The sequence below is a fragment of the Anolis carolinensis genome, unplaced genomic scaffold (genome assembly GCF_035594765.1).
Source record: "Anolis carolinensis isolate JA03-04 unplaced genomic scaffold, rAnoCar3.1.pri scaffold_8, whole genome shotgun sequence".
Taxonomy (NCBI): domain Eukaryota; kingdom Metazoa; phylum Chordata; class Lepidosauria; order Squamata; family Dactyloidae; genus Anolis; species Anolis carolinensis.
This window is the reverse complement of record NW_026943819.1, coordinates 1,047,027-1,108,416: the sequence shown is the minus strand read 5'-3', so window position 1 is coordinate 1,108,416 and position 61,390 is coordinate 1,047,027. Positions and strand designations below refer to the sequence as shown.

Sequence of the window (61,390 nt, the reverse complement as noted above, 5' to 3'; positions counted from 1 at the left end):
TGGAAGGACTCCACACAAACACTCAAAGGCCCATCATCCCTGCAATATAGTTGCAACAGTGAGCTGCATGATAGCTCCAGCCTGGGGATGGTGGGAGTTGTAGTGCTCAGCTTAGAAGGGAAGCACTCCCCACTCAAAGGCCCATCGTCCTTGTACTACTGGGCTGCATGATAGTAGCGCACAGTCACTGGATGATGGGAGATGCAGTCCTCTATTTAAAAGGGAAGGACTCCACACACTCAAAGGCCCATCATCCTTGTACTACTGGGCTTCATGATAGTACTGGATGATGGGAGCTGCAGTCCTCTATCCACACACACACTCAAAGGCCCATCATCCTTGTACTACTGGGCTGCATGATAGTAGCACACAGTCACTGGATGATGGGAGATGCAGTCCTCTATTTAAAAGGGAAGGACTCCACACACTCAAAGGCCCATCATCCTTGTACTACTGGGCTTCATGATAGTACTGGATGATGGGAGCTGCAGTCCTCTACCTAAAAGGGAAGGACTCCACACACACAAAGGCCCATCATCCCTGCAATTGTAGCTGCAACGTGAGCTGCATGAGAGCTCCAGCCAGGGGATGGTGGGAGTTGTAGTCCTCACCCCCCCCCCCCATACACACACACACACTGAAAGGCCCATCACTCTTGCACTGTAGGATAGATAAGAGAGCAAGGCATAGCCAAGCAAGCAGTGCATGATGGGAGCTGTAGTCCCGAGCGGGGCAGAACTCCGACGGCAGGGCCTGGGGAGGCTGGGAGGTGCAGTAGTGGGCAAGGGGGCTGCAAAAGGGGGGGGGGGGGCTGCGAGGGAGGGGGCTCGGCCCAGACTTGCCTTCTCTCTCTCCTTCTCTCTCTTCCTCTGCTTCCTTCCTCCTTTCCTTCCTTCCTCTCTCTCTCTCTCTCTCTCTTGTGGGCGGGGCCTGGGGAGGGAGCGGCGGACGCGGAGGGGAACCACAGCGCCCCCCAACCGCGGTCCTCCAGGAGAAGAAGGAAGAAGGAAGGAGAGAAGAAGGAAGCCCCGGGAAGGAAAGAGAGAGAGAGATCTCACCCAGAAGGTGCGCGGGGAGGGGCCTGCACGCTCTCCCCCCCCCCCCTTATGGGTGTCGAGGGGGCGGCAGAGCATGTGCAGAGTGCGGAGCGGGAGGGGGGCTGGGGAGGGGTCGGGGGGAGGGGAATGCAAAGAGGGGGTGCAAAAGGGAGGGGGAAAGGGGAGGGGTCTCTTTGGGATGGGGGGGGCAAGGGGACCCCTAGATTTGGGAAAGGGGGGCAGGCTCCGGATGTGACGCGGGAGAGGAGCCAAGGAAGGAAGGAAGGAAGGAAAAGAGAAAGAAAAAAGGAAGGAAGAAATGGAGGGAGGAAGGAAGGAAAGAAGGAAGGAGGGGAACCACAGGAGGAAGGAAGGGAGAAAAAGAGAAAGAAGGAAGGAAGGAAAAGAGAAAGGAAGGAAGGAAGGAAGGAAGAAAAGAAGGAAGGAAGGGAGAAAAAGAGAAAGAAGGAAGGAAGAAAGGAAGGAAGGAAAAGAGAAAGGAAGGAAGGAAGGAAGGAAGGAAGAAAAGAAGGAAGGAAGGGAGAAAAAGAGAAAGAAGGAAGGAAGGAAAAGAGAAAGGAAGGAAGGAAGGAAGGAAGAAAAGAAGGAAGGAAGGGAGAAAAAGAGAAAGAAGGAAGGAAGAAAGGAAGGAAGGAAAAGAGAAAGGAAGGAAGGAAGGAAGGAAGAAAAGAAGGAAGGAAGGGAGAAAAAGAGAAAGAAGGAAGGAAGGAAAAGAGAAAGGAAGGAAGGAAGGAAGGAAGAAAAGAAGGAAGAAAGAGAGATGGGAAAAAGAAGGAAAGGAAGGAGGAAAGAAAGAAAGGAGAAAAGAGAAAAAAGAGAAGGAAGGAAGGAAAGAGAGATACAAGGGAGGAAATGAGGTGGAAAAGTGAGGAGGAACGAAAGAAGGAAGAAAGAAAGGAAAGACAGAAGAGAAGGGAAAAGGGAAAGCAAAGGAAGGGAGGAAAGGAAGAAGGAAAGAGGGAAGAAAGGGAGGGAAGGAGGACACTTTGCAAACAAAGGTGCGCATTAGATCCAATGCTGTTGCAAATTCAATCAGTGAGGATATTTGCATAGAGGTAGCCTGGCAGTTGTTGCCTGGAGGCGCCCTCTGTGGAATAATGACCCGTGTCTGTTGGAGACAAGTGTGTGCGCCGCAATTAGCCAGCTTGAAAAGCCTTGAGTAGCCTTGTGCCTGCAAAGTCAAGCAGCAAGGGTGTTTGCATAGAGGTGGCCTGGCTGTTGTTGCCTGGAGGCGCCCTCTATAACCCTTGTCTGTTGGAGGCAAGTGTGAGTGTTGCAATTAGCCGGCTTGAGAAGCACTGAGTAGCCTTGTGGCTGCAAAGTCAATCAGCGAGGGTATTTGCATAGAGGTAGCCTGGCAGTTGTTGCCTGGAGGCGCCCTCTGTGGAATAATGACCCGTGTCTGTTGGAGACAAGTGTGTGCGCCGCAATTAGCCAGCTTGAAAAGCCTTGAGTAGCCTTGTGCCTGCAAAGTCAATCAGCAAGGGTGTTTGCATAGAGGTGGCCTGGCTGTTGTTACCTGGAGGCGCCCTCTGTGGAATAATGACCCTTGTCTGTTGGAGGCAGATGTGAGTGTCGCAATTAGCCGGCTTGAAAAGCATTGAGTAGCCTTGTGGTACCTGCATAGAGGTGGCCTGGCTGTTGTTGCCTGGAGGCATCCTTGGACATAACCCCGTCTCTCCCTCCCTGCGCAGCGCTCCTGCCGGATGCCTCCCGGGCGGGGCGCGAAGGCTCCACCATGGGAAGCGGTGCCCCCGCCCGCCCTGCGTGTCCACCTGTGCCTCTGCCTGTGCCTGGCCTGGCTGCTGACCGGCGGAGTGGCCTGCGGGGCGGAGCGGCGGCCAGCGACAGGGAGCGCCTGCCCCTCGGACGCGACCTGGGCGGTGTGCCTGGAGGACGCTGAGGAGGGGCCGGAGGAAGCGCTGGACCGGTGGGCCGAGCGCCTGGCCGCGGAGGCGGGCCTGGCCAGCCTGGGCCGCGTGGGGCAGCTCCGTGGCCACTACCTGCTGGGCTGCCGGCCGGGCGGAGCGGGACCGGGGCGCGACCCAGAGGCCGCCCGGCGTGCGGTGGAGGCGGCCCTGGCGCGGCACGGAGGGGTGCGCTGGCACGCGGAGCAGCGGCCCCTGAAGCGCTCCAAGCGCGGCCTGGCCTTCAACGACCCCAAGTTCCCCCAGCAGTGGCACCTGGTGAGCCTCGGGGGGGGGGGGTCCTGGGGGTCCCAGACCCTTGCCCTGAATGCCCACTGGCCTCTGTTAATTGCCCTCTTGACCGTTGCCCCTGCCTTCCCTCCCTCCTTCCTTCCTTCCTTCTCCCCGCTGGCCCAGAACAACCGCAAGAGCCCCGGGATGGACATCAACGTGACGGGCGTTTGGGAGAGGAACGTGACGGGCCACGGGGTGACCGTGGTGGTGGTGGACGACGGGGTGGAGCACACCATCAAGGACATCCAGCCCAACTACGTGAGTAGCCCTGCGGACAGCCGGCCCTGCGGACACCCACCATCTCTCCATCTATCCATCCATCCATGCATCTATCAGTCTATCTATCTATCTATCTATCTATCTATTCCTCCACCCATGTATGTATGTGTGTATGTATGTATTCATCAATGTATCCGTCTGTCTGTCTGTCTATTTATCTACAGTAGCTATCCCTCCATCTATCTATCTATCTATCTATCTATCTATCTATCTATCTATCTATCTATCTATCTATCTATCTACAGTATCTATTCATCCCTCCCTACATCCACCCACCCAACCATCCATCCATGTATCTATCTATCTATCTATCTATCTATCTATCCATCCACATATCTATCCATCCATGCATCTGTCTGTCTGTCTGTCTGTCTATCATCTATCATCTATCTATCTAGCTATCTATCCCTCCATCCATGTATGTATGTATTTATCCATCCATCAATGTATCTATCTATCATCTATCTATCTATCTATCTATCTATCTATTTATCTATCTATCTATCTACAGTATCTATCCCTCCATCCACCCACCTATCCATCCATCCATGTATCTATCCATCCGTGCATCTGTCCGTCTATCTGTCTATCCATCCATCCATCCGGGGGTGGTGTGGGGACAGGAGGGTGGCCCTGACGGCAGCCCCGTCCCGCTGTCCCCCCAGAGCCCGGAAGGCAGCTACGACCTGAACTCGGATGACCCGGACCCCATGCCGCACCCGGACGAGGAGAACGGCAACCACCACGGCACCCGCTGCGCCGGGGAGATCGCCGCCGTCTCCAACAACAGCTTCTGCGCCGTCGGAGTCGCCTACGGGAGCCGCATCGCAGGTACGCCCCCTCCCCCCCCCCACTGGGCCCCTTTGGAGAGCCCCCAAGAAGGCAAGAGGAGGCTGCAGCCCCTGCTCTGCACACCAGGGGGCAGCATCCCCTTCCCCTTTCAATAGAGAATTCCCTCCGTGAGATAACGCCCATAACCACGAGCCATATCCGACCCTCTTCTGCCCATACTTTTAGCTTGGTTTGGTCACTGTGGCATATCGTGGTCCCTCCTGGATGTCACTGGGTGGGGGTCTCGCTTTGCCCGTGTCCCATTTGAGGGTGGGACCCATTCGCCCCGCTCCTTCCTTCCTCCGCAGGGATCCGGGTGCTGGACGGGCCGCTCACGGACAGCATGGAGGCCGTTGCTTTCAACAAGCATTACCAGATCAACGACATCTACAGCTGCAGGTCAGTCGGGGCAGCAAACAAGCCTCAATCCATGTGGCATTATCACGCTTCCTCCGTGTTGGACTCCAAGTTTTATGCCTGTTGTTTTGGGGTCCTCTCTTTGCAGTTGGGGTCCAGACGACGACGGCAAAACCGTGGACGGGCCTCACCAGCTTGGAAAGGTATTGGAGACCTTAAGAAGACTCACTCTTGCCCGTGACACCACCCGTTCCCACACCTGGGTTCCCTTTGTTTATCCTTCAGTCTCTGGGAATAACGAGTTTGTTTCTGGGTTGTTGTATGTCTTTCGGGCTGTGTGGCCATGTTCCAGAAGCATTCTCTCCTGACGTTTCGCCCACATCTATGGCAGCCATCCTCAGAGGTTGTGAGGTATGGTTGTGAGGTATTCCATACCTCACAACCTCTGAGGATGCCTGCCATAGATGTGGGCGAAACGTCAGGAGAGAATGCTTCTGGAACATGGCCACACAGCCCGAAAGACATACAACAACCCTGTGATTCTGGCCATGAAAGCCTTCGACAACACATTGAGTTTGTTTCTGTTTCACACAATCCCTTCTGATCTGTAAATGTTGGGTTATCTATCGGTAGCTCTCCTGTCTCCTCCACAATCAATTGATTTCATGAATTTTAATGTTTCACATTGTAATTATGTATGTATGTGGTTGTAATTGTGTGGTTTTTATAGTTTCAGATTTATGTATTGTCTATCTGCGGCACTTTGCTGTATTTTGTTGGCCGCCACAAGTCCCCTCAGGGAGATGGTGGCAGGGTAGAAATAAAATGTATTATTATTATTATTATTATTATTATTATTATTATTATTATTATTATTAGAGGGTCAATCCCTGGCTAATTCTCATGAGAATCACTGCCTCTTTTCCCAACAACATTCCCATCGACTTGGAAAACTCTTCCGTTTTCCACCACAGAAACACCAGGCTCAACCAGAAGATCCCCGTCCTCATCCTCAGAGGCTTCTCGGGCCTCAACACTAGTTTAGCATTATTATTATTATTACTATTACTATTATACAACATTATATGACACAAACAAGATAGATATGCTGGATTTCGTATCACAAAATCACAAGTCGAACACTTCCCAAGTGTCTAGGACTCTGTGATGTATTTTCAGATGATGCGTGCAGATCCCAGTAGGGTGGCCTTTTGCAGTTGGCAGATCGTGATTTTGTCAATGTCGATTGTTTCCAAATGCCGGCTGAGATCTTTTGGCACGGCACCCAATGTGCCCATCACCACCGGGACCACCTGCACTGGTTTCTGCCAGAGTCTTTGAAATTCAGTCTTGAGGTCCTGATAGCGGCTGAGTTTTTCCTGTTGTTTTTCGTCAATGCGACTGTCACCTGGGATGGCAACATCAATGATCCAAACCTTTTTTTCCCCCACAACTGTGATGTCTGGTGTGTTGTGTTCCAGAACTTTGTCAGTCTGGATTCGGAAGTCTCACAGTATCTTTGCGTGCTCATTTTCCAATACTTTTGCAGGTTTGTGATCCCACCAGTTCTTTACTGCTGGGAGGTGGTACTTGAGGCATAAGTTCCAATGAATCATTTGGGCCACATAGTTGTGCCTCTGTTTGTAGTCTGTCTGTGCGATTTTCTTACAGCAGCTGAGGAGATGATCAATGGTTTCGTCGGTTTCCTTGCACAGTCTGCATTTTGGGTCATCAGCTGATTTTTTGATCTTGGCCTGAATTGCATTTGTTCTGATGGCTTGCCCCTGGGCTGCAAGGATCAGGTATTATTATTATTATTATTATTATTATTATTATTATTGTTATTTTCTCCTCAGGCCGCCTTGCAGCACGGGGTGATTGCCGGCCGGCGGGGCTTCGGCAGCATCTTTGTGGTGGCCAGCGGCAACGGAGGGCACCACAACGACAACTGCAACTACGACGGCTATGCCAACTCCATCTACACCGTCACCATCGGTAATTGTGGCATCTGGGGATGGATACCATTCTCCTCTTCTTGGAATCTGCTGCTTATTTTGGGTGCTCACAGCCATTGGTGTGTGGGGAATAATAGTCAACATCATCCTTCCTTCCTTCCTTCCTTCCTTCCTTCCTTCCTTCCTTCCTTCCTTCCTTCCTTCCTTAGGAGCCGTGGATGAGATGGGCTTCATGCCTTTCTATGCGGAGGAGTGCGCTTCCATGCTGGCCGTGACCTTCAGCGGCGGGGACAAGCTCATGAGGAGCATCGTGAGTCTCTTCCCCCTGTAAATGCACTGTTCCTGGTTCGGAAGTGTTAGTTTCCTCTTTGATTGTGTGTCACTTACTTTGAAAGTAGTTGCCACAAAAAACTGTTGGAGAGGTTGCCAGGAGGTGGGTACATATATACATATGTGGTGGCAATGTAAATATGTAAGTGAATTTTGGGGGAAGGTATTTAGTGAAATAGAAGCCACAATGGATATGAAGATGGGGAAAAGTGCAAGTATTGCATTGTTGTCATTATTTACTGTCAAGAAATTGAAAAAAAAAACAGAGAAGGATGCCATAAACAACATGCTAACTGCAGCAAGGTTGTTGATAGCAAGGAATTGGAAAGGTAAAATAAACATACAAATCGAAGAATGGTATAAAGAACTATGGAAATTAGCAATAAAAGACAAGTTGACATATAGGCTAAGAGTTAGGAAAGGGGTATGGAAGGAAAATGACTTTGACGAGGTTTGGGGAAAAATTATTGAGAAGGGTTTAAAAGAAGTAGATGGGAAATTACCTCCACAAGAAGAAATGGTATTTGGGAAAGAGAATGTAAATTGAAGTGGCTCGGGGGGGGGGGGGGGGGGGGCACAGAGGTGAATAAAACAACATACAAAATATATGTGTGTGTGTGTGTGTATGTGTGTGTGTGTGTATATATATATATATATATATATATATATACACACACACACACACACACACACACATATATATACACACACACATACATACACACACACACATACATACACACACACACACACACAATAATAAAAGTATTTTTATTTATCACTAGCTTTGCCCGGCTGTGGCTTATGGGAATCCTTTGTTGGCCAGGTGGAATGGCAGTGAATAGCCTTGCAGTCTCAAAGCCTGGCCGTTTTCTGGAGTAGCTGGAGCTTTTTGTTGTATGAACGTAGAGGCATGGACGAGGGGTTGTGCTGCCAAGTTTAATGTTTCTGGGATGTGTAGTTTTGTTGTTTTGCCGTAGGCCGAAATTTCATTACCTTTTTATATATAGATAGATAGATATAGACATACACACACACAGTTGATGCAATGAAATAAGTGTGAAATATAGGAGTGTTGATGGTACTGATGTATTGATGTATCTTAAGAAAATTTTTTTTAAATAAAAAGTAGTTGTTCTATTCCGGAAACTTTGTTTTTGTGCCACACACTCTGTCGAATCGGTTGAGACTGGGTGCTGGGCGGTGTCTTTCCTGCAGGCCACCACGGACTGGGACCTGCAGAGGGGCACCGGCTGCACGGAGGGCCACACTGGGACCTCGGCAGCCGCCCCACTGGCCGCGGGCATGATTGCGCTCATGCTGCAGGTGCGGCCCTGCCTGACCTGGAGGGACGTCCAGCACATCATCGTCTTCACCGCCACCAAGGTGAGCTCCTTCCGCGCCTCCATAGCCATCCCTTAAAAGTGCCGACAGGTCCAGCAATGCCTGAGCCCCAAAGCTGCTTCTGAAGCCTCTCCCCCTGTCATCAGTACTTTTAAAAGGTTCTGTTATTCCGCTTTCAGTGAGACAGGTTGTATTGGGCACTTTCAGAGAAAGAAGTAGACACAGACTCCTGTATTGGGTTTTATAATAATTAACATATATACTCAAGTATAAGCCGACCCAAATATAAGCCGAGGCACCTAATTTTACCACAAAAAAACTGGGAAAACATTGACTCCAGTATAAGCCGAGGGTGGAAAATTTCAGAAATAAAAATAGATACCAATAAAATGACATTAATTGAGGCATCAGTAGGTGAAATGTTTTTGAATATTTACATCAAGCTCTAATTTAAGATAAGATTGTCCAACTCTGCGCCCGGGCTGTGGCGCAGGCTGGTGAGCAAGACAGCTGCCAGCTGCAACAAATCACTCTGACCAAGAGGTCATGAATTCGAGGCCAGCTCGGAGCCTGCGTTTGTCTTGTTTTTGTTCTATGTTAAGGCATTGAATGTTTGCCTTATACAGTAGAGTCTCACTTATCCAAGCTAAACAGGCCGGCAGAAGCTTAGATAAGCGAATAACTTGGATAATAAGGAGGGATTAAGGAAAAGCCTATTAAACATCAAATTAGGTTATGATTTTACAAATTAAGCACCAAAACTTCATGTTATACAACAAATTTGACAGAAAAAGTAGTTCAATACGCAGTCATGTTATGTTGTAATTACTGTATTTACGAATTTAGAACCAAAATATCATGATATATTGAAAGCATTGACTACAAAAATTGCTTGGATTATCCAGAGGCTTGGATAAGCGAGGCTTGGATTAGTGAGACTCTACTGTATGTGTAATGTGACCCTGACTCCCCTTCGTGGTGAGAAAGAAGGGCGGAATATTAATACTCTAAATAAATAAATAAATAAAATTCTTATTCTCATCTTCTTCAATGTAAATGTGCTTATGTATACTTTTAATAATAATAGAGTAAAATGATACAAGTAATAATAATAGTAATAATAATAATAATAAATACAGTAAAATAATACAAGGAATAATAAATAGGCTAAAATAATAAATATAATAATAATGATGTCAGAGTGAAATAATAAATGTAATAATAATAATAAAAAATAGAGTAAAATAAATGTAATAGTAGCAACAATCAGAGAGAAAAATAATAAATGTAATAATACCAATAATAGTAGAGAAAAATAATAAATGTACCATATATTCTAGAGTATAAGCTGACCCAAATATAAGCCACCCGAGTATAAGCCGAGGGGGGCTTTTTCAGTCTTAAAAAGAGGGCTGAAAAACTAGGTTTATACTTGGGTATATACAGTAATTAGTTACTTACTTACTTTTGCCTTGGATGAAGTTAATTACGGCCTTTGCTTTTGCAGTACGAAGACCACCGTGCCAGCTGGGACACCAACAGCGCTGGGCTCAGCCACAGCCACCAGCACGGGTTCGGCCTCCTCAACGCCTGGAGACTGGTCAACGCAGCCAAGGTCAGTGCGGTCTGAGGGGCCCAGGTCTTCCAGGGGGTCAGCAAAGGCCAGCAAAGGGCTTGGGTGTCCCTTGTCCCTTTGCCTCCTTCTTCCTACCTGCTGACCTGCCTGTCCAGCGCTCTTCACCTGCTCTTTCCTCCCCGCAGGTCTGGGAGTCGGTCCCGTACCTGGCCTCCTACGTCAGCCCCGTCTTGAAAGAGGGCCAGGAGGTCCCCTTGGCCCCCAGACGCCTGGAAGTCACCTGGAACGGTTTGTGGCATTAGTTTATTATTGCTGTTGTTGTTTTGTTGTTGTTATGGTTATTATTAGATTATGAATGTAAAATAATAATAATAATAATAATAATTGGGTGCCGTCCCAAAAGATCTCAGCCGGCATTTGGAAACAATAGACATTGACAAGATCACGATCTGCCAACTGCAAAAGGCCACCCTGCTGGGATCTGGGCGCGTCATCCGAAAATACATCACACAGTCCTAGACACTTGGGAAGTGTTTGACTTGTGATTTTGTGATACGAAACCCAGCATATCTATCTTGTTTGCTGTGTCATACAATAAAATAATAATAATAATAATAATAATAATAATAATAATAACTGCAAAAGGCCACCCGACTGGGATCTGCACGCATCATCCGAAAATACATCACACAGTCCTAGACACTTGGGAAGTGTTTGACTTGTGATTTTGTGATACGAAACCCAGCATATCTATCTTGTTTGCTGTGTCATACAATAAAATAATAATAATAATAATAATAATAATAATAATAATAATAATAATAATAATAATAGACAATAATGGATACTTATCTCAGAGAGTTGAGAGGGACCCCCAAAGGCCATCCACTCCATCCCCTTTCTTTCTGCCATGCAGGAAAAGCACCATCAAAGCCCTCCCGACAGATGCCCATCCAGCCTTTGTAATAAGGCCCTTTTCTAAATACCCGGGTATCGCTGGGTACCCAAGCTAGTAATAATAATGATATTGATGGTGGTGGTGGATATCACCTTCCTCTTCCTCCTTGCGTGTGCCTGAGTGTGCACTGTGTGTGCCCTCCCGACAGATGCCCAATTACAATCGGAAGAGAGTTCCACTGTTGAACAGGTCTAGGAAGTCTTCCTAACGTTCAGTTGGGGTCTCTTTTTCTGCCATTGGGACCCATTACGGCCCCGTGTCCTCAGTCCAGAGTCATAACCTGCGTTGCGCTTCTAGTGAGTGAGAGCAGAGAGCCAGGGACGCTCCTTCGCAGCCGCTCCCGTTTTGGCCCATTTTAGGCAATGCGGCTCCCGCCTTGGCCGGCCTTTGGCTTGTGTAAACACAGCGCTGGCACACAGGCACACTCAGCGCGCGCACAGACACACACAAGGGGCTGTTTGGCCCTCAAGGAGGAAGAGGAAGGAGATAGCCACCACCACCACCAATATTAGTATTATTACTACTACTATTACCTTGGGTACCCATCAATATTATTATTATTATTATTATTATTATTATTATTACTACTACTTCTACTACTACTATTTGGGTACCCATCAATATTATTATTTTTATTACTATTATTACTATTATTATTATTACTACTACTACTACTACTACTAGCTTGGGTACCCATCAATATTATTATTATTATTACTACTACTACTACTACTACTACTACTAGCTTGGGTACCCATCATCATCATCATTATTATTACTACTACTACTACTAGCTTTGGTACCCATCAATATTATAATTATTATTACTACTACTACTACTAGCTTGGATACCCATCAATATTATTATTATTATTATTATTATTATTATTATTATTATTATTATTACTATTATTATTACTACTACTACTACTACTAGCTTGGGTACCTATCATCATCATCATTATTATTATTACTACTACTACTAGCTTTGGTACCCATCAATATTATTATTATTATTATTATTATTATTATTATTACTATTACTACTACTACTACTACTACTACTACTACTAGCTTGGGTACCCATCATCATCATCATTATTATTATTACTACTACTACTAGCTTTGGTACCCATCAATATTATTATTATTATTATTACTATTATTATTATTACTACTACTACTAGCTTGGGTACCCATCATCATCATTATTATTATTACTACTACTACTAGCTTGGGTACCCATTATTATTATTATTATTATTATTATTGTTGTTGTTGTTATTATTATTGCTATTATTATTATTACTACTACTACTACTAGCTTGGGCACATTTACATTGAAGAAGATGAGAATAATGATTTGATCAGAGTTGGACAGTCTTATCTTAAATTACAGCTTGATGTAAATATTCAAAAACATTTAACCTACTGATGCTTCAATTAATGTCATTTTATTTCTGAAATTTACCACTTTCGGCTTATACTGGAGTCAATGTTTTCCCAGTTTTTTTGTGGTAAAATTAGGTGCCTTGGCTTATATTCGGGTTGGCTTATACTCGAGTATATATGGTATATATATATATGTATCTTCATTTATATCCTGAGAGTTTCCGCCTGAAGGCCGGGCTCCTTTGCTGGATTCCCGGCAAGACTCCACAAGGCCTGGCTGCCTCCCAGGAGGGCTTTGCCTCTCTTTCTTCCCCTAAAAGGCTTGCATTCTTTCGCTCCTTTCTTCCTTTCCTCCTCTTTGCAGCTGGAAAAAAGCCATAAAACCAGTAGGCTGGGAAATACACGCCAGGGCCAGTTTGCCTTGGGTGCCGGTGCAACCCTTTCGCTCTCATCGCCAATAGTGTGATATTATAATGCAATACAATAATAATATAATGGTTTAATAATATAATACTATAGCAATATAAAAGGTATCATTATATTATAATGTAATAGTATAATATAATAATATAATAGTATAATAATATCGTAGCATGATAATATACAGTAATACTATAGCAATATGAAAGGTATAATAATTATATAGTAATATAATAGTATAATGTGTAATATATTATAAAAAATATAGTAGTATGATATTATAATGGGCCCGGGCTGTGGCGCAGGTGGGAGAGCAAGCCAGCTGCAACCAGCTGCAATGAATCACTCTGACCAGGAGGTCATGAGTTCGAGGCCCGCTCGGAGCCTATGTTTGTCTTGTCTTTGTTCTATGTTAAAAAGGCACTGAATGTTTGCCTATATGTGTAATGTGATCCGCCCTGAGTCCCCTTCGGGGTGAGAAAGAAGGGCGGAATATAAATGCTGTAAATAAATAAATATATATATATATTATAAAAATATAGTAGTATGATATTATAATGCAATACAATAACAATATAATGGTATAATAATATTATAATATAATAGTATAATATAATAATATAATAATATAGTAGCATGATAATATACAGTAATACTATAGCAATATGAAAGGTATAATAATTATATAGTAATACAATAGTATAATGTGTAATATATTATAAAAATATAGTAGTATGATATTATAATGCAATACAATAACAATATAATGGTATAACAATATTATAATATAATAGTATAATATAATAACATAATAATATAGTAGCGTGATAATATACAGTAATACTATAGCAATATGAAAGGTATAATAATTATATAGTAATACAATAGTATAATGTGTAATATATTATAAAAATATAGTAGTATGATATTATAATGCAATACAATAACAATATAATGGTATAATAATATTATAATATAATAGTATAATATAATAATATAGTAGCATTATAATATACAGTAATACTATAGCAATATGAAAGGTATAATTATATAGTAATACAATAGTATAATGTGTAATATATTATAAAAATATAGTAGTATGATATTATAATGCAATACAATAACAATATAATGGTATAATAATATTATAATATAATAGTATAATATAATAATATAGTAGCATGATAACATACAGTAATACTATAGCAATATGAAAGGTATAATTATATAGTAATACAATAGTATAATGTATAAAAATATAGTAGTGTGATATTATAATGCAATACAATAACAATATAATGGTATAATAATATAATACTATAGCAATAGTATAATAATATAGTAGCATGATAATATACTATAATGTTCTGCAGAGAAAGCTTTTGCAGTTTATGAAAACGCAAGTCCGAACCGGCTGCAGGGAGGGCCGAGGCTGGCCGGAGTGGAATAGCGGTCACTCAGGCCTCTTGCTCCCTTGTTTGCGCAGTGACGGAAGCGGACCTGTCCCTGTCCGGCATGCGGACGCTGGAGCACGTGGCCGTCACGCTGACCATCGCCCACCCGCGGAGGGGCAACCTGGACGTCCGGCTGGCCTGCCCCAGCGGCATGACCTCCCTGGTCGGCACGCCCCGCAGCATGGACTCGTGAGTGGGCAAGCGTCCGGCACAGGCACCCTCCACCCATTCCCACTTGAACCAGAAAGTCTCCCCTTGGGGCCGGCCCCGTGCTAAGGCTTCCCCGATGTCCCCCTCCCCAAACTCTTATGTCTTGGCTGCAGGGACCCCGTGGGCTTTGTGGACTGGACCTTCTCCACGGTGCGCTGCTGGGGGGAGGAGGCCCAAGGCACCTACCGGCTCTGGGTCCACGATGTGGGTGAGTGGCACTCGCTTCCTCTCCTCTTGGTGGTGATGGTGGTGGAAAGCCCACTGTCACAGCCCATTGTTGTTGTTATGGAGGAATGCCCATTGTCACAGCCCTATATGGTGGTGGTGGTGGTGGTAACCCAACTGTCACAGCCCTATGTTGTTGATGTTGTTGTTGTTGTTCTTCTTCTTATGGAGGAATGCCCACTGTCACAGCCCTATGTTGTTGTTATTATTATTATGGAGGAAAGCCCATTGTCACAGCCCTGTATGGTGGTGGTGGTGGTGGTAACCCAACTGTCTCAACCCTATGTTGTTGTTGTTGTTGTTGTTGTTGTTGTTGTTGTTCTTATGGAGGAATGCCCACTGTCACAGCCCTATGTTGTTGTTATTATTATGGAGGAAAGCCCACTGTCACAGTCCTGTATGGTGGTGGTGGTGATGGTAACCCAACTGTCACAGCCCTAAGTTGTTGTTGTTGTTGTTGTTCTTATGGAGGAATGCCCACTGTCACAGCCCTATGTTGTTGTTATGGAGGAATGCCCACTGTCACAGCCCATTGTTGTTGTTATGGAGGAATGCCCACTGTCACAGCCCTATATGATGGTGGTGGTGGTGGTAACCCAACTGTCACAGCCCTATGTTGTTGATGTTGTTGTTGTTCTTCTTCTTCTTATGGAGGAATGCCCTCTGTCACAGCCCTATGTTGTTGTTATTATTATTATGGAGGAAAGCCCATTGTCACAGCCCTGTATGGTGGTGGTGGTGATAATAACCCAACTGTCACAGCCCTAAGTTGTTGATGTTGTTGTTGTTGTTGTTGTTCTTCTTATGGAGGAATGCCCACTGTCACAGCCCTATATGGTGGTGGTGGAAGCCCAACTGTCTCAACCCTATGTTGTTGTTCATGTAGTTGTTATTATTATTATGGAGGAAAGCCCACTGTCACAGCCCTATGTAGGGTGACGGTGGTGTTCACTCAACTGTCACAGCCTTATATTGTTGTTTTTGTTGTTGTTGTTATGGAGGAAAGTCCACTGTCACAGCCCTATATAGTAGTGGTGGTGATGGTAACTCAACTGTCACAGCCCTATGTTGTTGTTGTTGTTGTTGTTGTTGTTGTTATGATGGAGGAAAGCCCACTGTCACAGCCCTATGTCGCTGTTGTTATGGAGGAAAGCCCACTGTCACAGCCCTAGATAGTGGTGGTGGTGATGGGGGGTTATTTCTCTCGCCCGCTTCCTCCTTTGCAGGGGACGAGGCCCCAAAGCCCGGCGTGTTGAAGCAATGGCAGCTGACGCTCTACGGTTCCGCCTGGGGCCCCGGAGAGATCCGGGAGAGGCAGAGGTGAGGAGGGAGGTAGGGAGGGAGGGTGGCCCCGGGCTCAGGGAGGGTGGCCCCGCCATTGGGCCCCCAGTGAGATGGATGGGACGGGAGGGGACAGGAGGAAAGGAAGGAAGGAAGGAAGGAAGGAAGGAAGGAAGGAAGGAAGGAAGGAAGGAAGGAAGGAAATGCCTGATCAATTCTGTCTCTGCAGGCGCCTGGAGGAGGCCATGAGCGGATGGGAGCTGGATCGCCCCTCGGCCTGGCCGTGCCCCCCGGGCCTGCGCATCCCAGACCAGGAGGGCTTCTCCACCTCCACCAACACCCTCAAGGTGAGATACGGGGAGGCGGGCGGGGAGGGGCTGGGAGAGTCACGGGTGGGACCTGGGACACCGTGCAATGCTTTTGCAGTTGAATCCACTTTCCCTGTGTCTTTGTGAGAGATCCAATTAGGAAATAACGCCTATAACCCAGGAGCAAAACGTGTTGCATAGTGTAATGATAATATAGTAATATAATAGTATAAGAATATAATATAAGGTATAATATAATAACATAATATGAAGTGTAATTTAGTATCATAATATAATAGTACTGTAATATAATATAATATAATATAATAGTATAATAATATAATGTGCAATATATTATAATAATAGTATAATAATATAAGATAATGTGTAATGTATTATAATAATATAATAGTATTAGTATAATAATATACGAATACTACTGTATAGGAAATGACGTCTATGACCCAGGATCACAAATTTGTGTTGCAGAGTGTAATGCATGATAATGAATGTGGGTTTCCCATGCCTTTCCCTGCAGACGCTGATGCTTCTGGGCTGCTTCTCCGTCTTCTGGACCGCCTACTACCTGCTGGAGGCCTTCCTGTCGCGCCCACGGCCGGGGGTCCGGGAGCGGGGTCCTTGCGGGGGGGCCGCTGTCTGCCGCTGGGCCCCGGAGGGACGGGACGAGACGGAGATGGAGGAGGGGGTGCCCTTGTGCCGGGGGACGGAGGCCGGGGACGCCGAGGAGGCGCGCTGCCTGCTGGGGGGCCACGAGGAGGGAGAGCGGGGCCAGGACCCCCCCGGACCCGTGGACGCCGCCGAGCGAGACCTCCAGGCCTGCTGACCGTGGCCTCTCCTCCGTCCGACCACGTGTGCCAACTGGGACAACAGCAAGGCCCAAAGGGCACTGGGCTTGGCCCTGGGGTCGGCCTCACCAAAGCGTGGCGCACTGTTGTGCTACGTTACGCTGTATTGCACAACGCACACACTTTCTGGCCCTTTGCCTTAACTGGCTGGGAAGCCCTTGCGTTTGCAGATCTTTGCTGAGGCCGGATGAGCAGAGTCCGAGCAGCCTGGCTACAACTGCTGAGCAGGAGCAGGACCGTTCAGGTACGGAAACACCTGAGTGGGAACCTGCGGAGGAGGAAGAACAGCGTGGGCCATGTGTCAGTCTAATCGATTGGCTGGAAGAAGGAAAGTGCAGCTGCGTAAAAGGCCGGTGTTTGGAACACTTCACCGCGCCAGCCGTGCATCCTGGATACCCTTGCACCTTTGCACGGCACTTTCGGATGCTGGACCTTGGACTACTTTTGGACACCAGACCTGTGCTTTGAACCCTGGGCTGCGCCTTGGATCTTGGACCCGGACTTGTGTATTTAGACCTCTTGGAATGGACACTGGAATTGCTGCAACAACGGTGTGTCCTGAATGCCCTTGCACATTTGCACAGCGTTTGCGGATACTGGATTTGTCTGTTGGGCCTTGGACTACGCTTGGACACTCGAACCCTGGATTGCACCTTGGATCTCGGACCTGGACTTGTGGTAAACGTTGGTGCATTTAGACCACTTGGAATTGGCTCGCTTGTGTTTACTGAACTGCCTCTGGTGTCAAAAGGCCGGTGTTTGGAACACCTCACTGCTGGACGCAACCATCGTTTGGTGCGACAGCCATGAATCCTGGATGTCCTTGAACTTTTGCACAATGCTTTCGGATACTGGACTTGTGCGCTGGGCCTTGGACTACGCTTGGACACCCGACCTGTGCTTTGAACCCTGGACTTGTTGACATTTGTGGCTCAAAGCCTTTGGGTGCGGAATCTCTGTTTATTCTCTGCCTTTGCTTTCGGTGGCCTTTCGGTTGCAGCTTCTCTCCCTCATTGCTTTGCTGCCCTTGAAATGGCTTTGCAATGGCCTTGCAGTGGCCTTGCAATGATCTAGCAATGATCTAGCAATGGCTTTGCAATAGCCTTGCAATGGCCTTGCAGTGGCTTTGCAGTGAACTTGCAGTAGCCTTGCAATGGCCTTGCAGTGACCTTGCAATGGCCTTGCAATAGTCTAGCAATGGCTTTGCAATGGTTTGCAATCGCTTGCAATGGCTTTGCAATGGTCTTGCAGTGTCTTTGCAGTGGCCTTGCAATAGCCTTGCAATGGTTTGCAATGGCCTTGCAGTGTCTTTGCAGTGGCCTTGCAATGGCCTTGCAATGGTCTAGCAATGGCTTTGCAATGGCTTTGCAATAGCCTTGCAATAGCCTTGCAATGGTTTGTAATGGCCTTGCAGTGTCTTTGCAATGGCCTTGCAATGGTCTAGCAATGGCTTTGCAATAGCCTTGCAATAGCCTTGCAATGGTTTGTAATGGCCTTGCAGTGTCTTTGCAATGGCCTTGCAATGGTCTAGCAATGGCTTTGCATTGGCTTTGCAATGGGATGATGGCGGTCAGTGCCAGCATTCACTGGGCTGCCTTTTTGCATGGACGTCTGGCCATTTGTCCAGCCGTTTGTCCATCCTGGCATCCCCAAGCCAACACTTGCTCTCTCCTCTATCCTCTGCCGATAGATGCTTTTGGTCATTGGAGAGAATGACCTCCTTACCACCAAAGCCAAGGTTGTTATTCTTGTGATTATTATTGTTTTGATTACCATTTTTGTTGGAAAAACAACAACGTCGACAGCCGGGACCTGTTTCTTTTGCATCTTTCCAAAACTAAACCCACGCTGACCAAAGGTGCCTTTGGATCCCGCTCCTTGTGTTGCGTGTCATCGGCCTTGTTGTGTCTATTTTCCCAGCTTTCCGGACTTGGGGAAATGGGGACGGAGGCTCCAAATAAAAGACCAAGAAAGCTTTTTTTTATTTTAAAATGTCGTATATTTTGTTTTTAATCGATGGACGACGACGATGAAATACAAAACAGAGGGGAAGAGAAGGGGATATAATTCCTCTCCATTGTTTACAGCAGGCATGGGCCAACTTGGGCCTTCCTTTTCGGATGAAGCACCCAAGTTGGCCCATGCAAAAGAATTTTAAAATTCCCAAAAAATCAATAGTTGTGTGTATTTTTCCGAAACTTGGCAGGAATGATCCCCTGTTATCTAGGGTCATAGCCTACGAAACCCGAGGCGATTGCTCTTGTGCTTTTTAAAAAAATATATGTTTTGTAAAAATATGGTGAAAATTCCCCAAAAATCCATGCATGGGTGAAACGCTCCGAAACTTGGCATGTTAACAGCGGGGAACATATTCTATAAACATAGCAAATTTCGCCCCAATATCTCCGAAAATGAGGGAGAAGAGCTCGGGAAGCTTCCCCACATGCATGCACGAAATGAATTTCGGAACAAAAAACATTGTAAAAATTCCCCAAAAATACATGCATGGGTGAAACGCTCCGAAACTTGGCCTGATAACAGTGGGGAACATATTCTATAAACATAGCAAATTTCGCCCTGATCGCTGCGAAAACGAGGGAGAAAAAACCCCGGAATCTTCCCCACAAGCATGCATGAAATGAATTTCGGAACGAAAAACATGGTAAAAATTCCCCATAAATCCATGCATGGGTGAAATGCTCCAAAACTTGGCATGCTAACAGCGGGGAACATATTCTATAAACATAGCAAATTTCTCCTCTATATCTGCAAAAACGAAAGGAGCTCGGGAAGCTTCCCCAAGAGCATGCACAAAACCAATTTCGGAACGAAATTTTCGCCAGGAACGTTTTGGGAACGAAATGTTGTAATGAGTTTTGAATCATATTTTTTTGCACATGGCTAATGGGAGCGAGGGTGCTTTTTGCAGCCAAGCAGGGATTGCAAAGGAAGGAAAGGATGGATGGAAGGAGGTTGTCGGGGTGTGTTGGGGGTCTTGCGGGGGTCCGGAGGCGGCCTTAGCTGATGATCTGCCTGGGCCGCCCGTAGCCCGTCATGCCCGCCTGCGAAGCCCCCTGGTTGGACCCCATTTGCAGCCCGATGATGCTCTTGCCTTCCTTCAGCTGCTTCTCGGAGAAGTCGCGCTTGTGCTCCTGGGCTTTCCTGCAGCGGAGACCGAGACAACGATGTCAACAACGCTTGGGATCCAGGTGTCTTGGACTGCAATTCCCACCATTCCGAACCACTAGTTGGCTGTTAGGAATGGTGGGAGTTGCAGTCCAAGACACCCGGAGGGCCGAAGTTGGCCCAGGCCTGAGAGTTTGCATGTAAAGAATATTTCAAGGCATTTGCAAGGGTAAGTATGGTGATCGTATGGTGTAAGCCAGGGGTCCCCAAACAAACCCGTGGTCCAGATACGGTCCTCCAAGGCCATTGACTGGACCCCGCCCTCAGTTTTAGACTGAGGCTCGCCCAAAGTCTGAAATGACTTGAAGGCACACAACAACAACAACAATCCTAATTAACTTGACTATTTCGTTGGCCAGAAGCAGGCTCACACTTCCCATTGAAATCCTCATAGGTTTGTTAGTTAAAATTGTTCTTATTTTTAAATATTGTATTGTGCTTTCTTTCTTTCTTTTTTTTTGCACTACAAATAAGACATGTGCAGTGTCTGTAGGAATTTCTTTGTAATTTTTTCCAAACTATAATTCCCCCCCCAACACTCTACGGGACCGTGGACCCTTTGGCTCACTGCAACTCCCAGGATTGCATCGCATTGAGCCGTCAAATAATCATATAGTAACATAATAATGTGATAATATAGTAATCTATATATATATAAGAGTGATGGCATCACGGCGACCCACAAAACAACAAAACTACAGGCCCCCCAACCTCGAAAATTGACAACACAACCCATCATCCACGCCTCTAGGTTGAGACAACAAAAAGAAAACAAAAATAAAGTCCTAATTAGAGAGAGAGGAATAATTGCTTTTATCCAATGGCTGCCAGTTAGAAGGCTAAGCTCCTCCAACTTGGTCTCCTAGCAACCCAATAAAAAATAATAAAAAACACTAAAAATTAGTACAATAAAATAATATAATAACAGAAAATAACTAAAAATAATACAAGAAAATAAATAAAAAAATATAACTTACAATAAAATTAATTAAAAAATGCAAATAACGTCAAATAAAAATTACACAACAATTTTTAACCAATACCACCACCACTTTGCCACAGCAACGCGTGGCCGGGCACAGCTAGTATGATATAATTGTATAAAAGTTTAAGGACCCTTGGTCATTGAGTGGCGATGGCAATCCTATTTATTATTGCTATTATTATTATTATTATTATCCTACTATTATCCTATTATTATTATCCTATTTATTATTGCTCCTATGGCGCAGCGGGTTAAACTGCTGGGCTGCTGAACTTGCTGACTGAACGGTTGCCAGGTTCGAATCTGGGGGGAGCGGGGGAGCTCCCACTATTAGCCCCAGCTTCTGCCAACCTAACGGTAAAGGTTTTCCTCTGACATTAAGCCCAGTCGTGTCCGACTCTGTGGGTCGGTGCTCATATCCATTGCTAAGCCCAAGAAAGCCTTGGACGATAATTCACTGCGGCCACTTACTTCATGAACCAGGAAGGGTCCCCGCGATAGTTCCCATCGTCCTTGGTGATGGCCAGGCTGCCCAAGGCCACCAGCGTCCTCTGCACCGCGGCCATGTCCTTGGCTGGAAAGAGAAGCAAGAATCGGAACCACAGGACCATAGGGTTGGGAGGGGCCTCCCAAGGCCATCTAGTCCAGCCCCTTCCCATGCAGGAAAAGCACAATCAAATCCCCCCGACAGATGGCCGTCCGGCCTCAATAGTAATAAAAATATTTTAAAAATAATAATAAAAATAGATTTGAAAGGGACCTCGAAAGGCCATCTAGTCCAGCCCCTTCCCATGCAGGAAAAGCACAATCAAATCCCCCCGACAGATGGCCGTCCGGCCTCAATAGTAATAAAAATATTTTAAAAATAATAATAAAAATAGATTTGAAAGGGACCTCGAAAGGCCATCTAGTCCAACCCCTTCCCATGCAGGAAAAGCACAATCAAATCCCCCCGACAGATGGCCGTCCGGCCTCAATAGTAATAAAAATATTTTAAAAATAATAATAAAAATAGATTTGAAAGGGACCTCGAAAGGCCATCTAGTCCAGCCCCTTCCCATGCAGGAAAAGCACAATCAAATCCCCCCGACAGATGGCCGTCCGGCCTCAATAGTAATAAAAATATTTTAAAAATAATAATAAAAATAGATTTGAAAGGGACCTCGAAAGGCCATCTAGTCCAACCCCTTCCCATGCAGGAAAAGCACAATCAAATCCCCCCGACAGATGGCCGTCCGGCCTCAATAGTAATAAAAATATTTTTAAAATAATAATAAAAATAGATTTGAAAGGGACCTCGAAAGGCCATCTAGTCCAGCCCCTTCCCATGCAGGAAAAGCACAATCAAATCCCCCCGACAGATGGCCGTCCGGCCTCAATAGTAATAAAAATATTTTAAAAATAATAATAAAAATAGATTTGAAAGGGACCTCGAAAGGCCATCTAGTCCAGCCCCTTCCCATGCAGGAAAAGCACAATCAAATCCCCCCGACAGATGGCCGTCCGGCCTCAATAGTAATAAAAATATTTTAAAAATAATAATAAAAATAGATTTGAAAGGGACCTCGAAAGGCCATCTAGTCCAGCCCCTTCCCATGCAGGAAAAGCACAATCAAATCCCCCCGACAGATGGCCGTCCGGCCTCAATAGTAATAAAAATATTTTAAAAATAATAATAAAAATAGATTTGAAAGGGACCTCGAAAGGCCATCTAGTCCAACCCCTTCCCATGCAGGAAAAGCACAATCAAATCCCCCCGACAGATGGCCGTCCGGCCTCAATAGTAATAAAAATATTTTTAAAATAATAATAAAAATAGATTTGAAAGGGACCTCGAAAGGCCATCTAGTCCAACCCCTTCCCATGCAGGAAAAGCACAATCGAATCTCCCCGACAGATGGCCATCCAGCCTCAGTAGTAATAAAAATATTTTAAAGATTAATAATAAAAATAGATTTGAAAGGGATCTCTAAAGGCCATCTAGTCCAACCCATTACCATGCAGGAAAAGCACAATCGAATCTCCCCGACAGATGGCCATCCAGTCTCAGTAGTAATAAAAATATTTTAAAGATTAATAATAAAAATAGATTTGAAAGGGATCTCGAAAGGCCATCTAGTCCAACCCATTACCATGCAGGAAAATCACAATCCAATCCCCCAACCAGATGGCCATCCAGCATAAGATGATACTACTACTACTACTACTACTACTAATAGTTAGAAGAGACCTCTAAAGGCCATCTAGTCCAACCCCTTCTGAAGCAGGAAAAGCACAATCAAAGCCCCCCTGACATGGCCATCCAGCATCTGTTTAAAAGCTTCCAGTAGAGGAGCTTCCATCAGACCCAGAGGCAGAGAGTTCCACTGTTGAACAGCTCTTCTTATGGCCAAGCAAAATTTTGTTCAAGCCACAAGAGGAAAGACAAAGATCCACCCAGAGGAAAAGTGTTCTTGCTGGACATCAAGGGACCCACTGAGCGCATTGGGAAGATGAGGAAGAAACAACCTACAAACGGACTCAAAGAACACGAAAGGCAGTGCAGACTGGTTCAGGTAGAGGAGTCAGCCATAGCAGAGCACCTGATGAACCACCCTGGACGCAGCATATTATCTGAGGACAGAGAAATGCTGGACCACGCTCACAACCACCACTGAAATCCACAATGTCATCAGAAAGGAGGAAACCATGAAACTGAACAAAACAAAAACAAAATAGCTTGTGAATCGCCTAGAGCATCTTGGATGGAGGGCGATTAATAAGTAATTAAATGATGATGATGATGATGAAAATCTGGCTACCAGTATTGAAAAACTCTAAAAATCAGGACAGTAAATAAAGAACAACACTCTGAAAACAGGGGAATTCCAGAAAGGAAACAATCAGGGCCAGCTAACACCTCCCAACAAAGGATTCCCACAGGGGGCAACAGCCAGGCCAGAAACCAGTGCAGGTGGCCCCAGTGGTGATGGGCACACTGGATGCCGTGCCAAAAGATCTCAGCCAGCATTTGGAAACAATAGACATTGACAAAATCACGATCTGCCAACTGCAAAAGGCCACCCTACTGGGATCTGCACGCATCATCGGAAAATACATCACACAGTCCTAGACACTTGGGAAGGGTTCAACTTGTGATTTTATGATACGAAATCCAGCATGTCTATCTTGTTTGCTGTGTCATACAACAACAACAACAACAATAATAATAATAATAAAAAGAGGGTTGGAAGAGACCCCTTGGGCCATTGAGTCCAACCCCCTTCTGCTTCTGTGCACCAAAAGCTCAAGCAAAGCACCCCTGACAGATGGCCACCCAGCCTCAATGTTAATAATAATAATAATAATAATAATAATAATAATAATAATAATAATAATAAATACATCACATAGTCCTAGGCACTTGGGAAGTGTTTGACTTGTGATTTTGTTATACGAAATCCAGCGTATCTATCTTGTTTGCTGTGTCATACAATGTTGTTGTGTCAATAATAATAATAATAATAATAATAATAAGGGTTGTAAGAGAAGAAGAGACCCCTTGGGTCATTTAGTCCAACCCCCTTCTGCCCTTGTGCTGTGGGGGCCGGATAAATAGCTTTGATGGGCTGGACCCCTGCCCTGGGTGATTGTCTAAACCAGGGGTCCCCAAACTAAGGCCCGGGGGCCGGATGCGGCCCTCCAAGGTCATTTACCTGGCCCCCGCCCTCATTTATAATATAATATTTTTATATCATTTTAAATAATATAATATATTGTATATACATATAATATTGATAATAATATTATAATGTTATACAATATAATACTAATAATAATACCATATAATAATATTAATTATATGTTATATATTACATATAATATTACAGTATAGTGGTATAGTTCAATATAGTAATATATAATGCTAATATTGTGATATGCTAATAATATAATATATTGTATGTACATACAGTTGCTCTGGAGTGAGAAGGTGAGAAGGGCAGGATATAAATGTAATAAATAATGTAGTAAATGAATAAATAAATAATTTTAGACTTAGGCTCGCCCAAAGTCTGAAATGACTTGAAGTCACACAACAACAACAATCCTAATTAACTTGACTATCTCATTGGCCAGAAGCAGGCCCACACTTCCCATTGAAATCCTGATAGGTTTATGTTGTTAACTATTGTTTTCATTTCTAAACATTGTATTGTTCTTTTGTTGTTGTTGTTTTGCACTACAAATAAGACATGTGCAGTGTGTACCGGAATTTATTTGGGTTTTTTTTCTTCAAATGATAATTCGGCCCCTCCACAGTCTGAAGGATAGTGGACCGGCCCCCTGCTTAAAAGGTTTGAGGACCCCTGGTCTAAACCATGCCCATCCTTATGTTCTGCATCACCTTCAAACAAGTCCACCGTCTGGAAGATGTCCGTCTTGACCACGCCGTAGTCCTCGGCGGCCTTGAGGAACTGGGAGATCTGCTCCATCTGCTTGAAGACCATGCTGGGCGGAGAGTCGGGGATCTTCACTGGTTTGGAGCCACTTGGGTAGAGGCTGTTGACCAGTTTGCCCAGCACCTGAGGAGGAAGGAAGGAAGGTGGAAACAGAGATGGAGAGATGCTGACAGCGTGCCCTTGGGTTGCACCAACCGGAGACGAATCCCAGACCCTTGGACCTAATGTGCATGTGTGCTGTGTTGTTGTGTCCATGGAATAGATAATGGTGGTGGTGGTGATGCCCCATGAGGGCCCACCAATGGGCGCCAGGGGTCAGGCCAGGGGTCAGGGGTCCCTTGGGCGATGCTTACGATGCCGTTCTTCAGCCAGACCTGGAAGCCCAGCCGTCCGCGCTCGGCGGGCCGTCCCACGTCGGCCCCGCACTGGGCCACCACCCACTCCACCAGCCGCTCCTCCAGCTCGTCGTCGTACTTCTTCTCGATCTTGGCCTGGACGTCTCTGCTCAGGCCGAAGGAGGGCCCTTTGTTCGCCATGGTCAGCGGAGGAGGAGGAGGAGGAGGACGGAGGAAGGAGACCTGCAAAGGAAGGCCAAGGGACTGGCATCACTCCATCCAGCTAAACAGGCCAAGCGTTTGGAAGACCTGGCACTTCCTCACTGGCATTGAATCCTATTGAGCCAAACTCTTAACAAACGGCAGGCAACCCACTGTGTTCATCCCATGACGTAGGTTTCAAGGGTCCGGTAGAGAGATCAAGAACGGGAAACGTCATGTTGGTGGGCAGGAAAAGAGATGGAAAGATGAGCTCAAAGCCAACCTTAAGAACTGTGGCATAGAAGCCGAGAACTGGGAAGCCCTTGAGCGCTCTAATGGGAGGTCAGCTGTGACCAGCAGTGCTGCGGAGTTCGAAGAGGCACGAATGGAGGGCGAGAGGGAGAAACATGCCTCAAGCCAACCCTGACCGGGACCGCCTTCCACCTGGAAACCGTTGTCCTCACTGCGGAAGGGAGAACGTGCGGATCAAGAATGGGTCTCTTCAGCCATCTACGGATCCATCCCCAAGACACCAAGGATGGAGGACCATCATCCTTGAACTACGAGGGATTGCCTAAGTAAGCAAGTAAGTAAGTAGAGAGATCGAGGGGTTGCAAAGAGCCCAGCAGTTTGTTGTATGTTTTCCGGGCTGTATGGTCATGTTCCAGAAGTATTCTCTCCTGACATTTCACCCACATCTATGGCAGGCATCCTCGGAGGTTGTGAGGTAATTGTGATTACAACCCTGAGATTGTGATTACAGGGTTCTGATTACAACCCTGTAATCCCGGCCACAAAAGCCTTCGACGACAGCCTAGCAGTTGTTGTCGGGCAGCCTCCCCAGACTATTATTATTGTTGTTGATTTATACCATCCACAAGGAGACTCCTGGTTTTGGACTCCAATTCCCACAATGCCTGACAGTCTACAATCTAATCCAGGCGTGGGCCAATTTCGGTCCTCTAGGTGTTTTGGACTCCGACTCTCACGATGCCTCACAGCCTGCAATCTAATCTAGGTGCGGCCATATCTACCTACCCTATCTATCTATCTATCTATCTATCTATCTATCTATCTATCTATCTATCTATCTATCTATCTACTGTTCTATTTACCTTTCCAGCCATCTTCTATCAACCTACCTACCTAATCCTCCTATCTACCTACCTACCTACCTATCCTTTTCCTCCTACAAATGGAAAGTTTCCAGGTTGCACAACCATGGCTCTCCGCGTAATAAACAAGAAACGGAAGATGACTCAACTGAGGTGGCTGCCGTTTGGCCAAGCCATGAGAAGGCACGGCTGGATGGGACATGCACTCGCGCTTGGCAAGAGGGAGAATGCTGTGGATGATGGGATCTCTTGGAGTCTCTCGCTCACTCAGTGCCCTTCATCTGAAGTGGGCTTGATGGTCGTCAACAACACCAACTGATGCTTTGCTAGCCCATAAACTGTTTGCAGACACTGGACAGACAAGAGCTGGGCAGTTGTTCTCGGGCAGCCACTTAGCCTCCTCAAACTATTATTATTATTAGTATTATTATTATTATATGCCTGCCATAGATGTGGGCGAAACGTCAGGAGAGAATACTTCTGGAACATGGCATTACAGCCCGGAAAACATACAACCCCATTATTATTATCATTATTATGACACAGCAAACAAGATAGATATGCTGGATTTCATATCACAAAATCACAAGTCGAACGAGAGAATATTTCTGGAACATAGCCATACAGCCCGGAAAACATACAGCAACCCCATTATTATTATTATTATTATTATTATTATTATTATTATTATTATTATTAATAATCCCAGGTGTTTTGGACTCCAACTCCCACCATGCCTTCCAGCTGTTAGGGATGGTGGGAGTTGAAGTCCAAAACACCCGCCAGGCCAAAGTTGGTCTGCGCATGCTGAAAGGCAACATCTGCATTATCATTGGGATGATAATACTAGACCCATATCCCAACAGACCTGTCAAGCAGGTATCATGCACTGCCCCGTGCCACCCGCCTTGGCCATCACCCCCTCCCCCCCCCAGACGTGCCAGGACTCACAATGTCTTGCCGGTCAGCCAACGGATGGAGGACGGAGGACGAGGCTGGGCGAGGCGACTGAGCCCGGGGAGCCTGTCCGGGGGTTAAAAGGCTGTTGGTGGGCGGCCCCCTCCCTCCCCTCCGCGAAGGGCTCCATATTTGGGGAAAGACTCCAAAAGGGCGCGATGGAGGACATTCCCCGCATGCCTCTGACTCAGAGCGGAGGCTTCTGGCCCCAGGAGACGGTCCTTTTTTAGGCAGGACCGAGCCCAGATGTGGAGCCGCAAAGAGGAGGCTTTGGGCCTGACTTCATCCCTTCGGACGCAGCGCAAGGCTGAGAGAGTGCGCACTGGGACCGCTCCCTGCAAGGCTCCCTTTGTGCTGCTCTGCAAAGGCTGGTGAGCATAGAACCATAGGATCTAGGATTCTATGCTCACCAGACTTTGCAGACGCCGTTCCCACCCAGACCCTTTTCTTCGCCTAACAGGCTTGGCCTGGGTTTTGGGTTTTGTCCTGGGTCCAAATGTCCTGCCACAAGACCTGGGAAAGGATTCCAACAAAAGGGTCATACTAAGAGTCTGGGGGTCTTGTAGGAGAAAGGAGAAAAGGAAGGAAGGGAGGAAGGAAGGAAGGAAGGGAGGGAGAGAGAAGGAATGAACAAACAAAAGGAGGACAGGATGGATGGATGGAAGGAAGGAAGGAGAGAAGGAAGGAAGGAAGGAAGGAAGGGGGGGAGAAGGAAATAGATGGAAGGAAGGAAGGAAAGAGTAGGGCAAGGGAAGAAGGGAAGGAGAGAAGGGAAAGGAAGGAGAATAGATCAGCTTTATTGTCGTTGGACATCTGGAATTCAATGCCACCCGCAATCACATCCTATTTGTACAAATGACAAAACCAAGCACCCGTTCCGTCCACATTGCACAGCCCCTAAAAGGAAAGGGAGAAATAAAGTGAGGGAGGGAGGAAAGAAGGTGGGAAGGAGAAAGGAAGGAAAGCAGAGTCCAGATGTTGAGGGGCAGAGAGAGCTCAAGAGAGAGAGGGGGGGGGTGCACATTAGGCTCCAGTTCTGCCGCTCACCAGCCCTTGCAGAGGCCATTCCCATCCAGAACCTTTTTGTCTCTACCTGGGGGTCAGGACCCCTGGGGGGGGGTGGTCACAAAGGAGTATCAGAGGGGTTGCCAAAAACCGCCAAAAATAATGTATTTCTGATGGTCTTAGAGGAGCCCCTTTGGCAGAGAAGGCTGAAGATCTCTCCGCCTGTCCTTCTCTTTTCTTCTGGAAACAGACAGAAAATCCTGTCAATGTGGGTGAACTATAACTCCCAACCCCTGAGTGAACCCATATGTGCGATTTCAGACACCACGAAGAAGAACCACTGGTCTCACAGGCTTGACGTGGGAATGGCCTTCAACTGGTGTCGGCCTTCGCACATCCAAACCCTGAGCCAGACAGAAAGATCCGTTGCCCATAATAAACAAATCAGCACCTTGGATATTAAACAGGCGAAGGGTGTGCAATATTTACACCTTTTGTTCATGTGTGGCCAATGATAGGAAACTCAAGAGCCATGCGCAATATCTTTTTTTTTTTTTTATAAAAAGGAATGTATTAACACAAACTCGTAATCGGCCCAGTCAACCATCTGCCATCCCGTTCATTCATATCAACATGGCAGTGAAGCATTTAAAAGACACACTACTGTTTTTTGTTAAAATGTCATTAGATACAAACAGCGCGTCCAAATTACAAAGGAGAGAAGAAATACTGGCTGCGGACAGCCTTCTTCAACCCTGTCCCCCGAGATGCCAGGAATGGAGCTTCCTATGAAAAAGTCTTGATTTGATGTCCAGCCGAAGCCCTTTCTCCAAGAACAAGAGGCTTCCTTGACTTCTCAGCCAACGTCTTGAGTTGATACCGGCAGTGAGTTTGTGGGCAAAGCATTAAAGCAATATCCAAGCCGGTGACTTTGCGCTCTCAAGGAGGCATCCCCAGCCGGGCAGCAAAGGGAGCTGAACCCGGTGCAGCATTTAACTCAGAGCGCAAAGCCTCCAATCCCCCCAGAAACCATGGCCTTCTACTCTCCGGCATGAAAGGAAGGTTCCCCAAAGAGGACCCTGACAGAACTGGCTGCAATCGAGGAGATCAAGGAAACCGTGGTCTTCAACTGAGCCTCCATGATGGACCCGAGGCTCCTCCATGATGGACTTGAGGCCCCACGATGATGAACTCAATGTTCTTCCATGATGGAATTGAGGCCCCACGATGATGGAATTGAGGCCTCTCCATGATGGAATTGAGGCCCCCCTATGATGGACTTGAGGCCCTTTAATCCTTCCCATCTGCCAGTCTGGAGTCACTTTCTGTGGCACAGAAGGTGGATCGTGTTGGCCAAGAGGCCCTTGCTCCTCACATGTCCTCCACGCTCCACTTGTAGGCCAACTCCTGCACGGCCTTCTTGCTGGCGAGCCTGGCAAAGCGCTTCTGCTCAAAACCGTTCGACCTGCGGAGGAAGGGAGAGCGACAAAGGGACTGAATGAAATGTTACAACTGGGGTCTGGCTAAGGGAATATTAAGGTCTGGCTGAAGACACCACCCTAAGAAAATTGGAGCCTGGAAAACTGCATCAGGGAGGGCAAAAGAGGGGAAGGATTGATTAACTTTGGCTCACCTGTCGACTCCGTCCCAGCGATGCCCAGGCCAGATGTTAAACCGGTTCAGCGGAGGCGCTGGGCCATTATATCTTGGCTTTTCTGCACAGGAAAGAGGGAAGGAGAGAGGAACAATCTATAGCAGAAGCCAGAAAATTGTGCTGGCAGAAACACCCCGCTGCCGCCCGCTCCCCGCTCACAGCCTGACCTTTCACGTCCTTCCTCTCCTTGGCCTTCTTCTTCCTCAGGAAGCCGGCCATGGGGTCGCCTTCCCGCTCCTGCTCCCGGAGCATCTTGTCCAGGTCCTGGTCGTCGATGTAGCGCGCCAGGGGCTTCTGCATCTCCTTCACGGCGTCCTCCACGTTCTGCTGCTGCTGCCTGCTCTGCGCCAGGCTGGGGGCAGAAAGGAAGGGCCGCGGTTTAGAAGAGGACCCGCCAGGCCTGGCAGAGACCCACTGACTGACCGGCCATTGCTTGCTAAGCATCCTGGAAAGACAGAAGAGAGGCAAGGAGCGGCTCACCCTTTCCCCCACTGGGCGTACTGCAACTCTCGCTCGGACTTCTCCTCCGCCTTCTTCTGCAGCTCCAGCTTCTCCTGTTGTAGGTCCCTCTTGCGGCCAGACTTGTCCCGGAAAACGGTCTCGGCATGTTGAGATTCAGCTGAAAGAAGGAGACAAGGAATCAAAAGAACAGTCGGGAAGGGACCACCCAGGGAAGGAACACTTTCTTGGTTTTCCCCTGACGTTAAGTCCAGTCGTGTCTGACTCTGGGGGTTGGTGCTCATCTCCATTGCCAAGCTGAAGAGCCAGCGTTGTCTGGAAAAGGAAAGGGCCCGAGGCTGTTAGGAATGGTGGGAGTTGGAGTCCAAAACATCTGGAGGGTCTTGGTTTGCCCATGCCTGCTCTAAGGGAATCTGTGCACAAAGGGCCAAAGGCGCATCCTAGGAACATCAAGGAGGCTCCGCTGTTGCTGCTGTTTGCTCCGGACTGGGCTCCATGAGGGCCCGGTTGAGCTTGAACAAGCCGGCCTCTCCCCCTGCGCAACCAAAGCCATGAGGTGCCCCAGGTGCTCACCTTCCAGGTGTTTGCTGCTGCCGCTTCCTTGCTGCCTTCGCTCCTTCTGTTCCCTCCGCAGCAACTCCGCCGACACCAGGCCCGCCTTGCCGCCCGACAGCATCTGAGGGTCCTGAAAGGCAAAGCCAGCATAAAGGTGGTGACAAAAACATCAACAGGAACCAATTTCGACCCCCAATTCTCCATCCATATATTTAATTCTTTCAGCGATGTCATCTTGAAGCATGTTATTTTTTTAATTGGTTAGAGGTACATGATTTGTAACAATGTCACAATTGTATGCACACAAGAATATAATATACTGTATATACTCAAGTATAAGCCTACTTTTTCAGCCCTTTTTTAGGACTAAAAAAGCCTCCTCAGCTTATACTTGAGTGAGGATCCTGGTTGGCTTATATTTGGGGTCAGCTTATACTCGAGAATATATGGTACATTTATTATTTTTCTCTATTATTATTAATGGTATTATTACATTTATTATTGTATTCTATTATTGCTGCTACTATTACATTTATTTTACTCTATTTTTATTATTAGTAGTACTTTTATTATTTCACTCTGATCTTATTACATTTATTATTCTACTCTATTTATTATTACATGTATTATTTTCCTGTATTTATTATTACATGTATTATTTTACTCTATTGTTATTAAAAAGGATACATAAGCACATTTACATTGAAGAAGATGAGAAGAATGATTTGATCAGAGTTGGACAGTCTTATCTTAAATTAGAGCTTGATGTAAATATTCAAAATCATTTAACCTACTGATGCCTCAATTAATGTAATTTTTTGGTATCTATTTTTATTTCGGAAATTTACCACCCTCAGCTTATACTTGAGTCAATGATTTCCCAGTTTTTTGTGGTAAAATTAGATGCCTCGGCTTATATTTGAGTATATACGGTAACACATTCTGTTGGCTAGATTTTATCTTTCACGGTTCAACACATCTATTACTTACACCTAGCCATTTTCATTTCAAGAGGAAAGGCAGCCTTTTTGGCTTTGCTTTGCTTCCTTGCACTGAACGTGAAACTGACTTCCAATCATTACAGAATTCAAAAGAAAAAGTATTCTGCAAGTTTTGATTCTCAAGTTTTTGGCACGTGTCGGATATCACATCGTAAGTACGTATTTAATCCAACTTACGAGGACTAACGATAATTTTTACAAGGGAGACGCCATCCAAGGCCTCCCATGGCTTGGAAGGCAATCCCATGTCAGTCCCTTCCCCCTTGACCACCTCCTCACCCTTTGGCCGCTGCCCCTGCCTTTGGTATCCTCTGTCCGATGGGGAGGCGAGCGGTCAGGGGGGCTCCTGGACCGGCGGCCTTTCCGTGGGGGCTCTCGACCCCGTCGGGGAGGAGACAAGTCCGAAGAGCCTGACGATACGCGGCGCTTCCTTCTGGGCGGAGAGAGGTCCGAAGGAGAGCCCTGCCGAGGCTGCGGGTTGAGAGAGGGCCGCGGAGGGGACAGGTCTGAGTCTGAGTCTGCTCCGGCCTGGCTGCGCCGCAAAGGGGAAGCCGAACTGGAATCGGAATCGTGCCTTTGGCGCCTCTGTGGGGAAGGGGCGGCCTTGTCGCCTGAAGAGGAAGACCAGAGTCAGAACAAGGAAGGAAATTGACACAAGACAATCCGCTCATGGAAACAAGCGAGCGTGCAGAAATGGATCAACTCACGAATGTTTTCTTACATACAAAAGTAACTAGCACGTCTTTCTCTACAACATACAGGCTAAACACATTCTAAACACCTACTAATCACCCCAAGTGCGACTGGCGGGAATGAGAGAGGGTGCCTTTTTGGGTTAGGGTTAGCAGGGCTCTGGAACTCCCTTCTTAACGGAGTTAGAATGGCTCCCTCCCTACTATCATTCAGTTCCAGCTCCCCATGCATGCGGGGACATGAGAGAAGCCTCCCACAAGGACGGTAAAACATCAAAACATCTGGGCAACATCCCCTGGGCAACGTCCTTGCAGACAGCCAATTCTCTCACACCAGAAGCGACTTGCAGTTTCTCAAGTCGCTCCTGACACGGAACAAAAATTTCAGGAACCAAGTAAAAACTTTCCTGTGGAAACAGGCCTTCCCTGAAGGAGAACAAATGCCACATCTATAATGTGCAATGTCTGGATTGAAATGGTCCTCTGGCAATGGACCTGGCTGCAGCCTAAACGAAATGATAGTTGATGGGTTCTTTTAAATCTATTGACTGTTTGTGTCTCTATGTTTAGATGTCAATCACTTTTATGTCGGTTCATATGATTTTTATAAAAAGTATTATGTCTACGACGCTGCTGTTTTTTATTGTATGTTATGTTCTTGCTTTTTACATGTTGTGCGTTGCTTTGAGTCCGGGAGAAAAGAGAGAAATAAATAAATAATATGTCCCAGAAATACTGGGCACAAAGACATGTGATTTTTAGGAGAAATGATTTAAGTCGATTTAGAAGTCAATTCAGAGCCCACAAAAAAGGACGTTGCTTTCCACCGACCTCTGGGTGCCGGCTGCTTTCGAGGCAGCAGCAGGTCTGCATCCGAACGGTGTGTCTTCTTCTGAGGTGCCGCTGCATCAGGACTTGCTTGCCTCTTCGGACGGGCTGCGTCCTTTTCCGGGAAGCGCTCCCGCCGGCCTTGGTCCAAAGACCTGCTGTTGTTTCCGCTTGCTCCGGATTGGGGCCCCATATGACGGTCCCTCCTGGGCGGGGACAGGTCCGGCGAATCATGGCGGCCTTTCCTGGGCGGAGACGCGTCCGGTGAATCATGGCGGCTCCTTCTTGGCGGGGACTGATCTGGGAAAGGGGCCGTTTTCTGTTGCTTTGCAGCTTCTGAACTGGAAGGCAAGGGAAGCGAGAAAGATCACAGCGTGCATAAAATAAAATAATAAATAAATAACTCAAGACTGATCCAACCAGAGAAGTCAGCCATAGCACAGCACTTGATGAACCAACCTGGACACAGCATATTATTTGAGAACACAGAAAAGATGGACCGCTCTCACAACCACCATGTCGGACTGCCCAGAGAAGCCATTGAAATCCACAAGAAGCACGTGGACAACAGAAAGGAGGAAACCATGACAATGAACACTATCTGGCTCCCAGCATTTAGAAAACTCTAAAATCAGAACAGTAAATAAAGAACAACACTCTGAAAATTCCAGACAAGAAACTATCAGGGCCAGCTAACACCTCTCAACAAATTAAAATTAAAATTATTTAGCATAAAAACATGAACCTTAGTTTATAAAAAAAAACAAGGTTTAATTGCAAATACATTAAAATTAATTATGTCGCAGTGCTGTAACACAGCCCACTAGCCAACAAGCCAGCAGTACATTAGGTGCCTAGGGTCCTTGTCCTCCTCCTCTCCATATGCTGAAGAGCAAAAGTGAGTTTTTAATTAACCAAACCTTGACTATGTTGTGCCCCACCTCAAGCCAAAAGGAGAGGCGAGGAGTAAATAAATATAAATGCCTTGAGCCATGAGAGGAGACGGGTAAGAAATAAAATTATTATTATTAATTATTATTATTATTATTACATACAAGAAGCTGCAAAAGGCTTTTAAGCAGACTTCCCAGCCTCAGACAGCAAGCTGTTCAACCACTCACACTCCTCACCTGTTTGCCGATTTTGCAAAAGCAGAATGATCAGACTTTTGGGGCTCCTCCTCCTTTTGTTCTAAGAAAAGAAAGCACCACAATTACCCTCAACACGTGTCTCTATATAAATCCTATGCAAGTAAGACATAACAAGAACACCCCAAGCCACTCTGAATCTGGGATGCCAAGATGAAGTTCCCATCCTTGGGGAAAAGTCTGAGGACAGTATGTTAAAGAAGTACGCTAAGGAGCTTTAAAAGAACGGCATGATGCTAACCTCCCATCAGCTTCCATTTGTTGCTGGTGCGGAACGTCTCCATCCATTTCACTTCATCTGGCCGCTCGTCAACAAACTCTGCCACCTGAAGGCAACAGATTAAAATGTCATCCAGACTTCATCCAAAGGCCACTTTCGCTCCAAGATTAAGCATTTTCCAAGCGAGGAAGCGGAATATAAATACTGTAAATAAGTAAATAAATAACCCAGGAACAGAAATTGTGTTATGTAGTGCAATTACACAACTTTAGTGCCGCCATGCCATGCAGCTTTCAGAGCCTCACCACAGGCAAATCCCCTTCCTCCCCTTCCTCATCCGCATTGTCCTGCTCCACAGGAACGCTCTTCCAGCTTGTGTCATCGTCATCCACGATGCGCATCCTAAGCGTCAACAGAGAAAAAGAAATCCAATGTGACGACCACTCATGACGATATCAGAATATAATAAGAAGCCCAGTAATCACCTGGCTTGCACCAAACTTGGCACACAGACTCAATGCTGCCCACTTGAGGTGACTGACCTTGGCATGAGAGAGTTATAGTTCACGCGTATTCTGAGAATACGGGTGAACCCAGCAAGTGATGGATCTGGACCAAATTGGGCACACAGACCCAACATGGCCAACTGGGAATACTGGTACGGTTTCAAGGTGGTTGCCCCGGGAATCTGGGAGTTGTAGTTCACCCTTTTCCACAGAACACTGAACCCATCTGATGACGGACATGGACCAAACTTGACACAGACCCAATGCTGCCCAACTTTGCAGGCTGGTGGACTTTGGGGTGATTGACCTTGGCACCAGAGAGTTATACCCTGTTTCCCTGAAAATAAGACATCCCCAGAAAATAAGACCTAGTGGAGGTTTTGCTGAATTGCTAAATATAAGGCCTCCCCTGAAAGTAAGACCTAGCGAAGTTTTTGTTTGGAAGCATGCCCGCCGAACAGAACACCAGAGTATGCGGGTTTGGTAAATGTACATACCAGTGTTGTACATGCAAATAATGGCAATAACAAGAAATTCTTGATAGGATTCACAGTTTATCTGGTTATGCTGGTTTGTGATGACAACTACTGTACAGTATATAATGTTCATTTTTTTTGTTCAACAATAAATGTGAATTCTTCATGGAAAAATAAGACATCCCCTGAAAATAAGACCTAGCGCATCTTTGGGAGCAAAAATTAATATAAGACACTGCCTTCTTTTCGGGGAAACATGGTAGTTCACGCATATTCTGAGAATACGGGTGAACCCAGCAAGTGACTGATCTGGACCAAATTGGTCACACAGACCCAGCATAGCCAACTGGAAATACTGGTATGGTTTCAAAGTGATTTCCCGGGAATCTGGGAGTTGTAGTTCACCCTTATCCACAGAACACTGAACCCATCTGATGACGGACCTGGACCAAACTTGGCACACAGACCCAACGCTGCCCAACTTTGCAGGCTGGTGGACTTTGGGGTGATTGACTTTGGCACCAGGGAGTTATAGTTCCCCCGTAGTCAGAGAACACTGAATCCAGCAGATGAGGAATCTGGACCAAATTGGGCACACAGACCCAACATGGCCAACTGGGAATCCTGGGGGAGTTTGTGAGGGTTGGCTGGGTGGCGGCCTTGCCTCAGTCAGTCAGTCAGTCAGCCAGACTCTCTCGGCCTCCTCCCTTCCTTCCTTCCTTCCCTCTCTCTCTCGCTCCCTCCTCACCGGCTCCTGGGCGCCCCCTTCTCCTCCTCCGCCTCCTTCTTCCTCCTCCGGCGCCGCTTCTTGCCCTCCTCCTCCGCCTCCTTCCCGCCGCCTCCTCCTCCTCCTCCGTCCAAGTAACGCTTCAGGTACTCCGCCTTCGAGAGGCCCACCGCCGCCATCTTGCCCGCCAAGGCCGGAAGCGGAGGAAAAGGCCCGCCTGGGCAGAGAAAAACCCATAGAGACGCGCTCCTGCCTCAAAAGAGACACGCTTGCGCAGAGCGACCCCTGGCGGCCGCCGCCACTTTCTGGAGCACCAGACCAGCTTGGGAGGAATTGCCCAACAATAATACATGTTCCATGTGCACAACAACACAGCACACATGCACATGAGCTCCAAGTGTCTGGGATTCGGCTCTGAATATTGAGCTCCAAGGGCCTAGGATATTATTTATTTATTTGCTACATTTATATCCTGCTCTTCTCACCCCGAAGGGGACTCAGAGCGGCTTACAAATCAAATGAACGTACAATATATTACTAGCATAGCACAATATAAGCATTAAATTACTATATTGTACTATATCATTATATTGTAATATTATTAGTAATATATTACTAATAATACAATATTATTATATTGTATCATTAGTATAATATTGCATTCCATTATAATATTATCAATATTATATGTGTATACAATATATTATATATTTATAAATTATTATTATATATTATATTACAGGTATTTTATATATATATGTATGTGTGTGTATATATAGGCGCTTATAGGCGGCTTATAGGGAGCGTACCACCTCCCTACTTAGCCAGCTCCACTGGCTGCCGATATGCTACCGAGCCCAATTCAAAGTGCTGGTCTTGACCTATAAAGCCCTAAACGGTTCTGGCCCAATCTACTTGTCCGAACGTATCTCCTCCTATGAGCCAGGAAGATCCCTAAGGTCATCTGGAGAGGCCCTGCTCTCGGTCCCGCCTGCCTCACAGGCACGGCTGGTGGGGACGAGACAGGGCCTTCCTTCTCGGTGGTGGCTCCCCACTCGGCTGTGGAACACCCTCCCCAGAGAAATACGGCACGCCCCAACCCTTTTGAGTTTTAGAAAAGCCCTGAAAACATGGCTATGTGCCCAGGCTTTTGAAGATTAAATGATAATGACGACCCGGACTGATTTATGGCTACAGCACGAGGATTTTGGAGGAATGGATTTTAATCATATGTTTTTATATTTTTATATTGTTTTAATTGTTTTATTGGATTTTTATTGCTGTTTTAATTATGTATAGGCATCGAATTGTTGCCAATTTTGTATGCCGCCCTGAGTCCCTTTGGGTGAGAAGGGCGGGATATAAATGTTGGAAATATATATATATATATACACACACACACACACACACACACACACACACACACACACACACACACACATATACATACACATATACATACACACACACACACACACACATATATACTAGCTGTGCCCGGCCACGCGTTGCTGTGGCGTTGTCTGGTGGTGTTGGTGAGAACTTGTTGAGGTCGTGGTGGTATTGAATGTCTGTTGTATGGTTGTCTTGATGTTGAGTATGCATTTGGTTGTTTGTGTACTGTGAAAGTGGTGAGGGTAGAGGGGGTCTGTGTCCCTGTGTAGTATTGTATAGTATTTATAAGTTGTCCATGTGTTGGGAATGCTTGCATTGTGTCCTGCTGCATAGTAGAAAGGGTTGGGCTGGTTGGCCCTTAGGGGTCTCTCCAAACTCTGGTGCCTGTCCCCTGGGCTGAGGAGGTTGCTAGGAGACCAAGTGGGCGAACTTAGCCTTGTAACTGGCAGCAATTGGATAAAAACAATTATTCCTCTCTTTCTAATTAGGACTTTATTTTTCTTTTCTTTTTGTTGTATCAACCTAGAGGCGTGGATGATGGGTTGTGTTGTCAAATTTCGAGGTTGGGGGGCCTGTAGTTTTGTTGTTTTGTCCGCTGCCCTGATGCCATCACTCTTTTATATATATAGATACATGGAGCTCCCAGTAGCACAGCGGGTTAAACTGCTGAGCTGCTGAATTTGCAGACCAAAAGGTTGCAGGTTCAAATCCTGGGAGCGGAATGAGCTCCCGCTGTTAGCCCCAGCTTCTGCCAACCTAGCAGTTTGAAAACATGCAAATGTGAGAAGATCAATAGGTACCGCTCCGGCAGGAAGGTAACGGTGCTCCATGCAGTCATGCCCATGGACACATGACCCTACGGACAACACCAGCTGTTCGGCTTAATAATAATGATAATAACTTTATTTTTGTATCCTGCCTCCATTTCCCTGAAGGGAGCACCAACCCCCAAGGTCGGACACGACTAGACTTAATGTCAAGGGGATACCTTTACCTTACTATATATGTAGAGATATATAAATCTCCATCCATCTATCCTTAAGCATTGGGGCTAATTAGAATATATACTGGAGGAATCTATCTATCATCTATAGATCTATCTATCTGTCTCTCTATCTCCTGTCTTTTTCCCAGCAAGGCACCCAAAGAAGATAGAACCGTTTAATTGTATTATTTGTGGAGGGGAAAGAGGTTAGGACAGAAGTACGTAAGAATCATCATAATTATACAAAAGTAATATGTTCCTTAAATCCATATTGTCCTTCTTTTGGGCTCCGATAGGTCCAAACTGGCTTCGAAGCAGACCTTCCCAAACTTTCCATGGACAATATTATTTGAAATATTGCATAACATTACCTTCAACTCGCACCATTCCTAAGAGCTTAAGTGGCTGAAGGGAGAAAGGAAAGGGCCTGAGGCTGTTAGGAATGGTGGGAGTTAAACACCTAGAGGGCTGAAGTTTGCCCATGCCTGCACTGGATGGAACTGAGGCCTGAACCGACCTCTTGGGAGTGCCGCTGCACAAAACGGAGCCCAAACACCACAGAGGAGCCAATCCGAGTGTCCAACCGAGCCCTGGCTCAGCTTTATTGCATGGTCAAGCTTGCGGAGGGCGAACGCCCGCCTCCGAGGAGTCCCTCCGTGGCCGGGAAGGGGCACTGCTACCGCTGGGGAGAGGCCTCATCCGCGTAGCCCTCCGTCTTCATGTCGTTCAGGCCCAGCTCCTCGTTCTGCTCAAAGCACCGCTCGTAGCGCTCCACAGCCATCTCGGGGTCTTCCTCGGGAGCGTAGGTGTTCTGCAGGTAGAAAGAGAACCAGAAACTCCAGGTAACGATACAACAGTGCAAGGCCACCTCTCTCCCTTCCCTTGCACTGCTTCTCAAACCCAAATAATGTTTAATTTTGGTTTCATGTTTGCATATATAAATTTGTGTGGTCATACTTTTAATGGAAGCCGCTTTGAGTATCCTTCAGAAGAGATAATGCAGGGCATAAAAACGTAATAATAATAATAATAATAATAATAATAATAATAATAATAATAATATCAGGACCTCAAGATTGAACTTCAAAGACTCTGGCAGAAACCAGTGCAGGTGGTCCCAGTGGTGATGGGCACACTGGGTGCCATGCCAAAAGATCTCAGCCGGCATTTGGAAACAATAGGCATTGACAAAATTATGACCTGCCAACTGCAAAAGGCCACCCGACTGGGATCTGTGCGCATTATCCAAAAATACATCACACAGTCCTAGACACTTGGGAAGAGTTCGACTTGTGATTTTGTGATACGAAATGCAGCATGTCTATCTTGTTTGCTGTGTCATAATAAAATAATAGTAGTAATAATAATAATAATAATAATAATCTGAAAATACATCACACAGTCCTAGACACTTGGGAAGTGTTCGGCTTGTGATTTTGTGATACGAAATGCAGCATATCTATCTTGTTTGCTGTGTCATAATAAAATAATAATAATAATAATAATAATAATAATAATAATAATAACAATAATAATAGTAATACATCACACAGTCCTAGACACTTGGGAAGTGTTCAACTTGTAATTTTGTGATACAAAGTCCAGCATATCTATCTTGTTTGCTGTGTCATATAATAGTAATAGTAATAATAACAGTAATAATGATAGTAATCTTCTCTGTGAGGCCCACATCTTGGAGTAATGAAGACTACGGAAGGTATGACTGCAACTTTGTGCACCAAATGTGATGCTATGGATAGATGTTTTATTTCAAAACATTCTTAATCAAAGTGTTTACCTGGAGATAGCTGTTGCCTGCAGGGTCGTCCAGGATCAAGTGGACCTTGAGCTGCCCATCCAGGATCTGGGAGGGAGACAAAAGGCAAAACTATCCAAGAATGAAGAAGCTTTTGCATCCCTTCCCTCCCAGCTCATATTCAGGAGGAAGGTCAACCCAAAGGGACGTCCAGCACCATCAGAAGACACAGAAGGCAGCGGGCCAAAAGGGAAGTGCCTGACCTGCTGCAGTTTCCTTCCAAACGCATGGAGTTTCTCCGTTCTGTCCGGGTTAGAGCTGTCTCCGAGGGTGAAGGGGTTCCTTTCCACCTGTGGGAGAGGGAGGACACAGGTGACCCTTTTTGGCCCCCTTAAATCGGGAAAGCGAGTTGTATTGTGGTTATTATTAAGCAAGGGAGGCTGCTCACCAGGGCCTGGATGTCCTTCAGCAGTCCTTCCAGAGTCGTGAACTTTCCCCCCAGGCCGCCCATTCCTAACTCGAACTCCAGCTCCGGGATTTCCACTCTGCAGGTTTCCGACTGAGGAGGGAAGGAAGAGATGCAACTGGGTCATAGAATCATAGAACAGCGTTGGAAAAGACCACACGGGCCATCGACTCCAGCCCCCTTTCTGCCATGCAAGAAAAGCACAATCAAGACCCTCCCAACAGATGGCCATCTAGCCTGTTTCAAAGCCTCCAAGGAAGGAGGTTCCACCGCACAACCCTGAACCCTGCCGGCGGATCCCTCTGCCCACCTTGAGAACGTCCCTCGTCAGATCGGAGGCGTCAGTCACGCGAAGGGTGATCTTGGTGCCCAAGGGCTCTATGGCCCCTCCGGATTTGACCTGCGGACAGGCAGGAGGGCCATCAAACAGAGCCGGGGGCAGAGCCCAAAGGAACGGCCTTCTTCGCAGCCTCCCCGGCCTTACCTCGTTCGTCCGGTGCCCGCAGGCCTCGCAGTTGGTCGCCATGATGATGACTTCCTTGAAGTGCGGGATCTCTGGATGGAGGCGTCAAGGAAACCTGCCTCTTGACAGCCAAGCTCACACTTCCCATCTTGATGTACACAAACACGAGGCCAGATAGCGGCCCTTCCTCCCTGTGCTGCCAGAAGCCCACGCATTTGGAAAGTTATCTTCCTGGACCAAAATCTCTAACAGGGTTTTGGGACATAACCTGGATTTATATGTTTACTCCAAATTCCCAACACAGAGCTTTCCTGACATAATGATTTGCAAAGTCAACCCTCCCTCTCTCTCTCCCTTCCTTCCTTCTTTCCTTCCTTCCTTTCGTAGCTGAAAGGATACGCACCAGCTTCATGTTCGTAGTGGCAGGCGCATTGCATTCGGGGCAGTTTGTGTTGAACTGCAGCACCTGAGACAGCAGCGGGAAAAGGAAACAGTGTGGAGGCGGCCTCTGAAAACCATGCAAACCCACTCAGGGAGCATTAGAAGGGTCCAAAAAACTCACCCACCTCATTTCTCAGATCATCCTCTGTGTCGGTTGAGTTCTCCTGGGGCTTCTCGGCCTGAAAGAGATGGCATGGGGAAGGGTTAATCTATATATATAAAAGGGTAATGAAATTTCGGCCTAGGACAAAACAACAAAACTACACATCCCAGAAACACTAAACTTGGCAGCACAACCCCTCATCCATGCCTCTGCGTTCATACAACAAAAAGAAAAGAAAAATAAAGTCCTAATTAGAGGGAGAGGAATAATTGTTTTTATCCAATTGCTGCCAGTTAGAAGGCTAAGCTCTGCCCACTTGGTCTCCTAGCAACCCACTCAGCCCAGGGGACAAGCAGAGTTAGGCCTCACTTAGGCCTCTTCCACACTGCCTATAAAATACAGATTATCAGATTTTAACTGGATTATATGGCAGTGTAGACTCAAGGCCCTTCCACACAGCTATATAACCCATTTATAATCTTATACTATCTGCTTGGAACTGGATTATCTTCAGTCCACACTGCCATATAATCCACTTCAGTGTGCATTTTATCCAGCTGTGTAGAAGGGGCCTCATATCATCCAGTTCTAAGCAGATAATATAAGATTATAAATATACAGTGGAGTCCCACTTATCCAATATAAACATGACCCTTTACCTTAACTACCACCAATTCCTCAATACTTTATTTCCCATACCACCAGACTTCGCCACAGCAACGCGTGGCCGAGCACAGCTAGTGATTATTATATATATATTTATATGTATACATGGCCCCTCTCCTGTCTCCTCTCCACCTTCTCTTTTGCAGGCTAAACAGACCCAGCTCTTTAAGGCGCTCCTCAGAGGGAGTATTCCTGGTCTCCAGAGCTTCGATCCTTTTAGTGGCCCTCCAATGGACACCTTCCAGTCCCTCACACCCAGGCTGCCCTTCCCAGTCACCTCGAGGCCCAGCATGGCCGCCTGCTGAGCCGTCCTCCAGTAGTGGGTGACCACCAGGGCTTCATCTCGCAGCGGGGCCCGAGGGTTCTCCACAAAGCTGTTTCCTGAGGGGTCGTCTAGAATCTAGCAGGGAGAAATGGGGAAATGGGGCCTTGGGATCATGCGTCTCACTTTAGCAGGGAACGCTTGCACAGGCCACACCGTTCCCAGGAGGGACTTACAAAAGTGAAGTGTGAATCCACTTCCTTCAAGCGCTTCAACTTGGAGACGAACCCGTCAATCTTTTCAGCCAGGGCTGCATCTGTTTCCTGTCACCAACAAGAAGCAACAGCAGTAGCTTTCAGCCTTTGCAAACTGCAGCCAAGAGCAACATCGGCGGCTGAATGCCAGGCCAGTGTATCTCTCCCTACAGATGGGGTCTACCTACTGTTCTGCTGCCTATGGGTCTTACAATTAGCTCAAGAAATGGTTGCTTTCTAATTTAAGAAGGGCCTCTAGACGCCCGATAAGCCACTTACCCGGCGTCTCGGCTGGTCCTGCTCCAGCCCTGCAACGGCTCTGTCGATGAGCCCTTCAAGAGTGGTAAGAACTGGGAAGAGGAAGAAACCGCAGGCATTACTACCCCATTATCACACCCGGCGGTTTTGCTCTTTTACTCTGGTTGACACAACGGCCGCTACGATTAGAAACAAGGACATTTGCTGGCTCTCACAGGTGGGGATGGGTTGCCGCAGGGTACGCTGGCATTAGATGGCCCACAATGAGACCGATGTGAAGAGGAGCCTTCAGAGCCTCTGCAAGGACTCAACCATGTGCATTTGACGCCTCTTCCACCTGCCATTCCCTTTTCTCCCTCCTATCCCAGTCCCAACTATCAGATATCAAACCCTAACAGGCAGTACTTGGATCTGTTTCGGTGCTTGTATCCTATCAGTTTGCAAAGTGTGTATGTTTGAATCTCAATTATCGTATTTACTCGAATCTAGTGGTCACCTTTCTTGGCTAAATTACCTTCCCAAAATTTGGGGTGTGACTTAGATTTGCGTAATATGGTAAAGCCAAAGGGGAAACTGCTTTAACAGCACCTGGAGCTCCTATTTGAGGGACATCATCTATATCACTATATTATTATTATTGACACAATGACATAGTCTGACACAGCAAACAAGATCGATATGCTGGATTTCGTATCACAAAATCACAAGTCGAACACTTCCCAAGTGTTTAGGACTGTGTAATGTATAATAATAATAATAATAATAATACACCAGACATCACAGTTGTGGAAAAGAAAAAGGTTTGGATCATTGATGTTGCCATCCCAGGTGACAGTCGCATTGACGAAAAACAACAGGAAAAACTCAGCCGCTATCAGGACCTCAAGATTGAACATCAAAGACTCTGGCAGAAACCAGTGCAGGTGGTCCCGGTGGTGATGGGCACACTGGGTGCCGTGCCAAAAGATCTCAGCCGGCATTTGGAAACAATAGACATTGACAAAATTACGATCTGCCAGCCGCAAAAGGCCACCCTGCTGGGATCTGCGTGCATCATCCGAAAATACATCACACAGTCCTAGACACTTGGGAAGTGTTCGACTTGTGATGTTGTGATATGAAATCCAGCATGTCTATTTTGTTTGCTGTGTAATAATAATAATAATAGGATCTGCGTGCATTATTATTATCATTATCATTATTATTATATTTATATCCTGCTTTATCTCTCCCAAAGGAGACTCAAAGCGGCTAAACATAAAAGCCATGTCCATGGCTCAATGCTATGCAATCTTGGGATTTTAAAGAAAGAATTATAAGCATTCCTGACTACAATTTGACCCGGGACTCCCGGCAGAAGCCTCCTCCTTGCGATCCCCTCTTAAACACGTTCCCTTCCTCAGCCCAAAGCCCCGGCCCCTTTCTGCGAGAGGCCCACGCTGTGCAAGAAGCTCCCTCGCCACACAGCTACCACCACCTGCCCCACGATAAACCAAAAGCAGCCACGGATACCCACCTCCCTTCTGAGAAAAAGCAGGGATTTCAAAGTCTAGCTCTGGGACTCTAGCTGTGGCACAGTCAGTCTTCACCACTTCCCTATTCATATCCTGGAGAGAATGATGTACAGGAAAGGTTATACCAGCCGGGAAACCGGGGCCAAGGACAAGGCAAGCCAACAAGGGGGAAAAAACACCCCGACTGAGCATAGAGAGGAGATCCCAATGTTTTTCTAGGATACACTTCATCACATGCTTAATAGTTATAACCCAGGCATGGCCAACCTCATCCTCCCTCCAGGTGTTTTGGACTTCAACTCCCACAGTTCCTCACTGTCACAGCCCTGTATCATTATTATTACTATCATTATTATGGAGGAAAGCTCCCTGTCACAGCCTAATATTATTTAGAAAAATCCACCGTCGCAGTCCTTTATTATTGTTGTTGTTGTTGTCATTGTTGAGGAAAGCTCACTGTTACAGCCCTATATTATTATTATTTAGAAAAGCCCAGTCACAGTATTATATTGTTATTATGGAGGAAAGCTTGCTGCCACATCCCTATATTATTATTATTATTATTATTATTATTATTATTATTATTATTATTGAGGAACGCTCACTGCCACAGTCCTATATTGTTGTTGTTGGTTATTGTTGTTGTCATTGTTGAGGAAAGCTCACTGTTACAGCCTTATATTATTATTTAGAAAAGCCTACTGTCACAGTATTATATTGTTATTATGGAGGAAAGCTTGCTGTCACATCCCATTATTATTATTATTATTATTATTATTATTATTGAGGAACGCTCACTGCCATAGTCCTATATTGTTGTTGTTGGTTGTTGTTGTTGTCATTGTTGAGGAAAGCTCACTGTTACAGCCTTATATTATTATTTAGAAAAGCCTACTGTCACGGCATTATATTGTTATTATGGAGGAAAACTTGCTGTCCCTATATTATTATTATTATTATTATTATTATTAATATAATTATATATATTAATATATATTGTATGTATATATACTTGTAAACCGACCTGAGTCCCCTTCGGGGTGAGAAGGTTGGGATATAAATGTCGCAAATAAATAAATAAATAAATAAATAATGATTATTATTATTGAGGAACGCTCACTGCCACAGTCCTATATTGTTGTTGTTATTGTTGTTGTCGGAGTTGAAGTCCAAAATATCTGGAGGGAGGGCTGAAGTTGGCCCGTGCCTGTGATAGCCCCCTCATTTCCCATTTCCCATCCAGATTTTAATCAGACCCAGAGCCAGTGGGCTTTAGCAACACTGCTGGATCACATCCTCTGAGACTGATCCTCTGGAAGCTGGGCTCTTTCCAGGCTGAAAGCTGATGCTCAGAATCAGTTCCTGCCAGATAGATCCATGAGCCCAGAGCCAAAGCTGCCACTCACCTGCTTGCTCCGCACAGTCAGTGTGTAGCAGACTCCTTGCTCCTGGATCCTTCCGGCTGACTGGATCTCGGCGTTGGTCCAGTTGCAGTGGCTGCAGGAGAAGGAGCTGACGATGATCTCTTTGAAGAAGGGGATCTTGGTCAGCAGCAACCGAGTCACGCCCTAGTTTTGCGGGGAAAGGGGCATCGGTTTCAATGGCAGCAAATGACAAAGCCCCCCAAAACCTGGAAAGGGACACATCCCTCGTCCTCCCGTTCTCTATGGATGCAACCGTCACCCAGAAGTCTTAATTTCATTGGCTGCCTTGGAAAGACTGTGGAATGACCTTCAGGAAGGGATTTGAGAGCGAAGGCCCTATCTACGCTGTCATACACAATAATCCATTTTCTGAATCCAGAAAGCCCACTGTCACATCCAAACACATACTATTATTATTATTATTATTATTATTATTATTATTATTATTATTGAAAGCCTACTGTCACAACCCAACACTACTACTACTTATTATAATTATTAATGAAAGCCTACTGTCACATCCCAACACTTATTATTATTATTGAAAGCCCACTGTCACATCCCAACACATATTATTATTATTATTATTATTATTATTATTATTATTATTGAAAGCCAACTGTCACATCCCAACACATATTATTATTATTATTATTATTATTATTATTGAAAGCCCAGTCACATCCCAACACATATTATTATTATTATTATTGAAAGCCAACTGTCACATCATAACACTTATTATTATTATTATTGAAAGCCCACTGTCACAACCCAACACATATTCTTCTTCTTATTATTATTGAAAGCCCACTGTCACATCCCAACACATATTATTATTATTATTATTATTATTATTGAAAGCCAACTGTCACATCCCAACACATATTATTATTATTATTATTATTGAAAGCCCACTGTCACATCCCAACACTTATCATTATTATTATTATTATTATTATTATTATTATTATTGAAAGCCCACTGTCACATACCAACACATATTATTATTATTATTATTGAAAGCCAACTGTCACATCCCAACACATATTATTATTATTATTATTATTATTATTATTGAAAGCCAACTGTCACATCCCAACACATACTATTATTATTATTATTATTATTATTATTATTATTATTATTATTGAAAGCCCAGTCACATCCCAACACATATTATTATTATTATTATTGAAAGCCAACTGTCACATCATAACACTTATTATTATTATTATTGAAAGCCCACTGTCACAACCCAACACATATTCTTCTTCTTATTATTATTGAAAGCCCACTGTCACAACCCAACACTTATTATTGTTGTTGTTGGTGTTCTTGTTATTATTATTATGGATATCCCACTATCATAGTTCAAGACGGAATGAGTTCCAAAGGCCTGAGAAGGCCTCTCTCCCGGTGTTTTTGCCTGCCTCCTGAGGAGCAGAAGCGGCAGAGGCTGAGAGGGAAGCGCGTGGCTTACGTTCCGGAAGCAGGCCATGCAGAGGGACTCCACCTCGGCCGGGAGCTGCTCCTCGTCCTCGGCGCTGAGCGGGCGGAAGGCGGGCCCCGCGGAGGAGGAGACCGAGGCCGGGGAAGGCGAAGGCGAGGGCGGGCGGCCGGGCTCCCCCAAGGCCCACATCCTGACTGAAGCGCCAACCGACTCCCTCGGCAGCCGGAAGCGGGAATGAGGCCCCGGGCCGGAAGCGGAGCCCCGCGCATGCGCCTCTCTCTAGCTTGTTGACCAGCGCCCGTGACGTCACCACCAGTCAAGTGGGATTTAGATATACATATATTTATTTATTTGTTTACTTATTTATTTGCAACATTACTATGCTGTACTATACACTATACTGCAATATTATTAGTAATATTACATGTAATATATAATATACTATTATAATAGTGTATTATTATATTGTATTACATTATAATATTATTATCAATATTATATGTATATACAATATATTATATTATTAGCATAGCACAATAGAAGCATTATATATTATTATATTGTATTATACCACTATACTGCAATATTATTAGTAATATTGCATGTAATATATAATATACTATTATAATAGTGTATTATTACAGTAGAGTCTCGCTTATCCAAGCTTCTGGATTATCCAAGCCATTTTTGTAGTCCATGTTTCAATATATCGTGATACGTTGGTGCTAAATTGGTAAATACAGTAATTACAACATAACATTACTGCGTATTGAACTACTTTTTCTGTCAAATTTGTTGTCTAACATGATGTTTTGGTGCTTAATTTGTAAACTCATAACCCAATTTGATGTTTAATAGGCTTTTCCTTAATCCCTCCTAATTATCCAAGATATTCGCTTATCCAAGCTTCTGCCGGCCTGTTTAGCTTGGATAAGTGAGACTCTACTGTATATTGTATTACATTAAAATATTATTATCAATATTATATGTATATACAATATATTATATTATTAGCATAGCACAATATAAGCGTTTTATTTTACTATGTTGTAGTATACCACTATACTGCAATATTATTAGTAAAATTACATGTACTATATAATTATACAATTATAATAGTGTATTATTATTATATTGTATTACATTATAATATTATTATCAATATTATATGTATATACAATATATTATATTATTAGCATAGCACAATAGAAGCATTATATATTATTATATTGTATTATACCACTATACTGCAATATTATTAGTAATATTGCATGTAATATATAATATACTATTATAATAGTGTATTACTATATTGTATTACATTAAAATATTATTATCAATATTATATGTATATACAATATATTATATTATTAGCATAGCACAATATAAGCGTTTTATTTTACTATGTTGTACTATACCACTATACTGCAATATTATTAGTAAAATTACATGTACTATATAATTATACAATTATAATAGTGTATAGTTATTATTATTATATTGTATTACATTGTAATATTATTATCAATATTATATGTATATACAATATATTATATTATTAGTATAGCACAATATTTATATATTATTATATACTAGCTTGGGAACCCGGCAGTGCCCGGAATATTTGAGAAAGGCATTGTTTGTTTGTGTTCCAAGTTTAGTCTAGATCCAATGTCAGATGGGTGCAGTGGGTGTGGGTGATCTACAACTTCTATATGCAAGTCCCATTGTTCATGGTCCATCCCCTCCCAACTCGTGGTCTCTTCCAACTCTTATTATTATTATTATTATTATTATTATTATTATTAATTAAGCAGAGGCTGGATGGCCATCTGTCAGGGGGGCTTTGATTGTGCTTTTCCTGTTTGGCAGGAGTTTGGACTAGATGCCCCATGTGGTCTCTTCCAACTCTATTATTATTATTATTATTATTATTATTATTATTATTTTATTATGACACAGCAAACAAGATAGATATGCTGGATTTCGTATCACAAAACCACAAGTCGAACACTTCCCAAGTGTCTAGGACTGTGTGATGTATTTTCGGATGATGCTGCAGATCCCAGTAGGGTGGCCTTTTGCAGTTGGCAGATCGTAATTTTGTCAATGTCTATGGTTTCCAAATGCCGGCTGAGATCTTTTGGCATGGCACCCAGTGTGCCGATCACCACCGGGACCACCTGCACTGGTTTCTGCCAGAGTCTTTGCAGTTCAATCTTGAGGTCCTGAGAGTGGCTGAGTTTTTCCTGTTGTTTTTCGTCAATGCGACTGTCACCTGGGATGGCAACATCAATGATCCAAAACTTTTTCTTTTCCACAACTGTGATGTCTGGTGTGTTGTGTTCCAGAACTTTGTCAGTCTGGATTCGGAAATCTCACAGTATCTTTGCATGTTCATTTTCCAATACTACTATTATTATTATTATTATTTGTTAAGCAGAGGCTGGATGGCCATCTGTCAGGGGGGCTTTGATTGTGCTTTTCCTGCCTGGCAGGAGTTTGGACTTCTTCCTTATCCTAACCAGATCCGGCCTTGCTTAGCTGCCAATGGGGCAATTTGTAGGAAAGCCATGGAGAGGGCGAGCTGGGGAAAGGTCAGCGGTCAGTGGTCAGCTCCAGGGAAGACAGACACCCACGGTGGGCTGATGGCTGTGCCGAGAGAGGCCGCAATCTGGACTTTGTGGGCTGCGCAGACTCTGACCTCTTCCGAGGTCTGGCCGGTAAACAAGAGCTTTTGCTGGACGCCACCGAGGCCTTTGGCACCGAGGGGCTCCTTCCTGTGTTTGGAGAGCTGAGCAAACAAACCTCTTGGGCTCCAGAATCCCCTCGGTGGCCGATGGACAGCCCTGGGAGTTGACATCCAATAAACCCTCCCATTGTTACAAACCAGGCAATACAGCTACCTAAATATCTCAAAGGCAGCAGAAAACCTATGCCTGGCACCTTATCCTATGTTGACATGCGCAGGAAGACAAAACCCACGCAAGGACACCCTCAGAGACCACCCCCTCACACACAGCCTCCCAAGTGCCCGTCGTGAAAGAAGCCAAGAGTGCCCATCGTGCATTGCTGAGTTGCTCGTTTATTACGGCACAATGTGTAACCTTTGCCAGCCAGATGTGTTTGCACAGACATATCAAGTGTGCGGAGGTTGCTAGCAGCAGCGAACAAGTAACAGAGTAACAGAGATGCCAAATAATCGGCAGTTTTGAAAGTTTCCTCTCTCTTTGGGCTTCCGAGCGTAAGGTCCTCCAAAATGCCACTGGAGTGAGAGAGTCACAGGCAAAAGGCCATTGTTTGCTCTATGGCATGTTGGTCTAAAGACCACGTATCCCTGGGGAAGTGCCTGCCAAAACCCATAACCTTGGTCTTGGAGTAATTTATTGACAGATATTCCTCTTGGCAGAAGGTCCTGAAAGCTTCCAGAAGATTTTAAAGATCCAACCGAGAGAGCGAGATGAGCGCTAGATCGTCTGCATACGTCGGGGTGAAAATCTTTCTCTTCCTGACTACTGGTGAAGGAGAGTCAGTTTTAGCTAAACAAAGCACTAAAACATCCATATAGATGTTAAAAGAGTAGGGGCCAGTAAGCACCCCTGTTTTACTCCCTGTGTTGTTGGAAAAGCTTCTGTCAGAGAACCATTGTGGGATTTTATGGGAATTTTGGAGGACCTCAAGCTCTGAAACCCAAGAGGGTTGGAGTCATAGAAAAAAAGAAAGAAAAGCCATTGTGGGATTCTGTGGGAGTTTGTAGGACCTCAACCTTGGAATCTCAAGAGGGTTGGAGTCATAGAAGGCCATTGTGGGAATTCCATGGGAGTTTGTAGGACCTCAACCTTGGAATCTCAAGAGGGTTGGAGTCATAGAAGGCCATTGTGGGAATTCCATGGGAGTTTGGAGGACCTCAACCTTAGAATACCAAGAGCAGTGGTTCTCAACCTGGGGTCCCCAGATGTTTCTGGCCTTCAACTCCCAGAAATCCTAACAACTGGTAAACTGGCTGGGATTTCTGGGAGTTGTAGGCCAAAAACATCTGAGGACCCCAAGTTGAGAACCACTGCCCAAGAGTGTTGGAGTCATAGAAGAAAGAAAGGCCACTGTGGGATTTTGTAGGAGTTTGGAGGACCTCAAGCTCTGAAGCCCAAGAGTGTTGGAGTCACAGAAGAAAGAAAGGCCACTGTGGGATTTTGTAGGAGTTTGGAGGACCTCAAGCTCTGAAGTGCAAGAGGACTGGAGTCCTAGACGAAGGCCATTGTGGGAGTTTGGAGGACCTCAAGCTCTGAAGCCCAAAGACCCCAGAGTCACGAAGGCACAAGACCACTGCGGACTGTCCCTCAGTTCTCCTTCTGCTTGAGGGCCTCGAAGAAGGAGGCCAGCTTGTCCCTCAGGTTCTTCTCCAGGAAGCCCAGGTGGTCCCCGGCCTGGTCGGCGTAGGGCTCCAGGCTGCTCCTCATCTCCTCCACCTTCTGCACCAGGAGCCGGTTGATGCTCTCTCCGTGGGGCCCCACCGCCTGGCGGAACTCCTCGATCCGGCCCTCGATCTGCCCGCCCAGCCCGTCCAGGTAGGGCGCCAGGCTCTCCCGCAGCTCAGAGGCGCGCTGCAGCTTCTCCCGCAGCTCGTGGGCCAAGGGGCTCAGCTTGGCCTCCAGGTCGAGGGTCCCTTCGGAGAGCTTGGCCCGCAGCTCCTCAATGCCCTTCTGCATCTGGAAGGAGAGGCCCTCCAGCTGGCGGTTGAGCTGCCCCTGGGCGTCTTGGGCGAAGGGCGCCAGGCCGGCGCGCAGCTCCTCCAGGGTCCGGTCGGCCTCGGCCTTGAGCTTGTTGGCGTAGGGGTCCAGCGCGGCCTTCAGGGTCCCCACCTGCGCCTCGATGCGCTGCTGCAGCCGGTCGGCGTAAGGGGAGAGGGCCCCGTGGAGGTCGGCCACGTTCTCCTGCAGCTTGGCACGCATCTCCTCCGCCAGCGGCTCCAGCCCTTGGCGCAGCTCGGCCGCGTTGCGGTTCACCTGGCTGCGCAGCTCCTCGGCGTACGGGCCGAGCTGGGCCTGCAGGTTCTGGATGGCGCCGGTCATCTGCTGCCGGACCTCTTCGGCGCGAGGCGTGATGCGGGCGCGCAACTGGTCCAGCTCCTCTCGTAGTTGCTCCTTCAGCTTCTGGGAGTCTTCCGCCATGCGGCCGTGGAGCTGCTCGGCAAAGGGCACCACCTGCTTCTGCAGCTCCAGGGCATAGGCGCTGACCGTGTCCAGGTTGTCCTGGAAGAGGGAGCTGCAGGGAGGAAGGAAGGAAGGAAGGAAGGAAGGAAGGAAGGAAGGAAGGAAGGAAGAGGAGGGATGGAGACACATTGGTTGGTTGTGCAGAATGTACCTCAGTGTTGTGACTCAGCCACAGCATAGCCAGAGTGAGGATGAAGAAGGGGATTCTGGGTTTCAGATACAAGAGCCAGATGATGGGATGCAGGATGAATTTCAGGACGATGGCATGGGCATGGGAATGATACAGGCTGATTCAGAGGCTCGAGAAATGCAGCTTGAGCAGAATGAACTATTGACCCAGCCGGCCATAGATAACAGCCAGGATGACATTCCCATGGAAATTAATGAGCAAGAGATGTCTCAAGCCCCGGTTCAGGTCGAGATAACGAGGACCTTGAAGGGGCGCCATCATTATCTAGGGTGGACCGGTTGTTATGGAAGGGAGTTCAGCCTCGTAGGAGTGTAAGACTGGCGGAGAAGAGAGAGGCCTTGGAAGGAAAGAGAAATGCATTCTTGGGTTGCTTTTAAAAGTGTGTGTTTTGAGATAGATCTTTGTCAAAGCAAATTCTCACTTCATCTGAGTGGATGTTCCTGCTTCATGCCTAAGAGAACTTTCCTGGATCTTTGAAACCTTTGGGCCTGTGTTCTTTGGGATCTATCGTCTACTGTTTTGGCTCATGAACTATTGGATTGTTATGGCTTATGGACTAATGGATTTTTATCTTTTACTACAATCTTGAAAACCTTATAACTGCCTGCTTTGATTTATATCTGCTTTTGCTCAATAAAACTACAAAAGACTTCCTACTGTGTGTGACTGGGTGTCTATAGCAAGGTGAACTATTCTGAGGTGCGACACCCAGCCCTGTGCCTTACGAAGGGACCCCAAGGCCCTCTCGGCCGAAGCCGCCACTCACTTGAGCTTCTGGCTGATCTCTGTTGACGTGGGGATCTGTCCGGCCACGGCCTCCTTGGCGTTGTTGCCCAGCTGCGAGAAGTAGCTCCAGACGACATCCGCCACTTGGTCAGCGCTGACCTCGGCCTGGGCTCCTGAAGGACGGCACGGAAAGTGGGGTCAGCGCAGCAAAGGAGACCCCAAAGCCCCCCATTGCATTCCTTGCCAACGCATCAGCTCACAGAACACCCTTTGGGTGAGACAGCAAAGGAAACCCCTCCCAAAATACCTGGAATGATGGCCAAGAGGCCAAGGAAGACGGCAGCTCCCTTCAGAAACATGGTGGCTTTGGGTTGGGTGGAGATCTTTGGTAAACAACTGCCCTGCAAAAAGAGTGGAAAGAGAGTGTTAGTGGCTTTCGCTTTTCTTGTGTGACCCTAATGCAGGTGACCCATGGATTTCGTATGGTCTTCTTAGGGAAGGAATGAATCCCGTGGCTGCTTCTTTCTCTGAAATACAGAATTCATTGCTGGTCTCCCACCCACTCCTGAACCAGGACTGGGCCTGCTTAGCTCCCTTTGGTGGTCTCTCACCCAGGGATGAACCAATACGGGAGCTGCTTAGCTCTACTTACTGGTCTCCCATCCAATTATGAACCAGGGCTGGCCCTGCTTAGGTCCCATTGCTGGTCTCCCATCCAATTACGAACCAGGGCCAGCCCTGCTTAGCTCCCATTGCTGGCCTCCCACCCAAGTATTAACCAGGGCTGGCCCTGCTTATTTCCCATTGCTGGTCTCCTACCCAAGTTTGAACCAGGGCCGGCCCTGCTTAGCTCCCATTGCTGGTCTCCTACCCAAGTTTGAACCAGGACTGGCTCTGCTTAGCTCCTTTTGCTGGCCTCCTATCCAATTATGAACCAGGGCTGGCCCTGCTTAGCGCCCATTGCTGGTCTCCCACCCAATTCCAAACCAGGGCCAGCCCTGCTTAGCTCCCATTGCTGGCCTCCCACCCAAGTATGAACCAGGGCCGGCTCTGCTTAGCTCCCATTGCTGGACACCCACCCAAGTATGAACCAGGGCCGGCCCTGCTTAGCTCCCATTGCTGGTCCCATTCCTCCCCCTCCTCTCACCTGCCTTGGCCTCCTCCAGCCGGGCTCTGTTCCTTCAGTTCTGTTCTGGAGGAGGTCCGACCCTTTCCGTATTTATAGTTCTGCAGACGGACGGACGGACGGACCGACCCGACCGGTGACACATCACCCTTGCCTCCATCATCACCATCGCGGTCTTGCGGCCTCGTGGCTTGGACTTTGGCAGGAGAGACGTGGAGGCCCGTCGTTGTCTGCCTCCTTCCTCCTTATCTCAACACCGTTTCTGTTCCTGGGCTGGAGATCTCACTCTTTCCTCATTGCCTCTGTCACAAAAAGTTTATTAAACTGCCCGAACTTTGTCTCTGCGGGACAGACATCAATGTTTTCTCAAGGAGTATCTCATCCCATTCAATTCCGTTTGTGTCAGCCACAAAAACAACTAAGTTTATGGAGGATAACAACTAGGATGGACCACGAATGATGGGATTTGTAGTACTTGTAGTACTTTCACTCAGTTCAGCTCCAACTTCCACAGGCCAATGCGACACCCATGAATGATGGACCTGGACCAAACTTGGAATACAGACCCCCCCCCCCCCCCCAATGACCAACAGAACACTGACCCACCTGTGTGGGAGTTATAGTCCAGAGAGCATTCTGAACCTCACCAATGATGAATCTGGACTAAACCTGGCACACAGAACCTTGGTGACCAACAGAACATATTGGAGGTGTCGGAGGGGGGGAGTTGTAGTTCACATTGCACCCAGAGATCATTCTGAACCCCACCAATGATGAATCTGGACTAAACTTGGTGACCAACAGAACATATTGGAGGTGTCGGAGGGGGAGAGTTGTAGTTCACATTGCACCCAGAGATCATTCTGAACCCCACCAATGATGAATCTGGACTAAACTTGGTGACCAACAGAACATATTGGAGGTGTTGAGAGGGGAGTTGTAGTTCACATTGCACCCAGAGATCATTCTGAACCCCACCAATGATGAATCTGGACTAAACTTGGTGACCAACAGAACATACTGGAGGTGTCGGAGGGGGAGTTGTAGTTCACATTGCACCCAGAGATCATTCTGAACCCCACCAATGACGGATCTGGACCAAACCTGGCCCACCGTGCCCCAGAACCAACAGAACACACTGAAAGGGTTTGAAGGACTGACCCAGCCAGGTGGGATTTATAGTTCACCCTGCATCCACTCTGAACCCCACCAATGACGGATCTGGACCTCAGCTGACACACAGACCCAACATGGCAAACTTGACATACTGGTGGGGTTTGGGGGTGATTGACTTGGCCATCCGGGAGTGATAGTTCACCCAAATTCAGGAAACACAGAACCCAGCAGGGGATGGATTTGTAGTTCTCCCCCATCCTTATACATTTTCTAATGGGAGCATTCATCTTCTATATTATATGGCAGTGTAGACTCATATAACCAAGTTCAAAACAGATGAGGATTACCTACTTTAATAATCCGGATTATATGGCAGCGTAGACATAGATATTCCAGATCAAAACAGATAATGAATATTACCTGCTTTGATAATCTGGAGCAGGGGTCCCCAAACTTTTTAAGCCGAGGGCCGGTCCACAATCCTTCAGACTGTTGAGGGGCCAAATTATCATTTGAAAAAAAAATACAAACAAATTCCTATGCACACTGCACATATCTTATTTGTAGTGCAACAACAACAACAATAGACTACAATATTTAAAAATGAAAACAATTTTAACCAACATAAACCTATTAGGATTTCAATGGAAAGTGTGGGCCTGCTTCTGGCCAATGAGATAGTCAAGTTAATTAGGATTGTTGTTGTTGTTGTTGTTGTTGTGTGCCTTCAAGTCATGTCAGACTTTGGCCGAGCCTAAGTCTAAAATTAATTATTTATTTACCGCATTTATTTACTACATTTATATCCCACCCTTCTCACCCCAAAGGGGACTCAGAGCAGCTGTATGTACATACAATATATTACATTATTAGCATAACACAATATTAGCATTATATATTACTATATTGAACTATACCACTATACTATTATATAATATGTAATATATAACATATAATTAATATTATTATATGGTATTACTATTAGTATTATATTGTATAACATAAGATTATTCTCAATATTATATGTATATACAATATATTATATTATTAAAACTGATACAAAAATATTATATTATAAAACTGAGGGCGGGGGCCAGGTAAATGACCTTGGAGGGCCGCATCCGGCCCCCGGGCCTTAGTTTGGGGACCCCTGATCTGGAGTATATGGCAGTGTAGACTCATATAATCCCATTCAAAACAGACGAGGATTACCTCACACCAAAAATAAAACCTAATGTAGATTGCCCAACACCACCAAAAAAGCCACAGCAACGCGTGGCCGGGCACAGCTAGTTAACAAGTAAAGACCTGGAGGGAGGATGTTTGCCCATGCCTGTGTTACAGTGTTGTTGTTGTTGTTGTTGTTAACTATTTCTATATTACTTGGTGTAATCCCAAACACCCCACAAAGACACATGAGCCCTTTGGGGTCTGCCTCTGGGCATGGGCAGAGTGCTTTCTCTCTCTCTCTCTCTCTCTCTCCCCCCCCCCCCCCCCCCCTTCCCAAAGGCATCTCTCTTGGTTTCGGAAGAAGAGAAACGTGTTGACTCTGCGGTTTGGACGGAGCCTTATCGGAGGCCACAAAGTCCAAGGCCGGGAGGATTTGGCGCTCGCTGGGCAGAAGGGCGGCCAGCAAGGGCCGGAGGGGCCAAAGGTCAAGCAGCCCCCCTCCCCCCTCCCTCCCTCTTGAGGAGCCGGACGGAAAACAAATGGCCTGGGACCCACCCAAGACATTTCCCTTGGGCTTCTTCGCCTCCTTGAGTTGCATGTAGACACACAGGGGTTTAGGGGTGATTGGGGAGTTGTAGTTCACCCTTATCCAGGGAGCCCTGAACCCAGCTGACTTCAGATCTGGACCAAACTTGGCACCTAGCTCCAACATAGCCAACTGTGAATACAGATGCACAAGATTTTGGGGGTGATTGACCTGGGCTCTGGGAGTTGTAGTTCACCCGTTATCCAGAGAGCACTGAACCCAGCCGACTTCAGATCTGGACCAAACTTGGCGCATAGCTCCAACATAGCCAACCGTGAATACAGATGCACAAGAGTTTGGGGGTGATTGGCCTTGGTTCTGGGAGTTGTAGTTCACCCTTATCCAGAGAGCACTGAACCCAGCTGACTTCAGATCTGGACCAAACACACTTAAGCAGCATGACACACTGTGTATACAGACTCACTCTGAGGGGCGGGGTGATTGGTCTTGGTTCTGGGAGTTGTAGTTCACCCTTATCCAGGGAGCCCTGAACCCAGCCAACATCAGATCTGGACCAAACCCAGACCCAACATGACCAACTTTGGATATAGGAAGGGTTTGGGGAGGATTGACAGACGACTTTGGGAATTGTAGTTCACTAATATCCTTATGGGAGCATTTGTGAGAAAACAAAACTAAAGACTGAGTTTTTCCTAATATGTAGTGTTACATCTTACCAAACCGATGATACTAAATATGCTAAAACAAGCAATGCCTTCTTCTAGCACCGCCGGGTCCCCGAGCTCTCTCTCTTCTTCTGCCCTGGAGATGGGACTCCATTTGCAGGTCAATCGTCCATCCATCTGGTCAGCCGAACTTTGGCCAAAGTGTGCTGGACGGGGCGGAGGGAAGGGGGAGGGAGGGAGGGAGGGAGGGAGGGGGGTATAAAAGGGCCCCGCTGACCAGGAGGGTCCGGCAGAGATTTTGGGAGAATTACGGAACAGGTGAGTTGGGGGCTTTTGGGGGGGGGGCTTTGGGGGGGTCACTCTTCTGGGAGGGGTCTCCCACGACCACCTAGTTTCTAAGCCAGGCCTGGGCAAACTTGGGCCTGCCCTCCAGGTGTTTTGGACTCCAACTCCCACCATTCCTAACTGCAAAAGGCCACCTGACTGGGATCTGCACGCATCATCTGGAGATACATCACACAGTCCTAGACACTTGGGAAGTGTTTGGCTTGTGATTTTGTGATACGAAATCCAGCATGTCTATCTTGTTTGCTGTGTCATACAATAATAATAATAATAATAATAATAATAATAATAATAATAATATAATGATAATATACATCACACAGTCCTAGACACTTGGGAAGTGTTTGGCTTGTGATTTTGTGATACAAAATCCAGCATATCTATCTTGTTTTCTGTGTCAAAATAGAATAATAATAATAATAAGAAGAATAATGATGATAATATACATCACAGAGTCCTAGACGCCTGGGAAGTGTTTGACTTGTGATTTTTGGGATATGAAATCCAGCATATCTATCTTGTTTGCTGTGTCATAAAATAATAATAATAATAATAATAATAATAATAATAATAATAATAATAATGAAAATAATAATGAAAATACGTTCCTACTTTGCAAGTGTTGTTTCCTGTTAAATTGTGCGGTCCTGATTTCGAAAGCCCGCAAACTAGGTTAAGTTGGTGGAAAGGCTACAAGACTTTCAATCCTTGAGAATGAGTTCCGGCCTGGGCAAACCTGGGCCCTCCGGGTGTTTTGGACTCCAACTCCCAGCATTCCTGCCAGCCTACAGGCCTCTTGCGTCACCCCCAATGGTGTCCTGGATGGCTGGGGCCAAAGGGCAGGCTTCGCGGAGTGGGACGAGGCGTGTGGGTCAAGGGGCCAAAGGGCAGGGAGACGTGGCTGGTGGGGCTGCCAACGTGTTGCCTTGCGCATGTGGCACTGAGTCTTGCCAAACTATAAAGCACTTTGAGTCCCCTTTGGGGTGGGACAGAGCAGGACAGAAACATAGTAAATAAATGAATGGCCGTGGGGTGGACTAGATGGCCTCTAGGACCCCCGGGTCCCATTTCTCCCGGCCTGTCCCTGGGAATGAACAGTGGGAGGGAAGGAAGGGGCTCCCTTGCCTAGTGACATGACTCCCATGATTCAATATCTGAAGTTTTCTGTGTAGAGAAGCATTCTCTCCTGACATTTTAACCTCTGAGGATGTCTGCCATAGATGTGGGCAAGACGTCAGGAGAAAATGCTTCTAGAACACGGCCAGACACTCAGAAAACTCACCGCAACCCAGTGATTCCGGCCATGAAAGCTTCCGACAAC

General features: G+C 46.1%; 6 protein-coding genes across 8 annotated transcripts in view; 2 read left to right on the top strand and 4 right to left on the bottom strand.

The window, feature by feature from the left end:
* The first annotated feature begins 910 nt into the window (after positions 1 to 910).
* On the top strand, positions 911 to 17,159 carry pcsk7 (proprotein convertase subtilisin/kexin type 7). The gene is made up of 16 exons (XM_062960917.1): positions 911 to 1,065; positions 2,753 to 3,244; positions 3,383 to 3,517; positions 4,204 to 4,369; positions 4,678 to 4,768; positions 4,875 to 4,929; positions 6,583 to 6,721; positions 6,891 to 6,991; positions 8,230 to 8,397; positions 9,863 to 9,970; positions 10,117 to 10,219; positions 14,188 to 14,344; positions 14,479 to 14,573; positions 15,817 to 15,910; positions 16,101 to 16,218; positions 16,718 to 17,159. Exons 2-16 carry the CDS (start codon positions 2,765 to 2,767, stop codon positions 17,021 to 17,023), a joined length of 2,316 nt encoding a protein of 771 aa, XP_062816987.1. The 5' UTR covers positions 911 to 1,065; positions 2,753 to 2,764; the 3' UTR covers positions 17,024 to 17,159.
* A 1,659-nt stretch (positions 17,160 to 18,818) lies between these two features.
* On the bottom strand, positions 18,819 to 28,396 carry tagln (transgelin). Its single transcript, XM_062960920.1, has 5 exons — positions 28,258 to 28,396; positions 26,009 to 26,233; positions 25,601 to 25,778; positions 21,688 to 21,790; positions 18,819 to 20,207 (listed from the first exon to the last, which is right to left on the bottom strand). The coding sequence occupies exons 2-5, from the start codon at positions 26,189 to 26,191 to the stop codon at positions 20,063 to 20,065; spliced, it is 609 nt and encodes a 202-aa protein (XP_062816990.1). The 5' UTR covers positions 26,192 to 26,233; positions 28,258 to 28,396; the 3' UTR covers positions 18,819 to 20,062.
* A 1,413-nt stretch (positions 28,397 to 29,809) lies between these two features.
* bud13 (BUD13 homolog) lies at positions 29,810 to 37,746 on the bottom strand. The gene is made up of 11 exons (XM_008123588.2): positions 37,556 to 37,746; positions 36,131 to 36,227; positions 35,847 to 35,931; positions 35,588 to 35,648; positions 34,461 to 34,798; positions 33,217 to 33,548; positions 31,955 to 32,066; positions 31,403 to 31,541; positions 31,090 to 31,274; positions 30,902 to 30,983; positions 29,810 to 30,733 (listed from the first exon to the last, which is right to left on the bottom strand). The coding sequence occupies exons 1-11, from the start codon at positions 37,711 to 37,713 to the stop codon at positions 30,640 to 30,642; spliced, it is 1,683 nt and encodes a 560-aa protein (XP_008121795.2). The 5' UTR covers positions 37,714 to 37,746; the 3' UTR covers positions 29,810 to 30,639.
* A 2,741-nt stretch (positions 37,747 to 40,487) lies between these two features.
* zpr1 (ZPR1 zinc finger) lies at positions 40,488 to 49,230 on the bottom strand. 2 transcript variants are annotated; one of them, XM_003229488.4, is made up of 14 exons: positions 49,005 to 49,230; positions 47,504 to 47,665; positions 46,100 to 46,190; positions 44,605 to 44,675; positions 44,308 to 44,394; positions 44,087 to 44,209; positions 43,166 to 43,219; positions 42,999 to 43,065; positions 42,621 to 42,691; positions 42,447 to 42,536; positions 42,119 to 42,229; positions 41,934 to 42,020; positions 41,713 to 41,778; positions 40,488 to 40,725 (listed from the first exon to the last, which is right to left on the bottom strand). In XM_003229488.4, the coding sequence occupies exons 1-14, from the start codon at positions 49,161 to 49,163 to the stop codon at positions 40,591 to 40,593; spliced, it is 1,374 nt and encodes a 457-aa protein (XP_003229536.1). In that variant the 5' UTR covers positions 49,164 to 49,230; the 3' UTR covers positions 40,488 to 40,590. The 2 variants fall into 2 exon arrangements, with proteins under 2 accessions (XP_003229536.1, XP_016854162.1); XM_016998673.2 differs by lacking the exon at positions 46,100 to 46,190 and having other exon boundaries at positions 49,005 to 49,228.
* A 2,811-nt stretch (positions 49,231 to 52,041) lies between these two features.
* LOC100556939 (apolipoprotein A-IV) lies at positions 52,042 to 56,685 on the bottom strand. Of its 2 annotated transcripts, none has more exons than XM_008123585.3 (4): positions 56,248 to 56,685; positions 55,408 to 55,501; positions 55,141 to 55,273; positions 52,042 to 54,236 (listed from the first exon to the last, which is right to left on the bottom strand). In XM_008123585.3, exons 2-4 carry the CDS (start codon positions 55,457 to 55,459, stop codon positions 53,312 to 53,314), a joined length of 1,110 nt encoding a protein of 369 aa, XP_008121792.2. In that variant the 5' UTR covers positions 55,460 to 55,501; positions 56,248 to 56,685; the 3' UTR covers positions 52,042 to 53,311. The 2 variants fall into 2 exon arrangements, with proteins under 2 accessions (XP_008121792.2, XP_008121793.2); XM_008123586.3 differs by having other exon boundaries at positions 56,252 to 56,685.
* Positions 56,686 to 59,964: 3,279 nt separating this feature from the next.
* The window catches only part of LOC103281631 (apolipoprotein C-III), a 7,052-nt gene continuing 5,626 nt past the window's right edge, over positions 59,965 to 61,390 (top strand). The window contains exon 1 of the mRNA XM_062960916.1: positions 59,965 to 60,042. The gene's annotated coding sequence lies outside the window, so the exon portion shown is untranslated. The remainder of the gene's footprint in view (positions 60,043 to 61,390) is intronic.

Coding starts and splice junctions, on each gene's coding strand:
- pcsk7 (XM_062960917.1), top strand. CDS start 2,765: ATGCCTCCCGGGCGGGGCGCGAAGGCTCCACCATGGGAAGCGGTGCCC. Junction 4,370..4,677: donor CTACGGGAGCCGCATCGCAG/GTACGCCCCCTC, acceptor CTTCCTCCGCAG/GGATCCGGGTGCTGGACGGG. Junction 14,345..14,478: donor ACGCCCCGCAGCATGGACTC/GTGAGTGGGCAA, acceptor TCTTGGCTGCAG/GGACCCCGTGGGCTTTGTGG.
- tagln (XM_062960920.1), bottom strand. CDS start 26,191: ATGGCGAACAAAGGGCCCTCCTTCGGCCTGAGCAGAGACGTCCAGGCC. Junction 25,779..26,008: donor TCTGGCTGAAGAACGGCATC/GTAAGCATCGCC, acceptor CTTCCTCCTCAG/GTGCTGGGCAAACTGGTCAA. Junction 20,208..21,687: donor GACCCTTCCTGGTTCATGAA/GTAAGTGGCCGC, acceptor TCTCCGCTGCAG/GAAAGCCCAGGAGCACAAGC.
- bud13 (XM_008123588.2), bottom strand. CDS start 37,713: ATGGCGGCGGTGGGCCTCTCGAAGGCGGAGTACCTGAAGCGTTACTTG. Junction 31,542..31,954: donor CAGCAGCAAACACCTGGAAG/GTGAGCACCTGG, acceptor TCCTTCTTTCAG/CTGAATCTCAACATGCCGAG. Junction 30,984..31,089: donor GGAGAGGAAGGACGTGAAAG/GTCAGGCTGTGA, acceptor TTTCCTGTGCAG/AAAAGCCAAGATATAATGGC.
- zpr1 (XM_003229488.4), bottom strand. CDS start 49,163: ATGTGGGCCTTGGGGGAGCCCGGCCGCCCGCCCTCGCCTTCGCCTTCC. Junction 42,230..42,446: donor TGACGAGGGACGTTCTCAAG/GTGGGCAGAGGG, acceptor TTCCCTCCTCAG/TCGGAAACCTGCAGAGTGGA. Junction 40,726..41,712: donor CAGGCAACAGCTATCTCCAG/GTAAACACTTTG, acceptor TTCTACCTGCAG/AACACCTACGCTCCCGAGGA.
- LOC100556939 (XM_008123585.3), bottom strand. CDS start 55,459: ATGTTTCTGAAGGGAGCTGCCGTCTTCCTTGGCCTCTTGGCCATCATT. Junction 55,274..55,407: donor CCTCTTGGCCATCATTCCAG/GTATTTTGGGAG, acceptor GCCGTCCTTCAG/GAGCCCAGGCCGAGGTCAGC. Junction 54,237..55,140: donor GAGATCAGCCAGAAGCTCAA/GTGAGTGGCGGC, acceptor TCCTCCCTGCAG/CTCCCTCTTCCAGGACAACC.